The 72,089-nt window shown below is 33.7% G+C and overlaps 1 pseudogene across 1 annotated transcript; it reads left to right on the top strand.

The window, feature by feature from the left end:
- Positions 1-27,338: 27,338 nt before the first annotated feature.
- Positions 27,339-57,862, top strand: LOC148801332 (serine/threonine-protein phosphatase PP1-like; annotated as a pseudogene). Its single transcript, XR_016083832.1, has 6 exons — positions 27,339-27,390; positions 27,491-27,565; positions 32,504-33,062; positions 37,566-37,634; positions 37,741-37,827; positions 57,284-57,862. The product of XR_016083832.1 is annotated as a serine/threonine-protein phosphatase PP1-like (transcript).
- Positions 57,863-72,089: the final 14,227 nt, after the last annotated feature.

Below are 72,089 nucleotides of genomic sequence, written 5' to 3'. Positions count from 1 at the left end.
ATAGGAATTCCATTTCATTTAAAATATAAAAATTATAAATTGAAAATAAAAAATTACATTGTTGAAAAAATAGCAAATAATTTAAATAAAATTGAAAAAAATTACTCCATCTCCATGACTTTAATCATCAGCTTCATCAAGTGTAGTAGTGTCATGACCTCCTTTGTCTTGTAATTTATCCTTAACATCTAACAAATAATCTTTGAAGTAGATGTATTTTTCTTGTTTCTCATTGAAGAGCAAATGTCTATCCAAGTGCCTGATGCTACCCTTGCTACTAAACTAAATCAAACCCATTCTTCCAAATCCTGGGAAACTGAAACAATAGTCAATCCACAAGAAACAAGATGAGGACAATTTGAGATTATTCCCTTTCTAACCAACCAACTTCGATGCAAATGAATCAAACTCAACATAGAGAAAATCATCTGGTAGAGATCGAATATAGCTGAGATTAATCAAACCCATTCTTCTAAATCTTGGGAAACTGAGTCTAAACAAACCTAGGTAGTAGCAACAACAGATTAACCAAAACAATCCAACCTGTGGCAAACCAATCAAATATCAATCAAATCAATACCCACTAACTAAACATATTAGCGAAACAAACTCCCCTCACTAACAGAAACGGACCCGGCATACGTAAATAAAGTAGGAAATCAAGTCAACACCTCTAGAAAATATAACTAGACCTACTCGTAGGAAATAAAACAAATAAACATTGATCAATCCAAACAGTCCGTATAAACAATCTAAAACAAAACAAAGAAGAAACTTGACTTAATCAATTTATCCCACAAGAATAGAGCCTATTACAACTCTAATCACACTATTCTTAATTAAACAAACCCGCTATAATTTATACCACAAGACGGCCAGGGTAAACTTCACTGTTGTCTCAGCTGCCTGGGTTGGACCTAAAGAACATGTATTGTGTGTTTGTTTGAAACGTTGAACTCGAACCAATTTCTAGTAATGCCCTGGATCTTGGAGACTGGTGGGCAAAACTGAAAAGTTGCATATAACCCCTAGACTCGATTATGGTACTACAATGGGTGTCGGATTGGGCTATCTTTGATTTGCCAATCAGTGAGATCCTTTGGGGGTCAAAACCTGGGTATGTTGGGGCAGTCTGAGAATTCAATCGAGTAGGTGATCATAGTGATAGGATCAGCCCCTTTGTAAGAAAAAGTGAATGATCAAGACTACACTCTCTCTGATAGAAACCAAAACTACCGGCAGACGATTTTAAACTTGTTTGAGATTTGTTTTACAAAATATATATATATATATATATATATATATATACATTTATATTTTGTTTTAAGAAAAATATTTGCAAAAGGTTTTAATTCCCAGGACCCATCCGAGCTGAGAGTGCAACACTGCACCTTGCAACCAGGGGAGAGGTCATTCCCTGTCGGGCAGTGTGATCATTATGGGCTGAGAGGTTAAGTGTAAGAGACCATTTAGGGCTATTCACCTGATGGGTTATATCCTACTTAAGTCCAATATCTTTGGGCCTTCATAGGATGGCTGAACTCAATGATCATTTAATGTAAAAGTTGGGCCCATTAAGAGCCCATACTGATGGACTCTAGGGTTTACTGTGCTTGACAGTGAATTTGTGCAAGTCTTTTTTCACAGAGGCTAGGCCGAATTCACATGGGCTTATGTATGGTCATATTTGGGGTCCCACGCCATACAAAGTGAACCAAATGGACCAGCAACTAACTAGGGTTGTGAGCCACTTGCTTAATGGGCATAAAGTCCAAAATTAATTGGATTAATTAAGTGGTCACATGACAGCTTAAGCAATCATGTGACGGGCGAATATGGGTTTGGATATGGGTCTGGATCATCCATTAGGATAAGAGGATAAGTCTTATCCACTTAGAGGGTCCAAATCCAAATAAAGATTTGGATTAGGAACCTCCTAATTCGATTAGGAGTGGTGATCCTTAAGGCTAAGAAAAGAGGAGACTGAAATTTGCTTCAGATTACTCTACTCTCAATTCTCTCTCTCTGCTCTTGCCGCCTTAGAAACCCTAATTTGACCTCTAGTTCTTGGACTGACTTTGATCAGTTCTGACTTTTGGTTTTTGAAGAAAATATCAGAACCAATTCGTACTCACCTCCCTTGTTGGACTACTTTAATTCAAACTGCACTATCTCCTGTGAAAGCTGGTTTTGGTACTCTCTTTGGGTGTGAACTACCACTCTGGGGGCTACATTTGTGGAATTTGTATTAGTTATACTTTTCCCTTTCTGTTGGTTTCAAATCTGGTCCGATCTAGGTGCAACAACAATCTTAGAAAAATACAATTTTTCTAAAACTAGGAATACGATTCCCGGAAGTGTGAAAGAAAATTTTTTTAAATTTCACCCAGCCATCTAGCATGAGCCATCCATATGATTGATTTCCCCTTCCTTCAAAATGGCCTTAGCATCCCATTTTGACCTAGAAATATGTCAAATGAATGTAAAAACTGGATTTTTAAATGGAGAACTAAATGAAGAAATCTATATGACTCAACCCGAAGGTTATACAATTAAAGGAAAGGATGACAAAGTTTATAAACTTAAAAGGGCTATGTATGGTTTAAAGCAATCTCCTAGGATGTGGTACTTTACTTTTCATAATGATGTTTTAAAATTGGGCTTTGTTCCTAATTCATTTGATAATTGCATATATACTTTGAATAATGGAAGTTCTTATAGAATATTATCCTTATATGTTGATGATATTTTAATTGTTGGGGATGACTTAAAAATGATAGAAGAAATCAAGGATTGGTTGAAATTTAATTTTGAGATGAAAGACATGGGTGATGTAAGTTTTATCTTAGGTATCAAATTTGAAAGAGACAGAAAATCTAGAATGATATGTTTATCTCAACAATTATATCTAAAAAAAAATATCTTAAAAAATTTAAAATGGGTTCAAGTAACCCGGTAGGAACTCCTATTGAAAAAGGAACCAAATTATCCAAAGTAATGATGCCATCTACTCAAGAAGAGTATGTGGAAATGAAAAATAAACCATATGCACAAGTTGTTGGGTGTATAATATATGCTATGTTGTGTACTAAGCCAGACTTAGCATATTTTGTAAGCCTTGTGAGTAGGTAAAAAGTAACCCAAGAAAGTTGCATCGGAAAGTAGTTAAAAATGTTGAGATATATACAAGGAACACAACAGTATAAACTAACATATCAAGGCAATGAAATTGAGTTTTGTGATGCTAACTTTGCAGGAGATTGTGATGAAAGAAGTTAATAAAAGTGGTTATATTTTCCTTCTTGGTGGAGGAGCGATCTGAAGCAAGGGTGTGTGGCAAAACACACCATGGAAGATGAATTCATAACTTGTAGATCAAATGCTATTGAAGCTATATGGTTAAGAAGATTCTTGGAAGACTTAAAGTTAAGTATGCCAAGCAAGTCAATCATCATCAGAAATGATAACCAAGCTGCAATTCAAACTATCAAAAATGGTGAAGTTGGTCCCAAAGGGAAACATATAGAATTACAATACCCTTACATATTTGATGTGCATCAAAAAAATGAAATACATATTGAATATGTGCCAACTAAAGAAATGATTGATGACCCTTTAACAAAACTATGTATTATTGTTGATTTCAAGAGGCACATATGGTCTAAGAAGCAATCAATAAAAGTATCTCATCTCAGGTCAGTAGTACGTCTAAGTGGGAGATGTTGGACTGAGTGGCCTATGGCCCTTGATGATCTAGCCTTGGTGTGTTGGACAAACCGTGGCCACTAGATATAGCCACACACTAATGGACTAATTGTTTGCTTTTTGTGTACATTTTGACACACGATATCACACCTTATTTCTTATGATATTGTATTTTATTTTCATATAAATAAAATGATTTTGCAAACAAGTTTTTACACTATTTCACTTGTACAAATTTGTTGGACCAAGTCAATCCATCATCTATGAACATTAGGAGTAGAAGACTTGGCAAGAGTGGTTGAGAAAAGTAAGGCTTTAAGCCCCACTCTATGAGACACCAGTCTCATCCTGATTGGAGCCCAACTAATAGTAAGGACAAGTGGCAGGCATTGAAGTAAAAGTGATTACCTACATTCTAGGAGGTTCCCAACGTTCAGATTCTTTATGCAATTATAAATAAGAAGGTAAACTTGGGAACTAAACACAAGTCAATTGCATTTTATTCAGCTCCTACAAATCCCACTATATTGGTGCTCTCCTTCAGGTTGTTGAATGGTCCAGGGTCTTGTATCTTGAACTGGCGGGTGTTGCAATCCTAATCTTTCATCATCACCAGCTCCTTCTTGTCGGGTTTTTCAATCGACACAAGTTCCACCTCAGTATGCCTAGGGTCATATAATATGGGATGAGCAATTTTGCTCCAACCATCTGCCATATCAAGGTTCAATATCAGTTTCTTGCCAATGTTGGATTAAATGACAAGCCCTTCAATATTCTTGCCTTCTTGAGCTCATTTGGTCATGATTTCTAAAAGAGAAATTTGGTTAAAAGAAGTTGACTTTTTATCCCACTTACTTGTTTTGCAATTTGTTTTCAAACATATTGGATTTTGTGAATTCATGAAACATTATTAAATTTTTTGTAAAAAAACCCATTTTAAAATGAAAAAATTAAAAAAATATAGAAAAAGGATAGATGCCTTTGAGAAGAAACAAAAAAAAAGATAAATGGCTTAAAGAATAAACCACAAAAGGAGAAATATTTGCAAACATGCACCTATATTTAAAATTAAATATCAAATACTTTTAAATCACCCTTATACGACTTGGGATCTTCTCCTCATACAGGGCGCCTCACAACAACCTCACAGGCACATCCCACCATGCCTTGGGAACATCTTCCATAAATAATAACACAAGTACAGAAGATGTTCCCAATGCACGGTGGGATGTGGCTGTGAGGTTGGTGTCAAGTGCCATATGTGAGGAGTAGATTTGGTCTCCCCATGTACATTCCAAATCCAGTGATTATACGTGTAGAACATATAAATGTTTGAAGTTTTTTATTTTTCAATTTTGTCATGTTGCATTCCAAGTTACTTTACAGAAGTTAGTTTGCTTTTACATATCTTTGAATAACATTACTTTTAGAGTTAATAGAATGGTGTTTATATTGCATGTGGCATTACTTCATCAAATTTAAATCATCTTTTGCAAAAAAAGCATATTCATTTGATACGTTTTAGCATATTTGTTCACAGTCTGGATCAGGTAGGCACATCCCACCATGCACCATGGACCAATCCATAGAAAAGCTATTGTGGTCTACATTTTCCCAATGGTTAAGGACCTGTGAGTCCTTCGCCGCACTAGGTTTTCGAATGGATCAAGTTGAGGAGCGAGTTGTACTAATATCTCATGTGTTATGGAAGGCTGGTCTCAGGGGGTCGTAGTCCCTTTCCACTCGATCTCTAAAGGATGCCCGTTTGCGTCTCAAGGTGGTTGAAGCGAACCTCTCGAAGGCGATTGAAAAGTTAAATGCTCTACTTAATGAGTGTGGTCGTCATAGTGTCTTAATACGAGGCAGAACAAAAGGAGCTATTAAATTTTGAAGAGCGAAAGCAGAATCTAGCAGATATAAACGAAATGAGGAAAGAGTTGTATGCGGCATGAAGTGTATAACGAATCGATGTAAATTTCTCGAATTATGTAATGAAAGATCATTTTGTTATATTTTTATGTAGTCTGTCTCGAGTTTTTTGTTAATTATAATTTTATCAACAGAGGGGTTTGGGTGGGTTTGCTTGTCGAACCTTAGCTCTAGTAATCCTTGGTGGGCTACTAGTAGCGCTTGTAGACTCTATATGCTTCATGAATGTGAGTTCCTTAATTTTCACTTTGGCAGCCTTGTGCAAGGTCCCTCGTCATGGCTGTTGTTTCAACGCAATTGTTGCGCGTAACTATTTATAAACTTGAAAGGATAACTAGTTGTGAAGAAAAGATTAAAACTCGTTGCAGACAATAAACTTGAGTAGTATCTTCTTTGTCGAGGACATCACCTCTATCAACACATACGAAAGTAAAATTAAGGGTTGCCGCATGTGATAAATCATAAGTATCATGTAAGACGAGTTGCGTAAACACCATCTCATGTAGTTAAGTATAAAGTTCAGCGCAAACACTATTTTGTAAGGAAAGATGAATGTTACCGCAAATGCTTAGGTTAAGCATTTGTGTAAGTCGAGGCAAATGTCATTGCAAAAGCCCAAATTATGTTCTTAGGTGAGCAAAGAACAATTTCAAAATGTAAAGCCTGTCATAACGAAAGGGTTAAGTAACATCATTCAAGCGTCTAAGTGTCATCGAGTGTGAAAGAGTCATCACAGTAATTTAAAGAAAAGGAGTTAGCTATGTACGCGTCGGTTAGACCTCGTCGCATGCTAAGATGTCATCGTGCCACTACGAGAATTGATTATCGGCCAAACTTTGTCACCATGTTAAAGTTTACTACCATGTGAAAGGAAAATAGAGCTTCCTCGCTTTATGGGGAAATAAAACCTATTATGCACGCAAGAACTAAATATCATCGCATTCAAAAAAAAATTCATTGCAGTTGGGCTTGCTAAGTTCCAATGTAGTTGAGAAAGTTAAATCCCTCTGCATTAGCAGAAGTCGGGTTTTGTCATGTTTGGGTCTACTAAAATGTCATTGCATATGCATAATCAGTCATATAAGTTTCATTGTTTACGTGAAGTTAATCGCTATATTTCATGCGCTCTCGGGGAGGGCGCATTTGCATAAACCAATAAATATAGATGAGGTTCAACAAGTATGCGGGGTATAGATCAAGTCGTTCCTGGATTTTCCAGGGTAGTCTGTTGCGCATAAGAAAGTTCTATTGTTAAGATGCCTTATCATGTGCAATGCGGTTAGATTTCTCCTATTTCCATGGTAATCATATGTATTCACAAGGGTAATATACTCAGAATTTATCATCATACCTGTGTCTGACATGCTTTTTCCTAGGACTGCCAGGGTGACTCATCACAAGGTGTAATGTACCTATCTTTCTTTGCCATTGCTCCTGCGTTTGCTAGGGTACATGAGTGAGCACCTGGGTTTGCTTGGGCCTTCGCATAGAGCATGCGACATCGTGTAACCGATCACGAGATCCTAGAACCATCCAGGGTAAGTATATGTGTGATTGGGGTTGCCAGGGCCTTCGCATGGTGCATACGACATTGTAGAACTGGCTACAACATCTTGGAATCGGCTAGGGTAAGTATATGTGTGCCTGGGGTTGCTAGGGCCTTTGCATGGAGCATGCAGCATCGTGGAACCAGCCACGACATCCTGAAATTGCCAGGGTAGGTATGTGTGCGCTTGGGGTTGCTAGGGCCTTTGCATGGAGCATGCAGCATCGTGGAACTAGCCACAACATACTGGAACTATCTAGCATAAGTGTAAGTAGGAGATGGTCAAGCTAGGTGGGGGGTGGTCTCCTTGAAGGATAAAAGAAGACCAGGAGTAGAGGATCAACTGGGAAGGCTAGGGCAAGAGAGGGGAGTGATGAGACAACTGAATAGGGAGTCTAATGATTGAGTGAATCAATGGTCAAATGAATCATCTCCATTATGGGGAGAATCTCTATTTATAAGAAGGGATCCCGAGGTCATAGAAGGGAGGAGCCAAAAGTGCTCGATTCCTAACAGGAAAGAGAATATTAGATTCGTTGTCGGTCATTAAGGAGCACTACTAGGGTTTCGCCACATGTCTTATGAGATCTCTCAAAGTTTAACTTTCCTTTCACCCGAGGATCCTCATAATCCACGCGTGCTACTTCCTTTCGCATCCTACTTAACCGACATGGTGCCAATGACATCATTGCACAGCGGGTGGCCCCTTTACTAATCCTAAATGGTGCTTCACCATGTGTGTAACTTGAGGTTGCACGTGCAGTCGATGTTTGAGTTCGGTTCTTAGCGATTCGCAGCTCTGTAATGGTCTCGGGTTTATCCCAAGACCGCACTCATTCAAAGTTCATTGCAGAACCGTCTGTATATGAGGTTTATCTTAAAGTCATGCACGACCAAGGTTCATTGCTGAAACGCGTGCATATAAAATTCATCGCGGGTTCAACTAAAACCTGTTTTTGGGTTCATATCAGACACAAGTCCATCGCGAATGTGTGATTTACTTTGTACTCATCGTGAGTTTGCGATGCATTATAAGTTCATCGCAGACGACCGATGATCTATGAACTGATCACAAGTGTTCATATGGTATCAATTTAGTGCCTTCTGTGCTCTAAAGGATTGAGCGAGCACTATGTACCTACATTAGCCCCTTGCTATCAGTAAGTGGAATCTTATCGATAAGCATTTTTGTCCTTAGATTTGCCTTGAGGTTGATATGAATTGATGTGGGAAGAGAAGTCTGTTTAGGTCTTAGTTAGCCCCCTACTTGTTGACAAGCTGAGAGTTGGTCAATAACCCTTTCGCTCTTGATGATGTTTTGGAATAGGAACAACACTCGGTTCTCATTATCTCTAACGGTTTGTGGTTGAATACACACTATACATACAACGATAATCAACTACAATCAAAAGCCAGTTGTACTTGCATTAATACTTGATTACGATTAAAGTCCAATATACTTACAATTAAAGTCCCAACCTTAAATTTCATTATCGTATACTTACTGAAACCAGTATAAGTTGAGACGATTCTTAGTCTTAGAACTTTTTAGGGGAATGTGACCCAATATTACACAGGAAACAACTTCGACTCAAAGATTCTTTCTTTCAATTAATACGAAATGAAGTCTCATCCTAAACTCATAATGTCTCGACATGTGACAAAGTTTTATCAAAAGTTGTTGCAAGGACTTTCTAATAACTGATGACACTCAAAATCTAGAGTAATGAGAAAACATTCCCCTACGGTTGGGGTCGATATGCACTTAGAACCTGAACACAATACACCGAGGCCGGTAGCCCACAAGCGCTGCAATAAAGGATTGAACACTAAATAACCAAAGCACTGGGAAACCAGCATAGGACAAAAATTATATCTTTCCTTCTCATAAAAATGATTTACAAAAGCAAGCGACTACGGGCATTCACACAGAAGCCCAATCTTTCCTCATATTAATTATATTTTCTAGAGCTTGTTCACGCTCTTCGAAGTCCATCAAATATTTCATCTCCGCTCCATATTCGGCCACTATCTTCCGCTGGCAACCACACTCCTCCATGAGGGCTTCCAGCTTCTCAGTAGCTTTTGAAAGACTGGCCTTGACTATTTTTTTGTGGAGACGCACATCCTTCAACAAACGACCAAAAATAGACTGCAATCCTCTAAGACCAGCCTTTTAAAATGCATGGGCCAACAGAATAACCCATTCTTCAATCTATTCCATTTGGAAGCCAATATCAAAAAAGCACTCGTAGGTCTTCAACCATCGAGAAAATTCTAGCCACAAAAGTTTGTCACAGGACCATCAGCGTCACAACAGTGTTCACGGTGGGGCCCCATGACTACCGAAGGAAGGTCAGTAGAGGGTAACCAACCACTCCGGATGATGACTGCAGCAAATTTTGTCATCGAGCCTGACACATAGTAATTATCATTTCTACGTTGCCGCTAGATATGGACCGGGCCTATGGTTTCGTATCCCTAGGGGGCAATGTCGTTCTTGTTACAATACTCCGTGAGCTCTTCATGAACCAGCACAAGCTCTTCCTTGTATTTCAACCCTTCAATCGGCGATACCACCCTGGATCCCTCGGCTCCACTCTTAGGTTGAAACCTCCATGTCAACAGGAACTTCGGCCTCGATAGTATAAGCAGCTGTGGTCTTTTCATCATGATGAACTTCGGGCACTCATGTTCCATGTGATTCCTTGACTAGCACCTTGTCCGTGATTGTCTTCTGCACCACAATGCCACTCTGTCGTGATTGAGAGATGGGACCTTCAGGATGTTCAAATGCATCGCTGATTGATGGACCTTCCGGAGTAACCGGGACCCCAGGAACCATTTCAGCATGCATCTCCCTCAGTGCCTCCATGGAAACTTGTTCTTCCCGCGTGACGGTGGCTGGGGTAACGCCATCGGCACCACCGCTTCCAGTAGCCTCCTGGTTCTGATTGGGGAGCTGTGTTGACTGCAAGTCTTGCACCAACCGCTTGATAAAAGGTGAAACTGGTATTGTACGGGGATATACGTCAAAGGGCATCTACGATACAATAGACATTTGCAAACAATCAATAGACAACCTAATCGCAGTAAAAGCTAATACAAATGATAATGCTACACATACCTTATCGCCCACAACGCCCTCGTAAGGGGCCTCTGGGGCCTCCACACCAAGCTGCACACTTACTGCCTCCACATGCTTCAGAACAAAAGATTGTAAATATATTAGCGAAAGAAATAGAAAAACAACTTAATTGATTGCAACAACATTTCATAATTACACAGGTGTACGAGTTCTTACCCGGTCAACCTTCTCAGGCTCCTTTCTCCAAGGGCGAGGAGCCATTTTCTTCAAACGCCCGCCCGAGAGGCAGACGATAGTAACCTTCTCGATAGGTACAAGGTTGCTGATTGCGTTGACTCTGTGTTAGGCATGTTCTTCACCCCAAGGGGGTCATGTTCAACTTTCTCTCGGACTGGCGGTGGTGAGCGCCCATCTTGGTGTTGCTTGGCCCGCGATGAGGCCACATCTAAAACAGGAGCCTGTGGCTCTGGTATGTGATACACCCTCGCCGACCTAGGCTTCTTGGTTAGGAGGGCAGCTACTCTCCCCCTCCTCAAAAACCATGTGTTTCCCCTCTCACCTTGTGCTCACCTTCCTTGGAGAATGCGATGGAGGAGTGGCTAGACTCTGACCCTAGTTAGCCGCATGACCCTCGAGTGGAGCCAAGACATGGCGCAGGCGAGGGTTTGATGTCATTATCATTTGAAAACCCCCAAGCAATGCACAAAGATGAGCAAAGTGGAAGGAATTACAGTTCTACACCCTCAAATACCCTGTGATAAGGAATTGCGAACACCCTAGAAATGCAAGGTCATGGTTTCAAACCCAGAACACATCTTCTCTTGAGGACCACAAGAATTGGGCACCCATGTCATCATAACCAAACTGTCAAAGTACCCGGTCCAGGCGGTAAATAGTCAGCTGATCCTCGTCGGTGCGATCAAGGTACGCTATGACACTAGACTAGGTTATTAGTCGTGTTATGCCTGCATACCGCCTTTTGGAATCGAAATGCCAATACATAACGGCATTGCGTGACGCACAGCTTGAGCATACGGCCTCCATACAAACCCATCGAGGGAAGCCATCTTCTAGTCAATTTCACTTATTTTGAATTGGTTATGCCTATTAGCATGAAGGCAGTGTTTCCCCCTATAAACCTCGATCACTTTATTTTCAGACTCATCTCCCTCCATGGTGGAAACAGCAACATGCATCGGGGAAAGAGTGCAAGATGTGACGCTGAGGTCAAGCGCTCACACAAAAACATCCACAGGAAGGGGAGCACAGATGTAGCTAATATGCCTCTTGCAACTTGGGTCCATTATCTGCTAGATGGTGTTGTCCATTTGCTCGTACAAATAACCCAGGAACATATAAGCTATGGGCAGTTGGTGGCCACTGGCAACAAGGACGGTGAGGGGCACCAAAATGGTGCACAATCCAAAATCTGGTAACCTCGAGAAGAGGAAATGATAGACTACATAGAGAATGAAAGTGGAGAGGTGACACTGGCTATCGGGTCCCCGCACCATTACATCCATCCTACCGTGGTACTCGAATCAATATTCTAACCACGTTTCCGATGGCATTTTACCCCAGGCAAACGATTGGTCCACTAGTGCTTTCAACACGGTAATCTCATTGAACAGCTCATCGCAGAGCTGCCTACTTTCAACAAGAATAGACTCTAGGTGTTGGAGATGCTGAGCAGACACAGACCCACCTATGGGCAATGCCAGCAAGGCAACACCATCCTCCACGGTGACAGTGAACTCACCGAACACACCCACGAATGTGTGGGTACGACAACACCAGTGTTCCAAAAGGGGTTTTACATACTTTACCCCTTCTTTGCTGCAAAGACCTGTGTAGCAGTCCATGAACCAAAGAAGACCAGAGTCTTGTAGCATTTGACAATACATTGGATTTTCCAAGATGTGTTGTGTCCATGTGGTATAACTGTTAGGGGACTTCGAGTTGTCAGTCCTAGGTTCCTAACATTTATATGAAACTGACCGATCTGGCTGGCCACAAAGACACATCAACTCGGTGCCATCAACAACGTCGAATGCACCACCTTTACCCCTAGTCACGAGCATCGGAGGCCCGAAACCCCGTCCTCCATCGGCCTCTATGGCCTATTCGTGCACTGACAACAGCTCTATTTTATTGACCTCTCTGACAAAGTAGATGAAGGGACACTTAGTCTTCCTTTGGCAAGGAGCCATAGTTGGCAGACAATAGCTAGACTGGAAAACAAGAATGAAAGCACAAAGAGGGTTGTAGGACAGACAAAGCAGGCACAGAGAGTGAACAGAAAGATGATAGCAAGAAGATGAAGTAGAGATTTCAAGGGGCTCGCTGTCTTTTTATACATGCCTCTCACATGTCGGGAATGACAAACAGTACAAGGGAGGATGAGTAGGCATGAGTACAGGTCTTCAGCCGACGCTTAACAAGAAAGCAATACCAAGCCGTGGCAAACAATTCAAACATCAATCAAATCAACACCCACTAACAAAGCATATTAGCAAAATAAAATCCCCTTACTAACAGAAAAAAACTCGATATACCTAAATAAAATAGGAAATAAGGTCAACTCCTCAACAAAATAAAATAGACCAACTCATAGGAAAATAAAACAAATAAAGGTTCATCGATCCAAACCATCCCGTCAACACAATCTAAAATAAACAAAAGAATAAATTTTACTTAATCAAATTAACCCACAAGAATAGAGCTTATTAAAATTCTAATCATACTTTTGTTAATTAAACAAACCCACTATAACTTATACCACGGGCCGGATATTCTCTCAAATCTAAGTTAAACAAAACCAACATATTTAGAGAATTTGGGAAATCAATTCAACTCCCTCAAAAAGTGAAACCTTTCCTACTCAAATCAAAAGAAAGCATATAAAAAACGACCAATCCAGACAATCCCATTTAAAAACCAATAGAATAATTGAGACATAACTTGATATAAATCACATCAACCAACAAATACTGAGCATATTACCCCACTAAAATCAACACTTTCACTTAGACGAACTTTTTAAATCTCCCTAAATAAACTAAATCCACTCACTCAGACTTGTCAGTGCCAAACAGAACTTATAGGAACTGATTCCAACTAATCCATTTCCGGCGATGTAAATGTTCATGTGCCAAACCAACTAACCTAAACTTTTAAAGTTCAAAAAAGAAATTTCCGTATTTCATATCAAAATATTTCAAAGCACTGGCAATTTCATAATGAGAAAAATCATCAAAAATCCTAACGAAAAACACATTAAACTATTAGTGCCAAACTACAAACAGCGATCACTCTCAGCATCTTAAAACAATCAACCCAATATATTCTGTTACAACAGAGCACTAACAAAAGCGAACATGGCAAACCCAAATTGGAATCAACACAACCATTTCATGCCGGCCCAAACCACATTCCGTAACCGAAAACACAGAAGCATAGGAAGCAATTATCCACTTTCTTTAAAAAATCCAACCAGGGCTATAGATTAGCTTTCCATAACGATGCCATCAAAAAAGACCGTAGCTGAAATCAATCCAAACAATCCAAAACTATCCAAACCGTCCTAATCTATCAATTCGAAAACTAAACAAGAGTCAATCCACACGAAACAAGATGAGGACAATTTGAGATTATTCCCTTTCTAACCAACCAACCCTGATGCAAATGAATCAAACTCAACATAGAGAAAAACCATCTGCTAGATATCGAATATAGCTAAACTTAATCAAACCCATTCTTCCTAATCATGGGCCAAAACTAGATAGGAGGAAATACAAATTTTCCAAAACCAAACAAGCCGTGGCATACCATTCAAACATCAATCAAATCAATACCCACTAACAAAACATATTAGCAAAACAAAATCCCCTTACTAACAGAAAAGAACCCGGCATACCTAAATAAATTAGGAAATCAGGTCAACTTCTCAACAAATTAAAATAGACCAATTCGAAAGAAAATAAAACAAAAAAAAAATCCTAACGAAAAACACATTAAACTATTAGTGCCAAACTACAAACAGCGATCACTCTCAGCATCTTAAAACAATCCACCCAATATAGTCTGTTACAACAGAGCACTAACAAAAATCAACATGGCAACCCAAATTGGAATCAACACAACCATTTCATGTCTGCCCAAACCATCATTCTGTAACCGATAAAACAGAAGCATAGGAAGAAATTATCCACTTTATTTAAATAATCCAACCAGAGCTATAGATTAGCTTCACATAACGATGCCATCAAAGAAGACCGTAGCTGAATCAATCCAAACAATCCAAAACTATCTAAACCGTCCTAGTCTATCAACTCAAAAACTAAACAATAGTCAATCCACACGAAACAAGATGAGGACAATTTGAGATTATTACCTTTCTAACCAACCAACCCTGATGCAAATAAATCAAACTCAACATAGAGAAAACCATCTGGTAGATATCGAATATAGTTAAACTTAATCAAACCCATTGTTCCTAATCCTGGGCCAAACCTAGGTAGGAGGAAATACAGATTTTCCAAAACTAACCAAGCCGTGGCAAACCATTCAAACATCAATCAAATCAATACCCACTAACAAAGCATATTAGCAAAACAAAATCCCCTTACTAACAGAAAAGAACTCGGCATACCTAAATGAAATAGGAAATCAGGTCAACTCCTCAACAAAATAAAATACACCAACTCGTAGGAGTATAAAACAAATAAAAGTTCATCGATCCAAACTGTCCCGTCAACACAATCTAAAATAAACAAAAGATGAAACTTGATTTGATCAATTTAACCCACAAGAATAGAGCTTATTAAAATTCTAATCACACTATTGTTAATTAAACAAACCCACTATAACTTATACCACGGGTCGGATATTCTCCCAAATCTAAGTTAAACAAAACCAACATATTTAGAGAATTTGGGAAATCAATTCAACTCCATCAAAAAGTGAAACTTTTCCTACTCAAATCAAAACAAAGCAAATAAAAAAGGACCAATCCAAACAATCCCATTTAAACAACATACAGAATAATTGAGACATGACTTGATATAAATCACATCAACCAACAAATACCGAGCATATTACCCCACTAAAATCACCACTTTCACTTAGACGAACCTTTTAAATCTTTCTAAATAAGCTAAATCCACTCACTCAGACTTGTATGTGCCAAACAGAACCTTTCTCTAGGAACCGATTCCAACTAATCCATTTCTGGCGATGTAAACGTGAATGTGCAAAACCAACTAACCTAAACTTTTAATGATCAAAAAAGAAGTTTCCGTATTTCATATCGAAATATTTCAAAGCACTAGCAATTTCATAATGAGAAAATTATTATCCATAGATTTATATTTATTTAAATAACTAATTGACTTCATTAATTAATAATTTATTAACAAGTTAAGGAGGTTGGGATTAAACTTGTTCACAGGAAGTGCCATGTTTGGGTTGGACTTTGTCTTTATTCAATAGAATATATTGAAGCCTAACTTTAAGCCCAACCCAACCATTAGACCTATCTCTTGAGTCGAGCCCGGAGAGGAAAGTGTTATTGTTTATTAATCTCTTATTTCCTCACCAATTTATTTATATATTTAATTTAGTAAGTTAAAATTTTTTATTTATTTAATTTGCTAAACGATTTAATTTTATCAAAAAATTATTTCACTATATCTCTCCCTCCCCGAGTCTAATATTTTGGGTTATCAATGGGCCGGGCTTGGTTTTAGATAGATTGGATATTTATTTATTATTTTACTAAATGAATTGAGTCATTATATATAGATTTTATTATTTAGTTGAATAAATTAATTAATAATTTATTTTTCTCTTTCTCTGGATCCTTATTTTTTGGGTTATCAACGAGTTAGGTCTAGTGTGGTATATAGCATGTATCTGTCCCGTCCCAATAATTAATGAAATTTTATTTATTTATTTATTTTACTAAACTAAATTATTCGTTTATATATTTAAATACATTAGATAAACTATTATGTAAATTTTTATTTATTTGATTCAACCCGACACCCAATAATAAATGAGTATTTAGTTATTTTATTAAATTAAATTGTTGATTTGTTTATTTTACAAAATTAAGTAAAATATTATCAATAGATTTCTATTTTTTAATTTACTAAAGTATTCAAGTAATTAATAATTTATTTAACTATTTAGTTATTTCAATCTCTCTCCCTAAGCCTAATATTTAGGGCTATTAGTAGGTTAGGTCTCAACTTGGATTAAAATTATTAACGGGATCAATAGAACATATTTATGCGCAAGTTTGAGTCCAGGTTGAACTTCGGGCCTACATCTTGAGTATGAGCCTGAAGTTCATATAGAGCCCGAATCATGGTGAGGAAATTCATTGTTCCTCTCATTTTCACACCTAATTACTTATATAGTTATGCTATTAAGTTAAAAAATATTTACTGAACTTACTAAATTATTTTAGTTTATAAACAAATTATTTCTCTCTCTCTCTCCCTCCTGAGTTACATATTTAGGGTTCTCAATGGATTGGGTTTAGATCTAGATACTTTGGATATTTATTTATTTTTCCAAAAGTTAGTAAATTATTATCCATAGTTTTTATTTATTTACGTAACTAAATTATTCATCTAATTAATGATTTAATTTATGAACAACGGATTAGTTCTGGTGTCGAATAGGTTGTACATGTCTTGTCCCAATAATAACAGAAAATTTATTTATTTATTTTACTAAATTAAATTATTTATTTATTTGTTTTAATATATTAAATAAATTATTCTCCATAAAGTTTTATTTATTTAATTCAACCTGTAACCAATATTTACGGTTGTCATTGATGCAAGTTTGGTTGGGGATAGCTTGGACTAGTCTTGCACCAATCACAAGTGAATATTTATTTTTATTTTTTGTTAAAGTTAATTATTGATTTATCTATTTTATAAAATTAAGTAAATTATTATTCATAAATTTCTATTTACTTAATTTATTGAATTCTTTAATTAACTAATTAATTAATTATTTTTCTATCAAATTCTTTCTCTCTCTCTCTCTCTCTCTCTCCCTCTCTCCCACAGACTATTCTTAGGGTAATCAATATGTTTAGTGAGGTGTGGGATAGGATGTACCTGTCCCGTCCCAATAATAAATGTAATTTTATTGATTTATTTTACTAAATCAAATTAATCATTAATTATTTTACAAAATTAACTAAATTGGTATCCATTGGTTCCTATTTATTTAATTTATTAAATTATTCAAGTAGTTTATAATCCATAGATTCCCCCCCCCCCCAACCCGGGCAAAATATTTAGGTTTATAAATTGGATAGGTTAGGGTTAAACCTTTTCATTGGTTGGGCCACATCTGGTTTGGGCTTTGCCTTTATATCAACAGAACTTATTAAGGCCCAAGTCTAAGCCTAGGCCAACCATCAAGCCCAGATTTTGAGCCTGTGCCCGACCATCATATAAAGCTCGGATTGTGATAAGGAAATTTTTGTTCTTTGTCTCTTTCTCATTTTCTAGAAATCTCTCTTCCATATTTTCTAGAAATCTCTCTTTCTCATTTTCTAGAAATTTTTGTTCCATATTTTTGTTCCTTGTTGATTTAATTTACTAGATTATTTAATTATTTCCCTCTCTTTATTACCGCTCCGTGTCCAACATTTAAAGGTTGTCAATGGGTGGGGTTTGTTCTACGTAGCTTGGATATTTTATTTATTTTATTAAATTAAATTATTCATTTATATTTTTACAAATATATGTAAATTATTATCCATAGATTTCTATTTATTTAATTTACTAATTTATTTCATTAATTAATAATTTATGAAGAGTTTAGGGTCTGAGTTGGGATTAAACCTATTCACAGGTAGTGCCATGTTCGGGAAGGGCTTTGTCTTTATATCAATAGAATATATTGAAGCCCAACCCAACCATCAGGTCTATCTCTTGAGTCAACATATTATTTCCCTCTATCTCCCCCTCCCTCTCCCTGAGTCCAATATTTTGGGTTGGTTTTAGATAGTTTGGATATTTACTTATTTATTTATTTATTATTTTACTATATGAATTAAATCTTTATCTACAGATTTTATTATTTAGCTTAATAAATTATATTATTAACAAATTATTTCTCTCTCTCTCTCTCTCTCTCTCTCTCTCTCTCTCTGGATCCTTATTTTTTGGGCTATCAACGAGTTAGGTCTAGAGTGGGATATGTACCTATCCTGCCCCAATAATAAATGACATTTTATTTATTTATTTTACTAAACCAAATTATTCATTTATATATTTTAATACATTAGATAAACTATTATGTATAAATTTTTATTTATTTGATTCAACCCAACACCCAATAATAAATAAATATTTAGTTATTTTATTAAATTAAATCATTGATTTGCTTATTTTACAAAATTAAGTAAAATATTATCCATAGGTTTTTATTTTTTAATTTACTAAATTATTCAAGTAGTTAATAATTTATTTAAAAATTAAGTTATTTCAATCTCTCTCCCCGAGCCTAATATTTAGGGCTATTAGTAGGTTAGGTCTCATTTGGAATTAAAATTATTAATGGGTTGGGCCAGGTTTGGATTGGGATTTGCGTTTATATCAATAGAGTATATTTAAGCCCAAGTCTGAGTTTGGGTCGGCCTTCAGGCCTAGATCTTGGGTATGAGCCCGATGTTCATAACGGTGAGAAAATTCTTTGTTTCTCCCTCATTTTCTTACCCAATTATTTATATAGTTATGTTATTAAGTTAAAAAAGTTATTTATTGAATTTTACTAAATTGTTTACTCTATAAACAAGTTATTTCTCTCTCTCTCCCTCCCCGAGTTAAATATTTAGGGTTGTCGATGGATTAGGTTTAGATCTAGATAGCTTGGATATTTATTTATTTTACCAAAAGTTAGTATATTATTATCCATAGATTTTATTTTTTTACTTAACTAAATTATTCAATTAATTAATGATTTAATTTATGAACAAAGTATTTCTCTTTCTCTCTCCCTTTTAAGTCGGTCAATGGATTAGTTATGTTGTCGGATAGGCTATACATGTCTTGTCCCAATAATAACTGAAATTTTATTTATTTACTTTACTAAATTAAATTAGTCATTTATTTGTTTTAAAAGATGAAATAAATTATTCTCCATAAATTTTTATTTATTTAATTCAACCCATGACCAATATTTAACAAATAAGTTATTTCTCTCTCTCTCTCTCTCCGAGCCTAATATTAGGGCTATCAATAGGTTAGGTATCAGTTGGGATTAAATCGGTTCACAGTCCGTGCCAGGTTCAAGTCAGTCTTTGCCTTCATATCAGCAAAACATATTCAAGCCCAAGTCTGAGCCTAGGCTAGCCATCAAGCCTAGACCTTAAACTTGAGGCCGACCCTCATATAAAGCCCAAAAAATGACTAGGAAATTTTAATTCTTTGTTTCTCATTTTTTTGCATAATTATTTATATATTTATATTATTAAGTGAAATAATTTTATTTATTTATTTTTATTAAAAAAATTGCTAAAAATCCCTCTTATGTAATTGTTGATAAATATCTAATTATTTGTAATGATGCCAATTAATAAACATCTATTATTTTATTAAGTTAAAAAAAATATTTATCTAATTTAGGCCAAGTTCAGGCTGGGCTTTGTCTTTATATCAAAAGAACAGGGGTGGAGGCAGGGTACCCAGGGGAGCCATGGCTCCCCTGTGGCCAAAAAATCCCCACTATTCCAGGTAAATTTTCTAGGGGTGCAACTTTTCCGGGTTAGGGTTGGGATTTTGTCAAAATTTCAATAGGCCCAACCTGAAGCCTGAGCCCGAAACAGTGTAAATAGTTAACTCGGGACAATCCGACTTGCACCCCTAAAATTTCCCCTCCCCCACTCTCCACCCCAATGGGGTGTCCCTCATTTAACCATCCATATTTATTCCCCCCAGACCCCCAAATTTCACCTTACGTTTTGGCCCCTTCATCAAAATTTTCTAGCTCCACCCCTGCAAAAGAACATATTCAAGCCCAAGTACGAGCCCAACCCAACCATTGGCCTTAAATATTGAGTCGAGCCTGGCCAAGGAGATTATTATTCTTGTTGGTGATGATGGAATCAGATTACTAGGTAATGCTTTTGATTCTCAATTTTATTTTGATAGGGAAGTACTCTCTTTCTTTGTAATCTGAGTTGGTTCAGATTGATGTGCTTTGCCTAAATTTAAAAAATCTGTTATAATACCTTTTTTAGCTTTTTTTTCCTAATTAGACAAAGAACTGTTGTTGGTTGTATTTTGCAACAATTAATAGATGTTTGAGATAGTTTTAGGGATTTGTTAGATGCTTGAATATCGTGGTTTTTTTTTTCCTTTTGAATTTTGGTTCATTTGTGCAATCTCTCTCTCTTCCTCTCCCTGGGCAGATTTTTAACTTTCTAGCTCCCTTTTGAGTACAAATCAGTATGTCCAATTTTCTCACCGGTGCTTCTTAATTTTCATTGGTCATTTAATTGTTTAGAAGGAAAAGGTTTGCGGATTGCTAATAGTCATGAATTTTTAGCAATAATGACCCTGTCCAAAACTTTATTCACATCTTTCTGACAAATCAATGTTGGACACATTACTCTAACTCCTCAAAAAATTACCAATTGAAACAAAAATCTTTTCCATTGGGTTTTTTGGATGAGATTGAATGCAATTAGTTATTAATTGGAGATATGCTCAACTTGGTTGTTGGCTTGTAAAAGACCAAGAAAATGCAATCTGTCATGAATTTGTGCCCACATGCTGGTGTTGACGAAGTACTAGAATTTTAATCCATACCAACACTAGCAAAGAAACATTTGAAAGTTAACCACATGCTTTGAAATGGATTTATTCTTGTTTAATGTTGTGTGAATATCTTCTTGTCAATATGGGTTGCTTTTCTTGTCAATATGGGCACTCAATCTGTTGTTGCAAGTGTAAATATCTTCTAATGCTGTTAGTATTTGATTACTTTAAATGGATTTATTTCGTTTAAGACTCATCTTTATAATAAAACATTAGGGGTAGGGGTATGTATTGCTTTTCTTGTCAATATGGGTGCCCAATCTGCTGCAAGTGTGAATTTTGAAAGCAGTTCACATACTTTACCCATATGATCTGCAAGCATATTTCCAGATTGCAAGAATGTGGTGTATCTTTATTATAAAAATTTGATTCAACAACTTATGGTTGTCTGTACTCACTAGATGATTTTACTAATGAATAGATTTGTAATAACCAATTATATGGACGTCATAGATACCATGGATATTTCTTTATTTTTTATTTTACTAAATTAACTAAATTACTATCTACAAATTTTATTCATTTAGTTTAATAAATTATTCAATTAATTAATAATTTAGTTTACTAACAAATTATTTTGGGCTATCAACAAGTTAGGTCTAGAGTGGGATGGCATGTACCTGTCCTGTCCCAATAATAAATGAAAACTTATTTATTTATTTATTTTACTAAACTAAATTATTCATTTATATATTTAAATACATTAGATAAACTATTATGTATTAATTTTTATTTATTTGATTCAACCCGACACACAATAATAAATGAGTATTTAGTTATTTTATTAAAGTAAATTGTTGATTTGTTTATTTTACAAAATTAAGTAAAATATTATCCATAGATTTCTATTTTTTAATTTACTAAAGTATTCAAGTAATTAATAATTTATTTAACTATTTAGTTATTTCAATCTCTCTCCCTAAGCCTAATATTTAGGGCTATTAGTAGGTTAGGTCTCAACTTGGTTTAAAATTATTAACGGGATCAATAGAACATATTTATACGCATGTTTGAGTCCAGGTTGAACTTCGGGCCTTCATCTTGAGCATGAGCCTGAAGTTCATATAGAGCCCGAATCATGGTGAGGAAATTCATTGTTCCTCTCATTTTCTCACCTAATTACTAATATAGTTGTGCTATTAAGTTAAAAAATATTTACTGAACTTACTAAATTATTTTAGTTTATAAACAAACTATTTCTCTCTCTCTCTCTCTCTCCCTCCCTCCTGAGTTACATATTTAGGGTTGTCAATGGATTGGGTTTAGATCTAGATAGTTTGGATATTTATTTATTTTTCCAAAAGTTAGTAAATTATTATCCATAGGTTTTATTTATTTACGTAACTTAATTGTTCATCTAATTAATGATTTAATTTATGAACAACGTATTAGTTCTGGTGTCGAATAGGCTGTACATGTCTTGTCCCAATAATAACTGAAAATTTATTTATTTATTTTACTAAATTAATTTATTCATTTATTTGTTTTAATATATTAAATATATTATTCTCCACAAAGTTTTATTTATTTAATTCAACCTGTGACCAATATTTACGGTTGTCAATGATGCAAGTTTGGTTGGGGATAGCTTGGACTAGTCTTGCACCAATCACAAGTGAATATTTATTTATATTTTTTTGTTAAAGTTAATTATTGATTTATCTATTTTATAAAATTAAGTAAATTATTATCCATAGATTTCTATTTACTTAATTTATTGAATTTTTTAATTAACTAATTAATTAATTAATTATTTTCCTAACAAATTATTTCTCTCTCTCTCTCTCTCTCTATCGGAGACTATTTTTAGGGTAACTAATATGTTTAGTGAGGTGTGGGATAGGATGTACCTGTCCCGTCCCAATAATAAATGTAATTTTATTATTTTAAAGTAGTATATATTATTTTATGGAAAAGGTTTGCAAAAGGTTTTAATCTCAGAATCCATCTGAGTTGAGAGTGTGACACTATACCTTGATTTTCCTATTCCATCAACCTCAAATGTGGATTCGTCATGATTGAGGACCGGAGAAAAAAAATCTACCAGTGTTTTAAAATAGGGAAAAAGGTAATGTTTTAAAAACCGACCCGAAGGCTAAAACGTTTTTGCCTTTGGGTCATAGGTCACTGGTTTCGAGCGTCTAGGTCCAACGGGTCAGACAGTGCCACGTCAACACTGATTTCTAACTAGAGGTGTAAATCGGGTCATGTTGGGCTAGCATGGCACTACCCGCATGTAGACCGCACAAAGAGCAGATTGTGTCATGTTGGCCTGTGGGCCGAGCCGGACCGTTCTTCCCTCCCGTGGGATAATTTGTGGGGTTAGCCAGACACGACCCACAACTCGAGCCCGTGCAAGTTTGGGACAAGTGAGCTACAAGTCGTACCGATTGGGAATATGGGTCGGGCTTTGTGCCTGGGCCGAATCGGGCCAGAAAGGCCCATACTGATTTTTTTTTGTTGTCATTTTGACATTTTATTTTGAAAAAACAAAAAATCTAACAAAGAAATGAAAAAAAATTACCAAAATACAAAATGGATAACAAATTGTAAAAAAATAGGAATTCTATTTCATTTAAAATATAAAAATTATAAATTGAAAATAAAAAATTACATTGTTGAAAAAATAGCAAATAATTTAAATAAAATTGAAAAAAATTATGCCATCTCCATGACTTTAATCATCAGCTTCATCAAGTGTAGTAGTGTCATGACCTCCTTTGTCTTGTAATTTATCCTTAACATCTAACAAATAATCTTTGAAGTAGATGTATTTTTCTTGTTTCTCATTGAAGAGCAAATGTCTATCCAAGTGCCTAATGCTACCCTTGCTACTAAAGTTAAAGCCAATCCTACATTTTTGGCAAATGGCTTTTTTTCTCTTCCCCTCAACTTTATCTATTTTAAATATTTGCTAAATCAGGCTAGTGAACTTAATGTTAGGGAATTGGTTTCAGGAGGAGGAGCCAACCATTTTTTTTAATTCTAACAAATAAAAATTTATGTAATTGCAATTTTTGCATGATCGGATTACCAGTTTAGAATCTCAACTTGATTTTAACGGTTGAAGCCTCAAAGCCTCCTAAATTGCTAAGTGTATGACAGTATGCGATTGTATGAGATGAGACTGAGAGTATGAGAATTGAGAAAAGAATTGCTAAATTGGTGTGGTGAGAATAGTGGAGGATAGGGTTATTTATAGGAATTGAAAATAATTCAATTGCCTAAAATACCCTAAATACTAGCAGTTTTTTAGTTGTTGAGAGGGGTATTTTGGTTATTGTAAAGTATCTATCACTTTACCCAAATGCCCCAAATGTCTCAAACTAGTTGATATATAATTATAGGATATAGTTATTGAAGGGGCATTATTGTCCCAAACTAGCTATTTATAGGTTTATAGTTGTTGATCGAGGTGGTATGTCTATAAAAGCCCCTTGAAAAAAAGTTGAAACTAGATGTTTGGGGAAGGGGGGGGGGGTCCCCCAAGGGCCCCAACGGCTAGTTTCTCGAATGGGCTACTCTCGATCCATTGCGGGCTTGTAGGTTGTGCTACTTGTTGGGCTGTGTCGTGCAGGCCTATGGACTTGAAACCCCCAACCCAGCATGATCCACATGATTGTGTTGTGCCCAGCACGACCCGTGTGCAGGTCTGGTCCAAAATCTTGTTACGGCCCAGAACAGCTCGATTTACACTTCTAATCCTCTCCCTTGGAAAGTGGGGTGTTCAAATTTGGATAAAAAACCGAAAAACGAACTGAACCAAGCTGAATAAGCTAATTCAGGTATTGGTTTGGTTCGGTTTTTGATGTGTTAAAAATTTAATAAAATCGAACAGAAAACCAAACTACTATACTATATAAAATTGTATATTATATAATTAATTATTTATATTAATTGTATTATGTTTCACTAATTTAAGGAAAAAATTCTCGATTACTACCTTGTACTTTAGTCCTAGTGTCATTTTACTCCCCAAACATTAAAACACGATAATTCGGTACCCGAACTTTCAAAACGTGCCAATCCAGTACCTACCATTAACCATGTGTTAAGTGGCATTTAAAAAGACACAAATGCCTTTCGTGTGTCATCTAATTCTCTTTATCAACCATCCAAATGTTGATAAAATAATGAACAGTGTCAAATCCTTGCCTCTTCTATTCAAGAAAGTTGGAGTCACTATAGTGCCCACTAAGACATGACCCCAACTTTCATGAATAGAAGAGACAATGATTTGAGACTATTCATTTTTGGTCAACGTTTGGATGGTTGCTAAAGACAATTAGATGACACTCAAATGGTGTTTATGTCTTTTTAAATGCCACTTAACGACTGTTTAATGGGCTGGTTAACGACAGGTATTGGATTGGCACATTTTGAAAGTTCAGGTATTGAGTTGTCATGTTTTAAAGTTTGGGGACCAAAGTGACACTAGGCCCAAAGTATATGGTACTAATTAGAAAATTTTCCTTAATTTAATTATTGTTTTTACTCTTTTTCTTAAATCTCCCTTTAGGCATTGAGTCCAATCGGAATTTTTGTTAGTATCAATACTAAATAAGAACACTAATTTAAATTAATTACTACTTTACTAATTAGTATTTAGTAATTACTAGTAACTAGTAAGTGGGAAACACAAAAGACAACCACATTGGAGTGCCCGAGTTGGGTTAGGAGTCAAACTATCAAAGAGTAATTATTAATTACTAACTCTTGTTTGATTTTTCCCTTTTTCTACTAACTCAGTCCTTTTATTTTTTAAATACGGTATGGATTGGTTCAGTTTAAACCCTGTTTCGTTCGGTTCAATTGAGGGATATGACCAAACTAAGTAGTGGGTTAGGTCATCGGTTTGAACCGAACCAAACCGAATGTACACCCCTACTTGTCATAGAAATTACAGTTATGTAAGGGACACTTTCGTCATATTCTGAATTCTCAAATCATACCTTGTATTATAATAGAGTCCCTCTTTTATGTTCGGACATTCTCAGAATTCCCTCTCACCACTCTGTTCCACAGTCCAACGTGCCGGTGTGTGGTGAGTGGCCAACGGGATGCTCGGGTTGGGGCTCGAAAAAGATGAGGACAAGAGATGGAGAGGGGAGAATTCGAATGACCTTAAAACTTTTGAAAGAAGCCCTGTTTTTGAATTTTGTCCTTTTGCGGGTGGTTAAATCGGGTTTGTTCAGCTAACGGCTGAACACCCGTTAATATTAGTGTTTTTGTTGAAATGCCAATGTGGTCGCTTCTGAATGGTGGGATCACGTATCCAATAAACCCACGAGTGCATAAAACGTAGACTCTCACAATCCGGACTTCGGTCCCAACTTTACACTATCTCGGACTCGGGCTTCTGTCTAGGCCCATTAGAATTTTGACAAAACGCAAGCCCGAGCCCGGCCAATGAACAGGCTTCGGACGTTCTGAAAATTCCCTCTCCCCACTCCGTTCTCTTTTTCTGTCTGGCTGCTTATTCCCTTTTTGATAAGTATTTCTGTCTGGCTAATTTGGATGGAGGTGAAGGACACGGTAATTCCCGAAGGCCACCACCGCTCGATGACTAATTCTGTTAGAATTTTAAATATACCGTTGTAAGAATCGTGGTATTTATTCTGCAATCTTTGATACGCTTTACCCTGTCATTTAAATTGATTTTGTAACGGTCTAAATCCTTATCAATCGACCTGAGAGCAAGAGATCATCGATTAATTTCTATATAAGAGTTGGTCCATTCAGACAAGAGTTCGATATCGTGCTTCTTAGAAAAGAGAACAGAGAACAAAACCACTCGATTTCCTCAGACTTACCTGCGAATGGCGATCCATGGCTCCAGAGCCAGTTCACTCAGGTGGAGCTTCGCAGCTTGAATTCCTATGTGAGTAATCCTCAAAACCCTAAAACCCAAGTAGCTTTCTTGTTTGTGGGTTACTTCGATGTTTTGTCTATTTTCTTGATTTGGCGGCTGGTTTCTGCAGTTCCTCTCAATGAGGAGGGAGATCGGGCGAGTGACAATCAGAAACTTGCTTTCCAGGACGTCGGAGCTGAAAACCGTTGGAGAGTCTTTGACTGAGGAAGAGAGGGCTGCGTGTTTGATCGAATCGTATCGGGATACGGACGAGGAGGTATAGGATTTTGAAGTCTTCCTTCGGGTGAAAAGAGAAAACAGAGAACAAAACCACTCGATTTCCTCAGACTTACCTGCGAATGGCGATCCATGGCTCCAGAGCCAGTTCACTCAGGTGGATTTTCGCAGCTTGAATTCCTATGTGAGTAATCCTCAAAACCCTAAAACCCAAGTAGCTTTCTTGTTTGTGGGTTGCTTCGATGTTTTGTCTATTTTCTTGATTTGACGGCTGGTTTCTGCAGTTCCTCTCAATGAGGAGGGAGATCGGGCGAGTGACAATCAGAAACTTGCTTTCCAGGACGTCGGAGCTGAAAACCGTTGGAGAGTCTTTGACTGAGGAAGAGAGGGCTGCGTGTTTGATCGAATCATATCGGGACATGGACGAGGAGGTATAGGATTTTGAAGTCTTCCTTCGGGTGAGTACTATTATAGGATCTGCAGCTTGAATGCGTAAACGTTGAATTTGAATTCATTTTTTTATGCAGTTTATGGTTTTGGGTTGAGATTGTAAAAGATCATAGCGAATGATCTTTCTATGATATGTGTAAAGATGTACTATCTGTAACTCTATTTTATGTTGGCCAGTAGATGCTTTGATTCCGAGACAGAGGGAGTAATGGGCATATAATCGTATTAGTATGTAATGCAGCAACTGTCACCAATTATCGCCCATAAATGATAGAATGTAATATAAAGTGGTGGTCTTTAGGATGTTTAGGATGTAGGACTGAATTGAAAGAGAATATTTCTGTTATGGGGGAGGGGGAGGGTTATATAGTGCGGTCAGAAGAGGTAAAAAGGCCCTGTTTCTTTCACTATTCAAAGTAACATGATAAGCAATTTTTTTTTTGTTTGTTTTGATCAGTAACAGAAAAATTGAAATATTAATTTAGAATAGAAAGATACAACTAGAGGTTGTAAAAAAAACAACAAACCCAAAAAGCCAGCCCAAATTTTCACATGAGCCCAAAACATGGGTTGTCTCTGAATTCCTTGTTTAGCTAGGCCATCTGCCATGCTGTATGCAGATCTTCTAATCCATCTTATTTGGATGAGCATATCTCTAGAAAGCTGTTTGAAGTGCCTGAATTCATTCCTTAGCTGCCAAATTACCCCTTCCTCAGTTTTGATCAGCAACATGCTACTTAAATTTTCTAGAGAGTTTATTTCTATCAATACTCTTTTTTTTTTTTTTTTAAGTCTGTTGGTTTGACAATTTGACAGTGGACATGTCTAATCAGTTATTAATATTTAAAACAATTAAAATCACATAACCCTTATTATTTAAAGTATCGGTGACCCTAAAAACCACTTTGAACCTTGGTGTGCTTGGCATCTGCAATAAAATGATTTCATTGCATTCTTTATTGTTTTGGATTCTAAGTCAAGATGGGGATGTGATCGCTTCAAGATATCAAGCAATGAACTTTTTTCCCTAATGACCATAAATGATTCCATTTCAGATGAGGGCATTGTACATTCAAGTGCTAATAAAAATAACTTGAACTAAAGCATCTTCTACACAAAATATGAGAAGTGGACTAAGTGGCTTGGAGATGTTCTCGAAAACCATCTAGAGCACCAATAAGGAGTTATTTGATGCGAGCTGATGGTCATCTAGGTACTACGAGAATGCCAAAAGCTATGGGTTGAGGTTGTGAAAACTGAGAAATGACCTGATGACTCGTGGTTTGGCAGAGGGACCTAGGATGGGCTGGAATTATGATATGATAAATGTAGCTGACCCAGTATAATTGGTATATGTCTCTGTTGAACTGAATCAAGTTGAGTCCAGTTTTCAGAGAATTTGGCTTGTTGGATGATTGTTCTGGATTTGAAACATAGGGTACATGGCATTGCCCTTTTCAAAAGGCATGCACCTATTTTAAAAATGCCTTCCTTTGTTTATATTTTGTTTGGTAGATTCTTTTGTGTTATATGCCTTTGTAATGGTTTGTCAACTTCTCAAGTACCTTTTATTGCTGTTTATATTAGTAGTAATGGTCTATTGGCTTTTAAAATAAATAAATAAATATAAAGACCATTCAATACCTGAATGGTCTATTAGATTTTATGGCTGTGATTTATGACTCAAATGAAAATAATTTTAAGTTTTTTTGGTGTTGCTTCTGGTTGTCCACATTTGTATCTCTATGCCAGCCTGATGATGCCTTTTGCACTTTACCATTTCTTGTAGCACTTTAGAGGAGCTAAAAATCCATTATTTTCTGCAAGTAATTTGATGCAGTTTTGCACCAATTTCTCAAAACATTGCAATGCATCGTGTCAAGATAAATCTGAAACTTATTGGAAATGGTTTTAGAAGGAGGTTCCTTTTTTTGTTCTCCATAACAAAGCAAAATTACTTTCTCCAATGTCAAATCCTGAAAATGGAAATGATAATTATATTTGCACCTGAAATTTGCAAATAGAACTCATTAGTATAAATGCCTTCTGTCTTACTATGTCATCTATAACATGCATAATCTTACCAAAGAGATTAGACTCATTTGCTTATATATTATATGTTGAGGCATGATTAAATTTGATCATGTCTAAGCAGTCATATAAAAAAAAATTTGGTATCAGTAGAGATGATTGGGCATTGCATTTTGTGATAACAATTTTTAACAGAACTGAGCTAGTTGACTGAGGAATTGATATAGCTTTGTTGCCAGACACCCTGATCATATCCATCTTGAGGTCACAGAGCATCAATGTGCTCTATCCAACACCTACAATACCTATATATAGTTCCCTGATTCAAGTGAAAATCTCTAGCAACCTCTGGTCGAAAGGGAAGCAAACAATTTACATCTTGATTGCATCTGGAAAGAAAGGCTTTAAAATCGTGTTACTTCCAGGCATTATTTGGTAAAGAATGCATTTCTCAGCTCCATGACTAGCACTTCCCTTCTAGAAGGCCAAAACCAGGATTTGGAAAGAAAAAAGTTTTGTTTGCTTCAAATGGTCTCAGATGATCTCTGCAGTGAGCATCAACTATCTTAATGGCAGTGGCCACTATAGCCCATTTCAATACTTTCTATGTAAGAGATAATCCATGCTGACTCCTAGACGCCATAGGAACTCTCCTTAGCCCTTATATCTTACCCAGCAGAGTTGGGAAGCTCATCAAGATTTTCAGAAAACATCCCACCCTTCTAACTTCTAACCTTCTACCTATCGGAATATACTACCTCTTTTATTTAATCAAATTTTTGTTATCCTTTCTCAAAAATTAAAATAAAGTAACACCATTTGCTCTTTTTTAAGCTATCTGGAAAGAGTGCTACAGCCAGATCTTTGACTCAAAAGCTTCCATCATAGAGGTTGTTATGCATAGGACTGAGTGATACCTGATCTGCTGGCAAAGAAGGACTCAGCAATTCCTGGGGTTACAGCTAAGCAATCCAGTGTTACTGGGATTCCATCTCTCTCTCTCTCTCTCTGATGCAAGCTGTCTTGTGTACATTCTGTTCTTTGTTTTGTTAATCTGAGTATATATCTCAATACTCCATTATAAATGAAGTAGGAGTTTCCCTGCTTTACAACAATATAAATATACCACTTGAAAAAATGCTTATTCTGAAGAAAGTCATTGGTAAAGAAACTCAAGTTGAAATGAGGGAAGTGTTGGGAGTGTTATATTTAGGAGGGGAGTTTTCTGAACAGTTGGAAGATGGGGAAATAAGAGACCAGAAATCGGGGGAAGTTTTAGAAACAGAACACTATGTGAGGGACAATTGAAAAGAATGGGGTGGGAGTTAATTATCAAAAAAAAAAAAAATGAATGGGGTAGGAGTTTAGTTGACACCGGTAACCATATTTGGAGACACATTTTTGATACCTGATGAGGGCGATTCTGATGGCTGGAGTATGATTTTTGGATAGAGGTCTGAGAGAATCCTTGTTTTTTCTTGTTTGTAATGATTCTTATATTTGGGTCATAGTTTTCAAAGTGTGTCATACCCATTATGTTTGCCATACCGCCATTAGTCTATGTAAGTTCTTATTTGATTGGTCATGATGGGGAGTTTAGGATGCTTGTTGGTTATCTTGTCCTTTGTGGGTAATTCCTTACAACCTATTTTTGTGTCTTCATTTTGATTTAATGAATTTTTCTTTACCATAAAAAATGCTTATTCTGTCCAAGATTCCAAGGAACTTATCCCATAGTTTTGGAGATGTATTAGATCAGATGCCTGTGAGCAGAAAATCTGAATGTCATGTAATTACGTCTTTTTCACACTTTTCTCTACTACTCTCCCTCATTGAAAGATTGAGTCACTAGGGTCAGAGATATGATGGAGGGAAAGGTTTTAGCTTCAATTGAAATGAGATTTTCTCCATTTTGTAGCATGGAAAGATCCATGATGAACTTTAGAAGAAAGTAAAGGAGAATAAAGGGAGATGGAAGGGCAAAAGAGAGAAGAAAAGATTAGGAGTAAAGGGCCAATGGAAAGAATTACAAGATTGGTGATGGTCGTTCAAATGGCCTGGGAGAGCAGGGAACATAGAGCCAAGAAGACTAACTGGATGTGAATTCACGCTCGCATCCAACTTTCTTTCCCTGATGTTGTTTGCCTTAGCCAAACTATGTGGTGAACATGTTTAGAACAATCAAGTGTTGAACAAGTCGAGATCAATGAAACATGGGGGACCCTCATGGACCAACTCCTGTAATGTTCAGGATCAGTGTCTCATCCACAGACTCCACCAGGTTGGTTTTTACCCAATAAAGAACTAATAGAGGACAAATATTCATATCTAAGCATTTATCTTTTTGTTGACTTCATCCTATGTGTCACATCATAGGTGTTAAGATTAATCAGATTTTATAACATTGTCTAACACATGGTAACAGCATATGTTTGCCTTTCCAAAGCCTGTTATCTTAGATACAAAAATGACAACTCCCATTATCTACATGCTTTTATGACTGTTTTGATTGATATTTGAGAAAAATGATTGTGGATTTCGATTGAATAATGAGTATCTCAGAGCAAAGGCAGCCATATTTTGAATTTTATTAAGTACCGGAAGGAGCAAGTTGTTTGTTTTGTTGGGCATCTACCCATGTGTCTACACAGCTAATGCAAATGCATAAAGATATCTATCATATTTACCAAGTTCTCTAATTCAATTACCACATTTTTTGTTAAACTGCAAATATCGTGTGTGGAGTAAAAGTGTAGCTCCATTCATTTGCTTTAATAATGAAATCTCCATTGCTGAACTACTTGACTCTTTGGCAGGAGATATCCATGGTCAGTATTCTGATCTTCTTCGGCTTTTTGAATATGGTGGACTCCCATCTGCAGCAAATTATCTCTTCCTTGGGGATTATGTGGACCGTGGTAAGCAGAGCATAGAGACCATTTGCCTTCTCCTTGCATACAAAATTAAATACCCGGAGAACTTTTTCCTTCTTCGGGGCAACCATGAGTGTGCTTCCATCAACCGAATATATGGGTTTTATGACGAGTGCAAGAGAAGGTTTAATGTTCGCCTTTGGAAGACATTTACAGATTGCTTCAACTGCCTGCCAGTGGCTGCTCTTATTGATGACAAGATCCTTTGCATGCATGGAGGATTGTCCCCTGACTTGAAGAACTTGGATCAGATACGGAATATTGCTCGCCCTGTTGATGTGCCGATCAGGGACTTCTCTGTGATTTGCTATGGGCTGATCTTGATAAAGATATACAAGGATGGGGAGAAAATGACAGAGGTGTATCTTATACACTTGGAGCTGACAAGGTCACTGAATTCCTTCAAAAACATGATCTAGATCTCATTTGCCATGCTCATCAGGTAGATATGATTCAAATGCCATAGCCTGGCTCTTTTGGCTTGCTTAATCAACTTTTGTTACTTCATTAACATATGCATCTATTGGCTTATGTCTAGGCCTATAGATTTCTGTTATGCATCTAACATCAAATCATGGTTTAGATTAGTGCATGTTTCATGAAATCATAGGGTCCCATCAGAATGGCATAATTCATAATCCTCACTAAAAGTTATGGCAGACAAGTAGGGGTGCTACAACTTCCATATCTAGTAGTGGACTTTCCAGTGTGACAGAAGGTAATTTGGGTGACTAATGATGAAAAATAGATATGAATAAACAAAGATACAGCTTGCTGTCCACCAAAGTTTGAGTAGGAACTAGATTTCATCATGGAAGCACTTAAAGAAGTAAAGAAAAAGAACTGTTGCTCATAGTTTCCAAGGTGCCAAGGCAAGGCTAGGTGACCATGGCGGGGCGCCCGGGCACCTAGCTCTCACCTAGGCGATGGAATTTAAAAATAATAAGTTGATGGATTTCTACCCATTCTGAACTAGTTTCTTTGGATTTATATATTCTGCACTTTTGTGCTTGTGTGTGTTGCTTCAAGTAGGCAAAACAATTTATTAGAGTTACAACTTATAACTTAGGAGTTGGAACTTAAAAGAACTGAAGGTGGTGGAGCCCCTATTTGAGATCAATAAAACATAGGGAACAAATACTAAAATAAAAGAAAATGAATGTGAAAAGTAGGTGGCAGAGCCCCTGTTCTAGACTCAGAAAAACTGGTGAAAAAATATTAAAATAATAGAAGAAATATGAAGAAGAAAAGAAGGGGTGAAGCCCTGTTCTAGACCCAGAAAAGCTGGTGAAAAAATACTACTATAAAAGAAGAGTATGAAGAAGAAAAGAAGGGGTGGAGTCAAGGAAGTTATTGTTCTAACTTTCAATCCGCCAACATAGTATCCGTATTCTCAATCAGCCGATTCCAATGAGTGAGAGAAGAGAGATGGAGAACAGGTTTGTAGAAGTTGCAAAATGGAGGAAAGAGATAAAGATTGAAGCAAAAGTTTTCATTCTTGAAGAGGTAAGGATCAGAGGCCAGCAGAGCTTGAAGATTAGGGAGGCAGAGAGAACTACAATATTGCTGGAAGGTCTTGAAGTGATCAAATGGATGCAGAAGTTTGTTTAGAAGCAAGTTCTAAAGGTAAACAAATGAACTTTACGAAGTTCAACCTTGATGGAAGAAAGAGGTATGAGTTGGAATGCAAAAAGAATGCAAAAGGTGTTACATAACTCTGTAGGAATTCTTTGGAGGAAGAAAGAAGTAGGTGGTCTGCTTCCCAGAAAGTAGAAGGGGTAATGGTTGGAAGGCAGTGGCACAGGTACTGAGTGACTTTATTCAGCAGCTGAAAACAAAACAAGTAGAGGCTGTAGCAAAGGAAAAGAAAGGGGGTATACAAAAGAGAATGGAAGAACCCAGTGACAGAAACTGGTTGATTGCAGAAAAAGGAAAAAGAAGTTCTAAACTAGTAGCATCAGTAGAAAAGGAGAACTGGGGGAAGAAATTTGTGGTGGAAACCTCAAGTTCACCAAAGGAGGTATTGCGTAGGCGATACTCAGAGAATTAAACTTGCAAAAGCCGATGGTGATTACTCCTTATGCCTCTTGTAAAGCTTTGTTAGATCTGGGTGAAGATGGAGTAGAGATTTCAGCTTTAACTATTCACTCAGAGGCTGGTGCTGCCACAGTCTCGAAATGGGGTCCTCTCTTCAATACCAAAAGTTTTGTGATTGAGGACAATGTAATAGTCAGATTGCTTGGGTTACTTTTCAACCTCTGGAAGGAGGAAGTATTACAGTCAATAGTTGTAGTCTGTGATGCAATATTAGATGGTGTGTTTGATTGTAATCTCCATTCAGTTGTAGTGATGTTAGGTGGTATTAAACCCAGTGATATTCCAAAGAAGATAGAGGTTGTTTCAGATGGTTTAGTTTACCCCGTTTGGCTTGCTACCTCCATTGAAGCCCAGCTATGGAAGGAGGGAAGAAGAGAGGAAGATGAAGAGACAAAACAGGCTTGGTTGTGTGGTTTGCAAGGCAGTGTAGTCTCTACAAGAGAAGTTAAGGCAATTGAGGTTCCCAAGAAAAAAAGTGAAAAAAAGAGGATGATTTAAACACTTGGGGAAAGTCTGCATGGCAAGGTGGGCTGAGGGATGGCAGGTCCTATGTTCAGTCAGTGACAGGGGAATTAAATGGAGACGGGCTTGTTCAAGTTCAAATTTCAAAACAAAATGAACAAAGGTCGGCAAGGTTTCAGGGTTCAAGCCAGTCCTGTGAGCTGGTTCAGTTTGGTCCAATGAACCGAGGCTAGTCAACCAGTCACATGTTGTTTTAAGTAAACACGTGACTAGCAAAGGGATAGAGGGTTGGGCCAAGGCCCATCAAGATCTAATGGGTCTAGGCAAGTGAATGGGCCGACTTTTTTAAATCGGGTGGACCCAGACCTTAAAAAGCCACGTGCCCTTTTAAGTAGGCACGTGACCAAAGGAGATGGGGAGATGATGTACCAAAACGATGGTCTATCATTGTCTCCCTCAAGCAATTCACAACCAACGCTGCAGGAAGTAGGGTTAGCCGCAGTGGTGCGGCAAATCTGAACTGGACATGTTGCTGATCAAAACTGAGGAAGGGGTAATTTGGCAGCTAAGGAATGAATTCAGGCACTTCAAACAGCTTTCTAGAGATATGCTCATCCAAATAAGATGGATTAGAAGATCTGCAAACAGCATGGCAGATGGCCTAGCTAAACAAGGAATTCAGAGACAACCCATGTTTTGGGCTCATGTGAAAATTTGGACTGGCTTTTTGGGTTTGTTGTTTTTTTTACAACCTCTAGTTGTATCTTTCTATTCTAAATTAATATTTCAATTTTTCTGTTGCTGATAAAAAAAAAAAATTGCTTATCATGTTACTTTGAACAGTGAAAGAAACATGGCCTTTTACCTCTTCTGACCGCACTATATAGCCCTCCCCCCTCCCCCATAACAGAAATATTTTCCTTCAATTCAGTCCTACATCCTAAACATCCTAAAGACCACCACTTTATATTACATTCTATCATTTATGGGTGATAATTGGTGAGTTGCTGCATTACATACTAATACGGCCACTTTCTATTCTAAATTAATATTTCAATTATTCTGTTGCTGATCAAAAAAACAAAAAAAAAAAAAAATTGCTTATCATGTTACTTTGAACAGTGAAAGAAACAGGGCCTTTTACCTCTTCTGACCGCACTATATAGCCCTCCCTCCTCCCCCATAACAGAAATATTTTCCTTCAATTCAGTCCTACATCCTAAACATCCTAAAGACCACCACTTTATATTACATTCTATCATTTATGGGTGATAATTGGTGACAGTTGCTGCATTACATACTAATACGATTATATGCTCATTACTCGCTCTGTCTCGAAATCAAAGCATCTACTGGCCAACATAAAATAGAGTTACACATAGTACACCTTTACACATATCATAGAAAGATCATTCGCTAGATCCTTCCACTAATGATCTCTTCGAGATTGTAAAAGATGGCCTTCTTCTATGGTGATTTCCCTGTTAAGCCCTTTGCTTTAATTTGAGTTTGGAGATGGTTTTCTTTCTTGGTTTTGGGGCTTTGTAATCTGAAGGCATATTCTTTGATGTAGTAAACTTATCAATGTGGCAATCCCTGGGACACTGATGAACGAGCAATCAATACAAAGAGGTTGCTGAACCCTTGGGAAAGGAATGAAAATCTTACACTATGCCTCGATTCTGCTAAAGGCTATTGGATGTACAATAGTTAATATTGGCACGCAGGACTTCATTGAAGGGTAAGTATACATGCTGTTTCAATCGTTAGTTCTTTTCTATTTTCAAGAATATTTTGGTCCTGTCACTAGTTTTTTGATAGTTTTCTGAATATTCTGTTCCATGCCAAAGTACAAAGAAGTAAAACTTATTAACCTAATATTCTATTAGGTTCTTTTCATATGAACCCTGAAGATTATCTAAAAAGTGCATGATAGAAAGCCTTTAAACTTCAAACAAGATTGGAGTTTGCTATCTATGTTTATTTCATTATTCTGCCCTTGCTTGTACAATAGTCGATACCATATGCTCGGTAAGTACAATGCTAAGTTACATGTTTTGTGCTGTTGCACTGCACATTCTTTTTTCTTTATTTGGTCCTTTTGACGACTTTGGTTGGATTTTTGTTATTTTCTTCCTCTATAATTACGTTGGCATATTGCAATCTATGAACAAATGTATATTTTGAGATGGATTTTTGTTGCATCATGTTAATTTTGATTAAATTTCTTTAGACTTTAGAGTGTCAAGTCTTGATTCTGGACTGTAATTGTTTGAAAGCCATTTTTCTATTTTGACTTTTGAGCACATGGTGATGATACAAACTGAAAATTATATAAGTAATATTTTCTATAATTGAAACAATTACTTTGATGTTTTAACCTTAGATACAACTATGGGCGGACCTCAATTTGAGGAAAACACCTCAATTGGTGGAGTTAGTTGATGATAGTAAGGTGAAATAACCTTTTTATAGAAGTTTTCTGCTTATTTGTGATTTTTTATGAAATGTTATTTGCTACTTTTTAGTTCATATGTTGTATTTTGTTCATAAATCGTTAGGATGTGAAGGAGCTGATGAATCAACCACCTGAGAAGATCTTATTGAGATGGATGAACTTTCAACTGACTTTCTCAGCAGATGTGAAGGTAAGTTAAAATTGGGTTAATAGATTCCTCTTTTCTTTATTTCGTTTGTGTGTTCATAATCACTATAACCTACCTTTGACTTTCTCAGCAGCTTGAAAACTTAATATGGTAGTGTACTATCTCAAAGTGGATATGAGATATCTGAAACAAGTGGTTCATCGAAACTTGAAATCCCATTTAGTTATATTTGGCAGTTAGAACTAAAAGATGCTTTATAACTCAATTTTATTTCATCCCACTTGGTGCTTGAATCCCAAAAACCAAAAACCAGAAACCAGGCTGAATGTTTCATTGAGTTAATTGAAATCACTTAGTAGTAAGCACTTTCCAGTTTCCATACTTTGAACGCTAGAACATGCCTCCTTTTCTGATCAGTAATTGGAAGGCCCTCTTCCTCCTCCTTGCACAAATATAACAAAAGCAAGTGTGCAATTAATGAGCATATGCAATTGCAACTTGTTTAAATCTCAACATTAGGACAAGCTCTTTGTAGTAACAGCATCAAATGCATCAAAGTTTAGTTTATGCTAATAAGTCATTTGCTCTAATTAACTTTAAAAAGTCTGAAATCATTGCTATCCAAAACTGGTCTTTGGAAGATTTAAATAGCTGGTAAATTCTTGGGATCTCCAAAAAAGGCAAAGTGATATATTGTGTTCTATACCAGAAGTATTCATTTGGCAAGGTTTTTAATAACAAGAAGATGCAAAGGGATGAAGTACTTAGGAATATCCTCCAGTATCAGTGGTAGAGGTTTCATTGAAGCAGGTAAGGGATGATAGCACATGCAATCAAGGGATTAGATGTCTTGATGTAGAGGGCAATGTTGTTCTTCAAAGGAACAACAATGTTTTCTAGTTGAGGAAGTGTTAACTGGAAGGATTGGTGCCAATTTGGGAACGGATCCAAGAGGTTTAACTGATTAAGTAAATCTTATTTGGTGCATGTTACTAAGGTTTTTTCGTGGTTAAAAGAGGGACTTGTTGAGACTGGACCCAACAATAAATTTAAGAGAGTTTTTTCAAGGAAGGTTAGTTCTAGAGCTACGAATCATAAGGTTCTTATTGATATTAACTCCAGTGATCAAATTAACATTCATGACAGTTCTGAAGTTGGGGAGTTGAAGAAGATTGGAGTCCTTGAGGTGAAAGGGAAGGGGGATGTGGGTAAAGCTTTGATAAGTAATGAAGTTTTGAACTTAGATAATGGGAAAAGGAAGAGTCGAGTGGACTTAAGGAAACTAGTGGAGAGGGATATTGAAGTTGGTAAATCTGTAGGCCTATTCTTTTTGGGTGGTGAGGCTTTTGCTAGAAGGGCTTTTGAAAGAGTTTGAGAAAAAGAAAAGGTGAAGTGAAAGAGCAACATTCAAGAGGAAGGTGTAGAGGCATGGGATGAGGGAGAGGGTCAGGATTTCAGACGTGGAGGACTAAGTGCGATTGATGGGAGGAGTTGTGGAAGTTTGATCTGCTGGTTTTTACAGGAGGCGGATGCTATTGTTTGAAGTGTTCAAGAGGGTTGGTTGGAGATTTTCTCATCTTGATCAAGGTTAGTGTTGGTTTGTTTAGTTCTTGGAATATGATTTTAGTTTGGTTTTGTGTGTTGACCCTGGATTTGTGCTGTAATTTTTTTTTATCTTTTGTTGTTTTCTGTTGTGGGAGTATTGTTTTTGCTTTCAGATGATGTTTTATCACCTTTTAATTGTAATCCCTTGTTTTCTTTTTTAATGAAATTTACTCTTGAAAAAAAAATCTTTTGTTCTCTAAGCTCCTCATATGGTGTTAAATGAGTTCAAAGACTACTGCTTCAAAGTGTTCTTTTTGCATATAATCTGTGGGGGTAGTTTTGTAGTGCCCTTGTCCCACCTTACTTGTGTTTCTTCCATTTTTTTGAAATACTCTCTTTTTTTTTTTTTTTTTTTTTTTGTACAGTTAATGTATAGGAGTTCCTGGTATTTGGAGTTTTTAATAACTATTGCCCACCTTATCCCATTCTTCTGTTCCTTCTCCTCCTAATTGTGTTTGCTCTTTCGACCCAAGTCCACACTCAACCTCCACCTTTACTTCCTCAAAATGCAAACCATCTTCAAAACAACCTTTATCCTGACACATACATACATGCATTGATAGGCTGAATAAATTGAAAATCCCCTCCAATTTATTGCTGTTTATTAGGTGATTTCCAAGAGGGAATACAATGAGTGAGGGAAATCTTTGTAAGTGTGAGACTTTATTCTTGTGAATTATCCAAACTTGTCACAATTCATGAGGTTAAGGAAGCTAAATATGACTTTCACCATGACCAACCCTAACTACCTTCATGTGTACAATGCACTTGATTGAATAATTGATAATCATTTGAGCTAGTTTACATCTGAACTGCTAATGCACGAGGTTCAACAATTGAAAAAGAGAAAAAGAAAGGGACAAAGTCCAAATGACTCTGCTGGCATGAACTGAATAGTAAAACTAGCGGTTTATGACATGAGTCAGTCCTAACTCCGCTATTCCAAGCTGAATAGTAAAACTAGCAACTTGGAATATGAGTATTGTTATCTGCCTCAAGCTTGTGACCAGTGTGAGATGGAGCATAAAATGCACTCACACCAAAAAAAAAAAAAAAGAAAAGAAAAAGAAGAAAGAAGCAAATACCCCGTGTGAGATGGAGCATAAAATGCACTCACACCAAAAAAAAAAAAAAGAAAAGAAAAAGAAGAAAGAAGCAAATACCCCGTGTGAGATGGAGCATAAAATGCACTCACACCAAAAAAAAAAAAAAGAAAAGAAAAAGAAGAAAGAAGCAAATACCCCGTGTGAGATGGAGCATAAAATGCACTCACACAAAAAAAAAGAAAGAAAAAGAAGAAAGAAGCAAATACCCCGTGTGAGATGGAGCATAAAATGCACTCACACCAAAAAAAAAGGGGAAAGAAAAAAAATATTGGTGACGGCTGAGGTTCAAAGGGACAAAATGTGGTTGAACACTCAATGAGGTGCAATGACAGATTTGAGACCAAGCTCAAAGGGTTAAATTTTGCGGTCAATGAGCTGATTTACATATTGAATGGAAGTGAATGTTGGGGCATGAGAATTTCATATTCTCCCTTTCCTTGACTCTTATGTATGTGATAAGAATGACAATTCAGAGGAATGAATCAGAATACCTACACAGGTTTCCCAACCACTCAATGTATTCTCATCCTAGAATTCATCCGGTAAATGGTAATAATAAGGGGGGATGATCAGTTTATGGCTGAGGTCTTTGCTTGAGGACAAGTAAAAGCTTAACCCACTTGTGAAGGGGTACCTTTCCCCTATGTCCAGTCCTTGCCAATGTTTCCCTGAAGGGTGCAATGCCTACTTTCATCTCATCATACAAAGGCATCATCGCTCTATGGAAACTCTACAGTGGCTAACTATTCTTGGGTGATGGTGCCCCTCATGTGCATTGAAAACAGAGAGGACACATCCTCTGCTGATATCCAAAACTCCCCAAAAGGCCCAAAAAATGTGTATAACAGCAATGACCCAATAATGGGTCCACACCTTTTTGATGATTATGTGCACCTTTAATCTTATAGTGCTTGGCTTTCTGCCAGAATGGCAACCTATATTGTTGGTGATGATGGAATCAGGTAACCAGTTAACGATTTTGGTTTCAATTTTATTTTGATAGGCAAGTACTCTCTTTCTTTGTTTTTCGGTTGTTCTAGAGATTAGTGATTTTAGTCTGAGTTGGTTCAGAATGATGTGCTTTGCCTAAGTTCTCTAACTTGGTTATAATACAATTTTTAGTCTTTTTTCCTAGTTACACTAAGAACAATTGTTTTTGCAATAAATTATAGAGGTTTAAGATAGTTTTAGGGACTTGTTAAATGCTTGGATTTTGTGGTTTTTATTCTATTTTCCTTTAGAGTTGTGGTTCAATCGTGCAATCTCTCTCCTCTCTCTCCCCGAGTGAAGTGCTTGTTATTTTTCCTTTTTGAGTATCAGAACTTAATCCACTTGTGAAAAGGGTACCTTTCCCCTATGCCCAGTCCCTGCCAATGTTTCACTGAAGGTTGCAATGCCTACCTTCATCTCATCATACAAGGGCACCATCACTTTATGGAAGACACTCTGCATTGGCTAATTATGCTTGGCTAATGGTGGTGCCCCACATCCTCTACTGATACCCCAAACTCCCCAAAATACCCCAAATGTGTATATAACAACAGTGAGCCAGTATTGGGTCCATACCTTTTTGATGATTATGTACAACTTTAATCTTACAATGCTGGGCTTTCTGCGGGAATGACAACCTATATTGTTGGTGATGATGGAATCAGGTAACTAGGTAATGCTTCAATTGTTTTAGAGATTAGTGATTTTAGTCTGTGCTGGTTCACATTAATGTGCTTTTCCCATGTCTTTTTTTGTCCTAGTTAGACAAAGAATAGTTGTTGCTTGTATTTTGCAATAATTAATAGAGTTTGAGATAGTTTAAGGACTTGTTAGATGCTTGGATTTTTTTCTCATCGGTTCTTCTTATTTTCATTGTTCATTTAAATGTTTAGAAGGAAAAGGTTTGCCAATAGTCGTGAATTTTTAGCTATAAAGACACTTTTCTATTGAATTTTTTGATGAGGTTGAATGCAATTACTTATTAATTGGAGATATGCTCAGCTTGGTTGTTAGCCTGTAAAGACCAAGAAAATGCAATCTGTCATGAATTTGTGCCCACATGTTGGTGTTGTCGAAGTACTAGAATTTTAATCCATACTAACACTAGCAAAGAGTTATTTAAAATTTGAAAGTAAACCAAATGCTTTTACTTATTTGCATCTTAAGAAATTTATTTTACTAAATTAAATGATTCATTTATTTATTTTAATAAGTTAAATGGGACAAGTAGGTCTTGTGTTGTGTGATAACTTGTCACATAATTAATAGAGGTTTGAGATTTGTTAGATGCTTGGATTTAATCTTGGATTTCTCTCTCTCTCTCCCTGGGCATCTTTTTAGCATTCTAGTTCCCTTTTGAGTTCAAATCAGTATGTTGAATTTTCTCATCGGTGCTTCTTGATGTTGATTGGTGGTAACCAAACATTTAATTGTTTAGAAGGAAAAGGTTTGTGGCGACTTGGTCGAATTGGGGGAAGATGTAGGTATTATTGCGGGTCAATCTATTGGAGAACCAGGGACTCAACTAACATTAAGAACTTTTCATACCGGCAGAGTATTCATAGGAGGTACTGTAGAACCGGTACGAGCCCCTTCTAATGGAAAAATAAAATTCAATGAGGATTTGGTTCATTCCACACGTACACGTCATGGACATCCTACTTTTCTATGTTATATAGACCTGTATATCCCTTAAAAAAAGAAAAATATCTGCAACTACTTCCAGTGACAATTGTTCGGTCGATCTGATGGATACAGAAAGCTCATATTCTTCCAGTTCTGATTTTCTAAATCAGATGAAAGAATAACGACCTAAATCCTAACTCTTTTTCTTACATGAGCCTTCTCTATTTCAATTTCATTTCTATTCACCCCACGAAAAAAAATAAAATGCAATTACTTATTAATTGGAGATTTTTCCGAAGCCCAAGTTTTAGGGCTATGAACGGGTTAGGTCAGGTGAGGGATAGCTGTAACTCCCGTCCCAATAACAACTAAAATTTTATTTATTTATTTTATTAAACCAATTTATTCATTTATTTATTTTAATAAATTAAACAATTATATATTTATTTGATTCAACTCGCACCCAATAATAAATGAGTATTTATTTTTATTTAATTAACTTGTTGATTTATTTATTTTACAAACTTAAGTAAGTTATTATCTATAGATTTCTATTTATTTAATTTACTAAATTAAATTATTCAAGTAATTAATAATTTATGTAACTAATAAGTTATTTCTCTTTCTCTCCTCCCCCCCTTAGTTGGGGTTAACCCTGTTCACGGGCCGAGCCAAGTTCGGGTCGGGCTTTACCTTTACATCAATAGAGCATATTCAAGCGCAAGTCCAGGCCTCGACTAAACATTAGGCCACGATATTGGGCCTGAACCCGACCCTCGTATAAAGCCCAAAGCGCGATCAAGAAATTTTTATTTGTTGCTTCTCTCTTATTTCCTTGCTTAATTATTTATATATTTGTTTTATTAAGTTAAAAGATTATATTTATCTAATTTACTAAATTATTTATTTTTATTTACAAATTATTTCCCTCTCTCCCTTATAGTCCCGAGTCCAATATTTATGGTTGTCAATGGGTTGAGTTTGGTTCTAGGAATCTTGGATATTTGTTTATCTTGTTAAATTAAATTATTCATTTATATATTTTTCAAAATTAAGTAATTTTTAATCCATAAATTTCTATTTATTTTATTTACTGGTTTATTCAATTAATTATTAATTTATTGCAAGTTAAGATTAAACCGCCAAGTTTGGGTTGGGCTGTCTTTATATCTTGACCCAACCATCAGGCTTATCTCTTGAGTCAAGCTTGACAAGGAAATTATCATTCTTTTTTACTCTTTCATTTTCTCACCAATTTATTTATATATTTAATTTACAATGCTATTTACTTTTATTAACAAATTATTTCCCTCTATCTCACTCCCCAAGTCCAATATTTTGGATTGTCAACGAGTTGGGATTGATTTTATTATTTAGTTTAATAAATTATTCAATTAATTAATAATTTATTTTACTAACAAATTATTTTTCTCTCTATGGATCCTTATTTTTGGGCTATCAATAGGTCTAGTGTGGGATAGCATGTACCTATCCCATCCCAATAATAAATGAAAATTTATTTATTTATTTTCCAAAGTAAATTATTCATTTATATATTTTAATACATTATATAAAATATTATGTATAAATTTTTATTTATTTGATTCAACCTCCCAACTGAGACCTAACCTACTGATAACCCTAAATATTGGCTCAGGGAGAGTGATTGAAATAACTCAATTGTTAAATAAATTATTAATTACTTGAATAATTTAATAAAATAACTAAATATTAATTTATTTGATTCAACCTGACACCCAATAATAAATAAATATTTAGTTATTTTATTAAATTATTCAAGTAATTAATAATTTATTTAACAATTGAGTTATTTCAATCACTCTCCCTGAGCCAATATTTAGGGCTATCAGTAGGTTAGGTCTCAGTTGGGATTAAAACTATTAACGGGTTGGGCTAGGTTTGGATTGGGATTTGCCTTTACATCAATAGAACATATATTAAGCCCAAGTTTGAGTTCGAGCCAACTTGGGGTGTTTTATAATGGGAGGGACGAAGTAAGAAAGCACTGAGTACTTATTTACTAAACCAAATTAATGACTTATTTATTTTAAAAAATTAAATAATTTATTATCCATAAAATTTATTTATTTAATTCAACCCACACCCAATAATAAATTAATGTTTAATTCTTTTATTAAAATATGTTGTTGATTTATTTATTATTTTTTATTTACTAAATTATTCAAATAATTAATAATTTATTTAACTAATAAGTTATTTCTCTCTCTCTCTCTCTCTTTCTCTCCTAATATTTAGGACTATCTATAGAATAGGTCTTGGTTGGGATTAAACCTTTTTACGGGTTGGACCATGTTCAGATCAACAGAACTAATTCAAGCCCAATCCAAAGCCTAGGCCAACCATCAGGCCTAGATCTTGATATTGTGTCCGAACATCATATAAAGCCTGGATTGCAATTAGGAAATTTTTATTCCTCATTTCTCTGTCATTTTCTTGCCAAATTATTTATATATTTATTCCTTATGTTTTGTTAACAAAATTTACTAATTTATTCAATTAATCAATTATTTATTAATAGGTTAAGGTTAGGGTTAGGATTAATCCTATTTGCAGGCTCTCCAGGTTCAGCCCAACTCAACCACCAAGCGTAGATTTTGTAAATGAGCCCAGCCAAGAAATTAATAATCTTTATATATTTAATTTATGCGCAAGTGTGAGTCTAGGTTGAACTTCGGGCCTACATCTTGAGCATGAGCCTGAAGTTCATATAGAGCCCTAATCATGGTGAGGAAAGTCTTTGTTTCTCTCATTTGCTCACCTAATTACTTATAGTTATGCTTTTAAGTTAAAAAATATTTGCTAAACTTACTAAATTATTTTAGTTTATAAACAAATTATTTCTCTCTCTCTCTCTCTCCCTCCTGAGTTACATATTTAGGGTTGTCAATGGATTGGGTTTAGATCTAGATAGTTTGGATATTTATTTATTTTTCCAAAAATTAGTAAATTATTATTCATAGGTTTTATTTATTTACGTAACTAAATTATTCATCTAATTAATGATTTAATTTATGAACAACGGATTAGTTCTGGTGTCGAATAGGCTGTACATGTCTTGTCCCAATAATAACTAAAAATTTATTTATTTATTTTACTAAATTAAATTATTCATTTATTTGTTTTAATATATTAAATAAATTATTCTCCACAAAGTTTTATTTATTTAATTCGATCTGTGACCAATATTTACGGTTGTCAATGATACAAGTTCTAGTGTCTTGCACCAATCACAAGTGAATATTTATTTATTTTTTGTTAAAGTTAATTATTGATTTATCTATTTTATAAAATTAAGTAAATTATTATCCATAGATTTCTATTTACTTAATTTATTGAATTCTTTAATTAACTAATTAATTAATTATTTTCCTAACAAATTATTTTTCTCTCTCTCACTCCTGGAGACTATTTTTAGGGTAATTAATATGTTTAGTGAGGTGTGGGATATGATGTACCTATCCCGTCCCAATAATAAATGTAATTTTATTTATTTATTTTACCAAACCAAATTAATCATTAATTATTTTACAAAATTAACTAAATTAGTATCCATAGGTTCCTATTTATTTAATTTATTAAATTATTCAAATAGTTAATAATCCATAGATTCCCCCCCCCCCCCAACCCAAGCAAAATTTTTAGGTTTATAAATTGGATAGGTATCGACTGGGGTTAAATCTTTTCATTGGTTGGGCCCCGTCTGGTTTGGGCTTTGCCTTTATATCAACAGAACTTATTAAGGCCCAAGTCTAAGCCTAGGCCAACAATCAATCCTAGATTTTGAGCCCATGCCCAACCATCATATAAAGCTCGAATTGCGATAAGGAAATTTTTGTTCTTTTTCTCTTTCTCATTTTCTAGAAGTCTCTCTTCCATATTTGTTGCTAACATGTAATTATTTATAATGATGCCATTAATAAAGAGCTAACTACTCCCTTTTTCTTGCCTAATTATTTATATACTTATTTTAAAAAGTTAAAAGATTTTATTGATTTAATTTACTAGATTATTTAATTATATCCCTCTCTATCTTATTGCTCGGTGTCCAATTTAAGGGTTGTCAACAGGTGGGGATTGGTCTAGGTAGCTTGGATATTTATTTATTTTATTAAATTAAATTATTCAATAATATATTTTACAAAATTAAGAAAATTATTATTCATAGATTTCTATTTATTTAATTAACTAATTGACTTCATTAATTAATAATTTATTAACAAGTTAAGGAGGTTGGGATTAAACTTGTTCACAGGTAGTGCCAATTTGGGTTCGACTTTGTCTTTATTCAATAGAATATATTGAAGCCCAACTTTAAGCCCGACCCAACTAGACCTATCTCTTGAGTCAAGCACGGCGAGGAAAGTGTTATTGTTTATTGCTCTCTTATTTCCTCACCAATTTATTTATATATTTAATTTAGTAAGTTAAAAAAATTTATTTATTTAATTTGCTAAACGATTTAATTTTATCAAAAAATTATTTCACTATATCTCTCCCTCCCCGAGTCTAATATTTTGGGTTATCAATGGGTCAGGCTTGGTTTTAGATAGATTGGATATTTATTTATTATTTTATTAAATGAATTGAGTCATTATATATAGATTTTATTTAGTTTAATAAATTAATTAATAATTTATTTTTCTCTTTCTCTGGATCCTTATTTTTTGGTTTATCAACGAGTTAGGTCTAGTGTGGTATAGCATTTACCTGTCCCGTCCCAATAATTAATGAATTTTTTTTATTCTTCTGTTTTACTAAACTAAATTATTCGTTTATATATTTAAATACATTAGATAAACTATTATGTATAAATTTTTATTTATTTGATACAACCCGACACCCAATAATAAATGAGTATTTAGTTATTTTATTAAATTAAATTGTTGATTTGTTTATTTTACAGAATTAAGTAAAATATTATTCGTAGATTTCTATTTTTAATTTACTAAATTATTCAAGTAATTAATAAGTTATTTAACTATTTAGTTATTTGAACATCTCTCCCTAAGCCTAATATTTAGGGCTATTAGTAGGTTAGGTCTCAGCTTGGATTAAAATTATTAACGGGATCAATAGAACATATTTATGCACAAATCTGAGTCCAGGTTGAACTTCGGGCCTACATCTTGAGCATGAGCCTAAAGTTCATATAGAGACCTAATCATGGTGAGGAAATTCTTTGTTTCTCTCATTTTCTCACCTAATTACTTATATAGTTATGCTTTTAAGTTAAAAAATATTTACTGAACTTACTAAATTATTTTAGTTTATAAACAAATTATTTCTCTCTCTCTCTCTCTCCCTCTTGAATTACATATTTAGGGTTGTCAATGGATTGGGTTTAGATCTAGATAGTTTGGATATTTATTTATTTTTCCGAAAGATGGTAAATTATTATTCATAGATTTTATTTATTTACGTAACTAAATTATTCATCTAATTAATGATTTAATTTATGAACAACGGATTAGTTCTGGTGTCGAATAGGCTATACATGTCTTGTCCCAATAATAACTGAAAATTTATTATTTATTTTACTAAATTAAATTATTCATTTATTTCTTTAAATATATTAAAAAAATTATTGTCCATAAAGTTTTATTTATTTAATTAAACCTGTGACCAAAATTTACGGTTGTCAATGATGCAAGTTTGGTTGGGGATGGCTTGGACTAGTCTTGCACCAATCACAAGTGAATATTTATCTATATTTTTTTGTTAAAGTTAATTATTGATTTATCTATTTTATGAAATTAAGTAAATTATTATCCATAGATTTCTATTTACTTAATTTATTGAATTCTTTAATTAGCTAATTAATTAATTAATTAATTATTTTCCTAACAAATTAATATGTTTAAATAAATGTAATTTTATTTATTTATTTTACTAAACCAAATTAATCATTAATTATTTTACAAAATTAACTAAATTGGTATCCATAGGTTCCTATTTATTTAATTTATTAAATTATTCAAGTAGTTAATAATCCATAGATTCCCCCCCCCCAACCCGAGCAAAATGTTTAGGTTTACAAATTGGATAGGTATCGGTTGGGGTTAAACCTTTTCATTGGTTGGGCCACGTTTGGTTTGGGCTGTGCCCGACCATCATATAAAGCTCGGATTGCGATAAGGAAATTTTTGTTCTTTGTCTCTTTCTCATTTTCTAGAAATCTCTCTTTCGTATTTGTTGCTAACATGTAACTATTTACAATGATGCCATTAATAAAGAGCTAACTACTCTCTCTTTTTCTTGCGTAATTATTTGAAAAAGTTAAAATATTTATTGATTTAATTTACTAGATTATTTAATTATATCTCTCTCTATCTTACTGCTCGGTGTCCAATATTTAAGGGTTGTCAACAGGTGAGGATTGGTCTACGTAGCTTGGATATTTATTTATTTTATTAAATTATATATTTTACAAAATTAAGAAAATTATTATCCATAGATTTCTTTTTATTTAATTAACTAATTGACTTCATTAATTAATAATTTATTAACAAGTTAAGGAGGTTGGGATTAAACTTATTCACAGGCAGTGCCAAGTTTGGGTTGGACTTTGTCTTTATTCAATAGAATATATTGAAGCCAACTTTAAGCCCGACCCAACCATTAGACCTATCTCTTGAGTCGAGCCCGACGAGGAAAGTGTTATTGTTTATTGCTCTCTTATTTCCTCACCAATTTATTTATTTATTTAATTTAGTAAGTTAAAAAAATTATTTATTTAATTTTCTAAACGATTTAATTTTATCAAAAAATTATTTCACTATATCCTTCCCTCCCCGAGTCTAATATTTTGGGTTATCAATGGGTCGGGCTTGGTTTTAGATAGGTTGGATATTTATTTATTATTTTACTAAATGAATTGAGTCATTATATATAGATTTTATTATTTAGTTTAATAAATTAATTAATAGTTTATTTTTCTCTTTCTCTGGATCCTTATTTTTTGGGTTATCAACGAGTTAGGTCTAGTGTGGTATAGCATGCTCCTATCCCGTCCCAATAATTATTGAATTTTTTTTTACTTTTGTTTTACTAAACTAAATTATTCGTTTATATATTTAAATACATTAGATAAACAATTATGAATAAATTTTTATTTATCAACCCGACACCCAAAAATAAATGAGTATTTAGTTATTTTATTAAATTAAATTGTTGATTTGTTTATTTTACAAAATTAAGTAAAATATTATCCATAGATTTCTATTTTTTAATTTACTAAATTATTCAAGTAATTAATAATTTATTTAACTATTTAGTTATTTGAACCTCTCTCCCTAAGCCTAATTATTTAGGGCTATTAGTAGGTTAGGTCTCAGCTTGGATTGAAATTATTAACAAGATCAATAGAACATATTTATGCGCAAGTCTGAGTCCAGGTTGAACTTCAGGCCTACATTTTGAGCATGAGCCTGAATTTCATATAGAGCCTAGTCATGGTGAGGAAATTCTTTGTTTTCTCTCATTTTCTCACCTAATTACTTATATAGTTATGCTTTTAAGTTAAAAAAATATTTACTAAACTTACTAAATTATTTTAGTTTATAAACAAATTATTTCTCTCTCTCTCTCTCTCTCTCTCTCCCTCCTGAGTTACATATTTAGGGTTGTCAATGGATTGGGTTTAGATCTAGATAGTTTGGATATTTATTTATTTTTCCAAAAGTTAGTAAATTATTATTCATATGTTTTATTTATTTACGTAACTAAATTATTCATCTAATTAATGATTTAATTTATGAACAACGGATTAATTCTGGTGTGGAATAGGTTGTACATGTCTTGTCCCAATAATAACTGAAAAATTATTTATTTATTTTACTAAATTAAATTATTCATTTATTTGTTTTAATATATTAAATAAATTATTCTATTAAACCTATTCATGGGTAGTGCCATGTTCGGGAAGGGCTTTGTCTTTATATCAATAGAATATATTCAAGCCCAACCCAACCATCAGGTCTATCTCTTGAGTCAAGCCTAGCGAGGAAATTGTTATTCTTTAGTACTCTCTCATTTCCTCACCAATTAATTTATATATTTAATTTAGTAAGTTAAAAATTTTATTTATTTAATTTTATCAACATATTATTTCCCTCTATCTCCCCCTCCCTCTCCCTGAGTCCAGTATTTTGGGTTGGTTTTAGATAGTTTGGATATTTACTTATTTATTATTTTACTATATGAATTAAATCTTTATCTACAGATTTTATTATTTAGCTTAATAAATTATATAATTAATGAATAAATTATATTATAAACCTATTATTTCTCTCTCTCTCTTTGGATCCTTATTTTCTGGGTTGTCAACGAGTTAAGTCTAGAGTGGGATATGAATAATAAATGACATTTTATTTATTTATTTTACTAAACCAAATTATTCATTTATATATTTTAATACATTAGATAAACTATTATGTATAAATTTTTATTTATTTGATTCAACCCAACACCCAATAATAAATAAATATTTAGTTATTACTCTCTTGAGTCGAGCCCGGCGAGGGAAGTGTTATTGTTTATTACTCTTATTTTCCTCACCAATTTATTTCTATATTTTATTTAGTAATTTAAAATTTTTATTTATTTAATTTTCTAAACGATTTATATTTATCAAAAAATTATTTCACTATATCTCTCCCTCCCCAAGTCTAATATTTTGGGTTATCAATGGGCCGGGCTTGGTTTTAGATAGATTGGATATTTATTTCTAATTTTACTTAATGAATTGAGTCATTATATATAGATTTTATTATTTAGTTTAATAAATTAATTACTAATTTATTTTTCTCTTTCTCTGGATCCTTATTTTATGGGTTATCAACGAATTAGGTCTAATGTGGTAGCATGTACCTGTCCCGTCCCAATAATTAACAAAAAGTAATTTATTTATTTATTTTACTAAACTAAATTATTCATTTATATATTTAAATACATTAGATAAACTATTATGTATAAATTTTTATTTATTTGATTCAACCCGACACCCAATAATAAATGAGTATTTAGTTATTTTATTAAATTAAATTGTTTATTTATTTATTTTACAAAAATAAGTAAAATATTATCCATAGATTTCTATTTTTTAATTTAATAAATTATTCAAGTAATTAATAATAGAGCCTATTACAACTCTAATCACACTATTCTTAATTAAACAAACCCACTATAACTTATACCACAGACGGATAATCTCCCAATTCTAAGTTAAACGAAACAAACATATTTAGAGAAGTTGGGAAATCAACTCATCTCCATAAAAAAGTGAAACATTTCCTACTCAAATCAAAACAAAGCAAATAAACAACGACCAATCCAAACAAACCCATTTAAACAACGTAGAAAATCATAGAGACCAAACTGGAAGTCTCCATTTACATTTAGACGAACCATTTAAATCTCTCAAAATATGCTAAATCTACTCACTTAGACTTATAAGTGCCAAACAGAACCAATAGGAACCGATTCAAACTAATCCACTCTGGCGATGCAAACGTGCATGTGCCAAACCAACTAACCTAAAATTTTAAGGATCAAAAAAGATGTTTTTGTATTTCATAGAGAAATATTTCAAAGCACTAACAATTTGATAATCAGAAAAATCTTCAAAAACCCAAACGAATAACACGTTAAGCTATTAGTGCCAAACTACAAACAACGATCACTCACATCTTTAAACAATCCACCCAATATACTCTGTTAGAACAGAGCACTAACAAAATCCAACATGGCCATTCAAAATTGGAACCAATACAACCATTTCAAGTCGGCCGAAACTATCATTCCGTAACCGATAAAACAGAAGCATATGAAGGAATTATTCACTTTATTTAAAAAGTCCAACCAAAGCTAATCGATAGATTCCCAGAATGATGCCATCAAAGAAAACCGTAGCTAAAATCAATCCAAACAATCTAAGGCTATCCAAACCATCCTAATCTATCAATGGAAAAACTAAACTAGAGTCAACCCACACGTAACAAGATGCAGACAATTTTAGATTATTCCCTTACTAACCAACCAACCCTGATGCAAATGAATCAAACTCAGCATAGAGAAAACCATCTGGTAGATAATCGAATATAGCTAAACTTAATCAAACTCATTCTCCCTAACATTGGGCCAAACCTAGGTAGGAGCAAATACAGATTTTCCAAAACTAACCAAGCCGTGGCAAACCATTCAAACATCAATCAAATCAATACCCACTAACAAAGCATATTAGCAAAACAAAATCCCCTTACTAACAGAAAACAACCTGGCATACCCTAAATAAAAAGGAAATCAGGTAAACTACTCAACAAAATAAAATAAACCAACTTGTAGGAAAATAAAACAAATAAACGTTGATCGATCCAAACCGTTCCGTCAACACAATCTAAAATAAATAAAAGAAGAAACTTGACTTAATCAATTTAACCCACAAGAATAGAGTTTATTAAAATTATAATCACACTATTGTTAATTAAACAAACCTATTATAACTTATACCACAGACCGGATAATCTCCCAAATCTAAGTTAAACAAAACCAACGTATTTAGAGAATTTGGGAAATCAACTCAACTCCAAAAAGTGAAAACCTTTCATACTCAAATCAAAACAAAGCAAATAAAAAACGACCAATCAAAACAATACCATTTAAGCAACATACAAAATAATTGAGACATAACTTGATATAAATCACATCAACCAACAAATACCGAGCATATTACCCCACTAAAATCACCACTTTCACTTAGACGAACATTTTAAATCTCTCTAAATAAGCTAAATCCACTCACCCGGACTTGTAAGAGCCAAACAAAACCTATAGGAACCGATTCCAACTAATCCATTTCTGACGATGTAAACGTGCATGTGCCAAACCAACTAACCTAAACTTTTAATGATCAAAAAAAAAATTTTGAATTTCATACCGAAATATTTCAAAGCACAAGCAATTTCATAATGAGAAAAGTCATCAAAAATCCTAACGAAAAACACATTAAACAATTAGTGCCAAAATACAAACAGTGATCACTCTTAACACCTTAAAACAATCCAGCCAATATAGTCCGTTACAACAGAGCACTAACAAAAGCCAACATGGCCAACCAAAATTGGAATCAACACAACCATTTCATGTCGGCCCAAACCATCATTCCATAACCCATAAAAAAGAAGCATAGGAAAAAAATTATCCACTTTATTTAAAAAATTCAACCAGAGCTATAGATAAGCTTCCCATAACGATGCCATCAAAGAAGACCATAGCTGAAATCAATCCAAACAATCCAAAACTATCCAAACCATCATAATCTATCAATTTAAAAACTAAACGAGTCAATCCACATGAAACAAGATGAGGACAATTTGAGATTATTCCCTTTCTAACCAACCAACCCTGATGCAAATGAATCAAACTCAACATAGAGAAAATCATCTGGTAGAGAACGAATAGAGCTGATATTAATAAAACCCATTCTTCCAAATCCTGAGAAACAGAGTCTAACCAAACCTAGGTAGAAGCAACAACAGATTATCCAAAACTAACCAAACAAATAAACATTGATCAATCCAAACAGTCCGTCTAAACAATCTAAAACAAAACAAAGAAGAAACTTGACTTAATCAATTTATCCCACAAGAATATAGTCTATTACAACTCTAATCACACTATTCTTAATTAAACAAACCTGCTATAATTTATACCACAGGACGGCCAGGGTAAACTTCACTGCTGTCTCAGCTGCCTGAGTTGGACCTAAAGAACATGTATTGTGTGTTTGTTTGAAACGTTGAACTCGAACCAATTTCTAGTTATACTCTGGATCTTGGAGACTGGTGGGCAAAACTGAAAAGTTGCATATAACCCCTAGACTCGATTATGGTACTACAATGGGTGTTGGATTGGGCTATCTTTGATTTGCCAATCAGTGAGATCCTTTGGAGGTCAAAACCTGGGTATGTTGGGGCAGTCTGAGAATTCAATCAAATAGGTGATCATAGTGATAGGATCAGCCCCTTTGTAAGAAAAAGTGAATGATCAAGACTACACTCTCTCTGATGGAAACCAAAACTACTGGCAGTCGATTTTAAACTTGTTTGAGATTTGTTTTACAAAATATATTTATATGATAATATATATATATATATACATTTATATTTTGTTTTAAGAAAAATATTTGCAAAAGGTTTTAATTCCCAAGACCCATCCGATCTGAGAGTGCAACACTGCATCTTGCAACCAGGGGAGAGGTCATTCCCTGTCGGACAGTGTGATCATTATGGGCTGAGAGGTTAAGTGTAAGAGACCATTTATGGCTATTCACCTGATGGGTTATATCCTACTTAAGTCCAATATCTTTGGGCCTTCATAGGATGGCTGAACTCAATGATCATTTAATGTAAATATTGGGCCCATTAAGAGCCCATACTGATGGACTCTGGGGTTTACTGTGCTTGACAGTGAATTTGTGCAAGTCTTTTTTCACAGAGGCTAGGCCGAATTCGCATGGGCTTATATATGGTCATATTTGGGATCCCATGCCATACAAAGTGAACCAAATGGACCAGCAACTAACTAGGGTTGTGAGCCACTTGCTTAATGGGCATAAAGTCCAAAATTAATTGGATTAATTAAGTGGTCACATGACAGCTTAAGCAATCATGTGACGGGCGAATATGGGTTTGGATATGGGTCTGGATCATCCATTAGGATAAGAGGATAAGTCTTATCCACTTAGAGGGTCAAAATCCAAATAAAGATTTGGATTAGGAACCTCCTAATTCGATTAGGAGTGGTGATCCTTAAGGCTAAGAAAAGAGGAGACTGAAATTTGCTTCAGATTACTCTACTCTTGCTGCCTTAGAAACCCTAATTTGACCTCAATTTCTTGGACTAACTTTGACCAGTTCTGACTTTTGGTTTTTGAAGAAAATATCAGAACCAATTCGTACTCACCTCCCTTGTTGGATCCAAGGTGTTGGATCACAGTTTTGTTGAAAATTGTGTTGTTGAACTACTTTAATTCAAACTGCACTATCTCCAGTGAAAGCTGGTTTTGGTACTCTCTTTGGGTGTGAACTACCACTCTGGGGGCTACATTTGTGGAATTTGTATCAGTTATACTTTTCCCTTTCTGTTGGTTTCAAATCTGGTCCGATCTAGGTGCAACAACAATCCTAGAAAAATACAATTTTTCTAAAACTAGGAATACGATTCCCGGAAGTGTGAAATAAAATTTTTTAAATTTCACCCAGCCATCTAGCATGGTTCAGCCATCCATATGATTGATTTCCCCTTCCTTCAAAATGGCCTTAGCATCCCATTTTGACCTAGAAATATGTCAGATGAATGTAAAAACTGGATTTTTAAATGGAGAACTAAATGAAGAAATCTATATGACTCAACCCGAAGGTTATACAATTAAAGGAAAGGATGACAAAGTTTATAAACTTAAAAGGGCTATGTATGGTTTAAAGCAATCTCTTAGGATGTGGTACTTTACTTTTCATAATGATGTTTTAAAAATGGGCTTTGTTCCTAATTCATTTGATAATTGCATATATACTTTGAATAATGAAAGTTCTCATAGAATATTATCCTTATATGTTGATGATATTTTAATTGTTGGGGATGACTTAAAAATGATAGAAGAAATCAATGATTGGTTGAAATTTAATTTTGAGATGAAAGACATGGGTGATGTAAGTTTTATCTTAGGTATCAAATTTGAAAGAGACAGAAAATCTAGAATGATATGTTTATCTCAACAATTATATCTAAAAAAATATCTTAAAAAATTTAAAATGGGTTCAAGTAACCCGGTAGGAACTCCTATTAAAAAAGGAACCAAATTATCCAAAGTAATGATGCCATCTACTCAAGAAGAATATGTGGAAATGAAAAATAAACCATATGCACAAGTTGTTGGGTGTATAATATATGCTATGTTGTGTACTAAGCCAGACTTAGCATATTTTGTAAGCCTTGTGAGTAGGTAAAAAGTAATCCAAGAAAGTTGCATCAGAAAGTAGTTAAAAATGTTGAGATATATATAAGGAACACAACAGTATATAAATTAACATATCAAGGCAATGAAATTGAGTTTTGTGATGCTAACTTTGCAGGAGATTGTGATGAAAGAAGTTAATAAAAGTGGTTATATTTTCCATCTTGGTGGAGGAGCGATCTGAAGCAAAGGTGTGTGGCAAAACACACCATGGAAGATGAATTCATAACTTGTAGATCAAATGCTACTGAAGCTATATGGTTAAGAAGATTCTTGGAAGACTTAAAGTTAAGTATGCCAAGCAAGTCAATCATCATCAGAAATGATAACCAAGCTGCAATTCAAACTATCAAAAATGGTGAAGTTGGTCCCAAAGAAATGATTGATGACCCTTTAACAAAACTATGTATTATTGTTGATTTCAAGAGGCACATATGGTCTAAGAAGCAATCAATAAAAGTATCTCATCTCAGGTCAGTACATCTAAGTGGGAGATGTTGGACTGAGTGGCCTATGGCCCTCGATGATCTAGCCTTGGTGTGTTGGACAAACCGTGGCCACTAGATATAACACACACTAATGGACTAATTGTTTGCTTTTTGTGTACATTTTGACATACAATATTACACCTTATTTCTTATGATATTGTATTTTATTTTCATATAAATAAAATGATTTTGCAAACAAGTTTTTACACTATTTCACTTGTACAAATTTTTTGGACCAAGTCAATCCATCATCTATGAACATTAGGAGTAGAAGACTTGACAAGAGTGGTTGAGAAAAGTAAAAGTGATTACCTACATTCTAGGAGGTTCCCAACGTTCAGATTCTTTATGCAATTATAAATAAGAAGGTAAACTTGGGAACTAAACACAAGTCAATTGCATTTTATTCAGCTCCTACAAATCCCACTATATTGGTGCTCTCCTTCAGGCTGTTGAATGGTCCAGGGTCTTGTATCTTGAACTGGCGGGTGTTGCAATCCTAATCTTTCATCATCACCAGCTCCTTCTTGTCGGGTTTTTCAATCGACACAAGCTCCACCTCAGTATGCCTAGGGTCATATAATATGGGATGAGCAATTTTGCTCCAACCATCTGCCATATCAAGGTTCAATATCAGTTTCTTGCCAATGTTGGATTAAATGACAAGCCCTTCAATATTCTTGCCTTCTTGAGCTCATTTGGTCATGATTTTTAAAAGAGAAAATTGGTTAAAAGAAGTTGACTTTTTATCCCACTTACTTGTTTTCAAACATATTGGATTCATGAAACATTATTAAATTTTTTGTAAAAAAACCCATTTTAAAATGAAAAGTTAAAAAAAAAATAGAAAAAGGATAGATGCTTTTGAGAAGAAACAAAAAAAAAAAGATAATTGGCTTAAAGAATAAACCACAAAGGAGAAATATTTGCACACATGCACCTATATTTAAAATTAAATATCAAATACTTTTAAATCACCCTTATACGACTTGGGATCTTCTCCTCATACAGGGCGCCTCACAACAACCTCACAGGCACATCCCACCATGCCTTGGGAACATCTCCCATAAATAATAACACAAGTAAGAAGATGTTCCCAATGCACGGTGGGATGTGGCTGTCAGGTGCCATATGTGAGGAGTAGATTTGGTCTCCCCTTGTACATTCCAAATCCAGTGATTATACGTGTAGAACATATAAATGTTTGAAGTTTTTTATTTTTCAATTTTGTCATGTTGCATTCCAAGTTACTTTACATAAGTTAGTTTGCTTTTACATATCTTTGAATAACATTACTTTTAGAGTTAATAGAATGGTGTTTATATTGCATGTGGCATTACTTCATCAAATTTAATTCATTTTTTGCAAAAAAAGCATATTCATTTGATACGTTTTAGCATATTTGTTCACAGTCTAGATCAGGTAGGCACAAAGTTGTAAGCACATTCAATGAGCACTTAGATTTTTTTTTACACATGTCCCTTAATATACTCCTAGCCTACCCTTGAAAAAGATTAAAACCCACTTTTGACACTTGTCAGAATATTTATCAAGTGCTTATAGAACATGCTTACTATATTGTGCCTAATAGATCTAGTTCGATCGAAGCATCTATATTGCCCCTTGTTTTGCCACCCAATCTACTGAGATTCTCTTTTGTGCCCAACCAATCTACAACCACCCAACCCACGGCACCTCAACCCATAATCCTGCCTATCTTTCTATGATGAATCTTTATAATACAATGGAGTGCTTATTATTTTTACAATATAATATGAAAATTTCCTTGGTCTCCATGGCCAAGTGGATAGGGCACTTTTTGTATGATTGTTTCTTCTACACATAAATTAGTAAAATTATTCAGGTTTTTTAACATAAGTTAGTGTTTAGAAGATTGAAGTCTTATTATATTTTATTAGAGTAAGAACTTTCTTTTATGTTTGGACTTAATTATTGATTTTTTAATCCATTCCCACTTCTTTTACATATTTCTTTATATTCAGCTGCATTTTTTCAACAAATACTCAAATACTTTGTCCCACATTCATTTTTCAACATGATTTTCTTGGGAAAAGCATTTTAAGAACACGATAGTTTTTCATTGAGAAACTTCATGGCATTTTTGTTGGATAACGTTCAATTTTTTTCAGAAGATACACAATCAATTTTTTTCAGCATTTTATCCCAATATTTTAGCATATTGCATGCCTACTTTTAGTAGCAAAAGATTTTGTACTTCATTACATAAGAAATTTATCCTATAACTAAGTTATTCTCTCGTGAACATTATTGTTTTTAGATACTTCCCTTACAAGTCTTTGATTATTCTAAGAACACACACATATGCATGTGCTACTAGCATCTGCAGCTCACCTTTTGATTACTTACTATGATATGGTTATTCTCTCATACATAATGAAATTCTTTATATATGTACATGCTACTAACACTTGCAGTTTATACTTCTCTAGGGGCACCAAGTTGCCAAAAGACCTAATAACTCTAAGGGGCTTTGTCTCAACGATAATCCTCTAGGAAGTGTATTAAAAAGGCACCAAGCTGCCAAAAGACCCAGTAACTCTAGGGGCTTCAGCTAGATGGTAATCCTCTAGGCACTAGCATTGTTTTAAGAGTGCCAGTTATCATTTCAACCCATGACAAGAACATTTCCACAGCTCAATTCTATCTTTGAGAACTACTCAACATTGGCCTCTACTACTGCTAGCAAGTATGCATAATCTTTATATTTCGTACACATTCATACATGCATCATGGCCGAACATATATACATAATTTCATACATACATTATACATCGCATGCCCACAGCACTACAATCATAAAACCACCATACACATATTCATACTTCTATACACATCACTTACAGCTTACCATTTAACATTCTTCATATACGATAAAACAACTCATACACTAAAAACTTATAGCTCATGACACCATTACATGTCCATACATTAAGACACTAATGTTTGCATTCATACACTATATATCTATAACCATACCACCACAAGCACAAAACCACATACTTGCATACAATTCACATATACCCCCATACATAAGCTAAACAACACAACCTTCCACAAATAACCTTACGCAAAACCTGCACTCTCATCAATATTTACAACTTTATACTATTCAATAACTACTCTACCAATATTAGGGGCTAATAAAATTGAAATTTTCCAAAAATTTGAGGTATAAAAAGATAAATTTTTTTGAAAATTTGGGAGCTAATGAAGTTGAAATTCTTTAAAATTTTGGGGGCTAATGAAGTTGAAATTTTCCAAAATTTTGGGGCTAATGAAGTTGAAATTTTCTAAAAATTTGGGGGCTAATAAAATTAAAAGTTTTTCAAAAATTCTGGTGGTGAACAAAGTTAAAATTTTTTAGAAAATTTTAGGGGTTGAAGGCTTCTAATTGGGAAAACTAAAAGTTCCAATTAGTTTTCCAACTGGTTTAGAAGGCTTCTAATTAGGAAAAAAATTGTAACTGTATTAAGAATTTGAGAGAAATAGAAAGTTTTCTAATTCTACCCAAAGCATCCAACAACTAAACTACCTAATCAAGCTAAATAACTAACTAGTCAATTTGTTGGAAATCAATATTGCTTCTTAAGTAATCTCTATTCTCACATTTGTTTACCAGTGTTTTCAACCTACTTCTTAAGTAATATCTATTATCTATTCTGGGTCCTGGAATTTGTTTAAAAACTGTTGACCAAATCACAGGTTGCACATTAAATATGTATGCACACTTCCAAAGGCCATAGCTTTGTTCTCTGACGATTGATTGGGGTGATTCTTTTTTTTTTATTTTAGGTAACTTTTTGAGATCTATGTGTCCCAAGGGTCATCGGTGTCTTTCCCCACTATGCTAACTTTTTAAAATGTTAATGTGGAATGTCAAACCCGTACAATCTAGACAATAAAATCGGTGACCTACAACCCAGAGGTAAAAATGGTTTGTCCTCTGGGTTGGTTTTTAAAACATTGGTGTTTAGCTAGCGGCCTTTGACTTGATCCTTGTATGGCATGGGACCCACTAAGCTCTTAAGTTAAACCACATAGGTTTGGGCCATATGCAAAAGCACATGGGATGAATTCACTAAGGGTTTCTTAGTGAACCACCCCTAACTCAGTTGGGCTTAATTCAGCCCAAAACCTAATTAATAAGTGGGGTTTGGGTTTTAGTCATCACATGCTCCCAACCTCTTAGCCAATAATATCAGAACACTACTAATAAGGAAAGACCTCCTCTCTAACAACAATATTCATTGTTACACCCTCTACTCAAATAGATCCTATGATTAAAACCTTGTGCAAACTCTTTATAAAATAAACTATGAATATAAATACATTTTGCAATACTAGTCTCAAAACAAGTTAAAATCCATTATCGATGATTTTAGGTTTCCATTAGGGAGAGTGTAAGATAGGATATTCTCTTTATTTGATGAAGTGATTGATCCTATCACAATGGTCACCCACTCAAATACTACAAATTGCTCCAACATAACTAAGTATTTGACCCTAAGCGGATCTCATTGGTTTGAATATCAAAAGAAACTCGGTCCAATACTTACTTTGGCACTATTATCAAGTTTAGGGGTCCTTTTCAGTGATTTTTTTTTTCAATTTTACCTACATGTCTCCAAGGTCTAAGGTATAATTAAAATGGTCCCTTTTAGTGTTTCACTAAACACCTACTCATTGTACCTTAGGTCCAACTCGAGCAGTTGAGACAAACTACTCCACCATTCCGGTAGAACAAGAGTGTCAGCCTTGACATGATAAACTCCCCAAGTTCATCAAATGCTTGAGAAAATAAAAATACCACTTATAATTTGCAATGGATTTAATCAATGTTCCCTTAGATCAGTGAAAAATGATAGTGTTGACCCCAATGTTCATTTAAAAAAATTTAATCAAAAGAAAATAAAAATAAAAATATCATTTTTGTCTTTAATAAGAAATAGCAACCACTCTATTGGCTATATTTGGTCAATTTTGTTTTTTATACAAAAAAGTGTTAAGGGTATTTTTGGAATAAAAAATCATGGGCCTAATGGCAAAACAAACACTCCTTATGAAAGGTTGATTAAGTAAATAAGTTGTAAAATATATGGGACTTTTAGTAAAAATGAAAACTATAAGGTAGGTTTAAGTAAATATGTAAAACTATAAGGTGTGTTCTAATAAATAATCCTAATAGAAGCACATAAGAGTATACAATTGTTTTATATTTTCAACTTTTTAAATAATTAATAATTATTCATATTTTATATATTACTTTTAATAAATTTTTTTATAATATAAAAATAACAATAATTAAATTTTAGTTAGGTTTTTTCATCAAACTAATGAAACCAACCAACCCAACCAATTAGACCCAAGTTGGTTGGTTTTCTAGTATTCTAGGTCGGTTTTGGTTAAAAAATTTCCCAATTCGACCAAATTGGATCAATTTCACTTTGGCCATTTGTAAACCGACCAAAATCAAATGACCTAACCATGGATATATTAGTATTTTATATTTTAAATATAATTTTTAATATGGAAAAGTGGGAAATTTCACATATTTCATAGTCTAAAATGTTTTATATCATAAATCTAATTTTTAATTTATTTTTTAATAACTGTACAGCGATTTTAAAAATTTAATTTAATTTTTAAGTTTAAATCTTTTAAACTGACTAACCAAACCAAAAAATTGACCCAAACCAATACAACTTGAATGGGTTGGATTTCACAAAAGGTCAATCGGTTTCAGTTGACCAACTCCCTAACCTGACCAGGTCAATTTGATTGGCCAAATAGCCTACGACCAAATCGAACCAACTCATGAACATTCATAATTTCGGCATTAATAGTCTCATCTCTGATAAATAACAATAGTTTAATCTCTAATAATTATTGAAAATTTATATAAAAAAAAACACAATTATTGAAAATATATTGATAATGAAAAAAAATACAATAATTATAAAAATACTATCTTACAAAAAGTGCCCTATCCACTTGGCCATGGAGACCAAGGAAATTTTCATATTATATTGGAAAAATATTAAGCACTCCATTGTATTATAAAGATATTCATCATAGACAGATAGGCGGGTTTATGGGTTGGGGTGGTGGGTTGGGTGGTTGTAGATTGGTTGGGCACAAAAGAGAATCTCAGTAGATCGGGTGGCAAAACAAGGGGCAATATAGATGCTTCGATCGAACTAGATCTAGTAGGCACAATATAGTAAGCACGTTCTATAAGCACTTGATAACTATTTTGACAAGTGTCAAAAGTGGGTTTTAATCTTTTTCAAGGGTAGGCTAGGGGTATATTAAGGGACATGTGTAAAAAAAAATCTAAGTGCTCATTGAACGTGCTTACAACTTTGTGCCTACCTGTGAACAAATATGCTAAAACGTATCAAATGAATATGCCTTTTTTGCAAAGGATGAATTAAATTTGATGAAGTAATGCCACATGCAATATAAACACCATTCTATTAACTCTAAAAGTAATGTTATTCAAAGATATGTAAAAGCAAACTAACTTTTGTAAAAGTAACTTGGAATGTAACATGACAAAATTGAAAAATAAAAAACTTCAAAGATTTATATGTTCTACACGTATAATCACTGGATTTGGAATGTACAAGGGGAGACCAAATCTACTTGTCACATATGGCACCTGACACCAACCTCACAGGCACATCCCACCGTGCATTGGGAACATCTCCTGTACTTGTGTTATTATTTATGGGAGATGTTCCCAATGCATGGTGGGATGTGCCTGTGAGGTTGTTGTGAGGCGCCCTGTATGAGGAGAAACAAAGAGGGATTTTTAGCAATTTTTTTAATAAAAATAAATAAATAAAATTATTTCACTTAATAATATAAATATATAAATAATTATGCATTAAAATGAGAAACAAAGAATTAAAATTTCCTAGTCGTTTTTTGGGCTTTATATGAGGGTCGGCCTCAAGCTTAAGGTCTAGGCTTGATGGCTAGCCTAGGCTCAGACTTGGGCTTGAATATGTTTTGCTGATATGAAGGCAAAGACCGACTTGAACCTGGCACGGACCGTGAACCGATTTAATCCCAATTGATACCTAACCTATTGATAGCCCTAATATTAGGCTCAGAGAGAGAGAGAGAGAGAGAGAGAAATAACTTATTTGTTAAATATTGGTCATGGGTTGAATTAAATAAATAAAAATTTATGGAGAATAATTTATTTCATCTATTAAAACAAATAAATGACTAATTTAATTTAGTAAAGTAAATAAATAAAATTTCAGTTATTATTGGGACAAGACATGTATAGCCTATCCGACAACATAACTAATCCATTGATCGACTTAAAAGGGAGAGAGAAAGAGAAATACTTTGTTCATAAATTAAATCATTAATTAATTGAATAATTTAGTTAAGTAAAAAAATAAAATCTATGGATAATAATATACTAACTTTTGGTAAAATAAATAAATATCCAAGCTATCTAGATCTAAACCTAATCCGTCGACAACCCTAAATATTTAACTCGGGGAGGGAGAGAGAGAGGAATAACTTGTTTATAGAGTAAACAATTTAGTAAAATTCAATAAATAACTTTTTTAACTTAATAACATAACTATATAAATAATTGGGTAAGAAAATGAGAGAGAAACAAAGAATTTTCTCACCGTTATGAACATCGGGCTCATGCCCAAGATCTAGGCCTGAAGGCCGACCCAAACTCAGACTTGGGCTTAAATATACTCTATTGATATAAACGCAAATCCCAATCCAAACCTGGCCCAACCCATTAATAATTTTAATTCCAAATGAGACCTAACCTACTAATAGCCCTAAATATTAGGCTCGGGGAGAGAGATTGAAATAACTTAATTTTTAAATAAATTATTAACTACTTGAATAATTTAGTAAATTAAAAAATAAAAACCTATGGATAATATTTTACTTAATTTTGTAAAATAAGCAAATCAATGATTTAATTTAATAAAATAACTAAATATTTATTTATTATTGGGTGTTGGGTTGAATCAAATAAATAAAAATTTATACATAATAGTTTATCTAATGTATTAAAATATATAAATGAATAATTTGGTTTAGTAAAATAAATAAATAAAATGTCATTTATTATTGGGGCAGGATAGGTACATATCCCACTCTAGACCTAACTCGTTGATAGCCCAAAAAATAAGGTTCCAGAGAGAGAGAGAGAGAGAAATAATTTGTTAATAATATAATTTATTAAGCTAAATAATAAAATCTGTAGATAAAGATTTAATTCATATAGTAAAATAATAAATAAATAAGTAAATATCCAAACTATCTAAAACCAACCCAAAATATTGGACTCAGGGAGAGGGAGGGAAATAATATGTTGATAAAATTAAATAAATAAAATCTTTAACTTACTAAATTAAATATATAAATTAATTGGTGAGGAAATGAGAGAGTACTAAAGAATAACAATTTCCTCGCTGGGCTTGACTCAAGAGATAGACCTGATGGTTGGGTTGGGCTTCAATATATTCTATTGATATAAAGACAAAGCCCTTCCCGAACATGGCACTACCTGTGAATAGGTTTAATCCCAACTCAGACCCTAAACTCTTCATAAATTATTAATTAATGAAATAAATTAGTAAATTAAATAAATAGAAATCTATGGATAAAAATTTACATATATTTGTAAAAATATAAATGAATAATTTAATTTAATAAAATAAATAAAATATCCAAGCTACGTAGAACAAACCCCACCCATTGGACAACCTTTAAATGTTGGACACGGAGCGGTAATAAAGAGAGGGAAATAATTAAATAATCTAGTAAATTAAATCAACAAAGTCTTTTAACTTTTTAAAATAAGTATATAAATAATTAGGCAAGAGAGAATAGTTAGCTCTTCATTAATGACATCATTGTAAATAGTTACATGTTAGCAACAAATATGGAAGAGAGATTTCTAGGAAATGAGAGAGAAACAAAGAATAAAAATTTCCTTATCGCAATCCGAGCTTTATATGATCAGGCACGCTCAAAATCTTAGCTTGATGGTTGGCCTAGGCTTAGACTTGGGCTTTAATAAGTTATGTTGATATAAAGGCAAAGACCAACCTAAACATGGCCCGAACAACCGATACCTATCCTATTGATAACCCTAAATATTAGGCTCAGGTTGGGAGAGAGAGAGAGAGAGAGAAATAACTTATTAGTTAAATGAATTATAATTACTTGAATAGTTTAATAAATTAAATAAATAGGAATCAATGGATAACAATTTACTTAAGTTTGAACAAAAGTTAATGATTAATTTGTTTTAGTAAAATAAATTAATAAAATTTCATTTATTATTGGGACAGGACATGTACAGCCTATCACATACCTGACCCAACATATTGCCCTAAAAATAGGCTCCGGGATGAGAGAAATAATTTGTTAGGAAAATAATTTATTAATTAAGAATTTAGTAAATTAAGTAAATAGAAATCTATAGATAATAATTTACTTAGTTTTGTAAAATAGATAAATCAATAATTAACTTTAGCAAAAATAAATAAATATTCACTTGTGATTGGTGCAAGACTGGTCCAAGCTATCCAAATCCAAACCCGCACCATTGACAACCCTAAATATTGGTCACGAATTGAATTAAATAAAAAATTATGGAGAATAATTTATTTAATCTATTAAAACAAATAATGAATAATTTAATTTAACAAAATAAATAAATAAATTTTCAGTTATTATTGGGACAAGACATGTATAGCCTATCCGACACCAGAACCAATCCATTGATAGTCTTAAAAAGGGAGAAAGAAAGAGAAATACTTTGTTCATAAATTAAATCATTAATTAGTTGAATAATTTAGTTAAGTAAATAAATAAAATCTATGGATAATAATTTACTAACTTTTGGTAAAATAAATAAATATCCAAGATATGTAGATCTAAACCCAATCCATTGACAACCTAAATATTTAACTCGTGGAGAGAGAGAGAGAGAGAGAGAGAGAGAGAGAAATTTGTTTATAAAGTAAATAATTTAGTAAATTCAATAAATTATTTTTTTAACTTAATAGAATAACAATATAAATAATTAGGTGACAATGAGAGAGAAATAAAGAATTTCATCATCGTCCTTTAGGCTCTATGTGAATGTTGGGCTTATGCTCAAGATCTAGGCCCAAAGGTCGATTTGGACTCAGACTTGGGCATAAATATGTTATATTGATATAAACGCAAATCCCAACCCAACCCTAGCCTGACCAGTTAATAATTTTAATCCCAAATGAGACCTAACCTACTAATAGGTCTAAATATTAGGCTTAGGGAGAGAGATTGAAATAACTAAATAGTTAAATAAATTATTAATTACTTGAATAATTTAGTAAATTAAAAAATAGAAATCAATGGATAATATTTTACTTAATTTTGTAAGATAAACAAATCAACAATTTAATTTAATAAAATAACTAAACACTCATTTATTATTGGGTGTCGGCTTGAATCAAATACATAAAAATTTATACATAATAGTTTATCTAATGTATTTAAATATATAAACGAATAATTTAGTTTAGTAAAATAAATAAATAAATAAAATTTCATTAATTATTGGGACGGGACAGGTACATGCTATACCACACTAGACCTAACTCGTTGATAACCCAAAAAATAAGGATCCAAAGAAAGAGAAAAATAAATTATTAATTAATTTATTAAACTAAATAATAAAATCTATATATAATGACTCAATTCATTTAGTAAAATAATAAATAAATATCCAATCTATCTAAAACCAAGCTCGGCCCATTGATAACCCAAAATATTAGACTCGGGGAGGGAGAGATATAGTGAAATAATTTTTTGATAAAATTAAATCATTTAGCAAATTAAATAAATAAAAAATTTTAACTTACTAAATTAAATATATAAATAAATTGGTGAGGAAATAAGAGAGTAATAAACAATAACACTTTCCTCACCAGGCTCGACTCAAGAGATAGGTCTAATGGTTGGGTTGGGCTTAAAGTTGGGCTTCAATATATTCTATTGAATAAAGACAAAGTCCAACCCAAACTTGGCACTGCCTGTGAACAAGTTTAATCCCAACCTCCTTAACTTGATAATAAATTATTAATTAATGAAGTCAATTAGTTATTTAAATAAATATATGGATAATAATTTTCTTAATTTTTTAAAATATATAATTGAATAATTTAATTTAATAAAATAAATAAATATCCAAGCTACTTACACCAATCCCCACCTGTTGACAACCCTTAAATATTGGACACCGAGCAATAAGATAGAGAGGGATATAATTAAATAATCTAATAATTTTTAATCCCAACCTCCTTAACTTGATAATAAATTATTAATTAATGAAGTCAATTAGTTATTTAAATAAATACAAATCTATGGATAATAATTTTCTTAATTTTTTAAAATATATAATTGAATAATTGAATAATTTAATTTAATAAAATAAATAAATATCCAAGCTACTTACACCAATCCCCACCTGTTGACAACCCTTAAATATTGGACACCGAGCACTAAGATAGAGAGGGATATAATTAAATAATCTAATAATTTAAATTTATAAAATCTTTTAACTTTTTTAAATAGGTATATAAATAATTAGGCAAAAAAAAGAGAGAGTAGTTAGCTCTTTATTAATGGCATCATTGTCATGTTAGCAACAAATATGGAAGAGAGATTTCTAGAAAATGAGAAAGAGACAAAGAACAAAAATTTCCTTATCACAATCCGAGCTTTATATGATGGTCGGGCACAGGCTCAAAATCTGGGCTTGATGGTTGGCCTAGGCTTAAACTTGGGCCTTAATAAGTTCTGTTGATATAAAGGCAAAGCCCAAACCAGATGTGGCCCAACCAATGAAAAGGTTTAACCCTAATCGATACCTATCCAATTTATAAACCTAAATATTTTGCTCGGGTTGGGTGGAGAATCTATGGATTATTAACTACTTGAATAATTTAAAAAATTAAATAAATAGGAACCAATGGATACCAATTTAGTTATTTTTGTAAAATAATTAATGATTAATTTGATTTAGTAAAATAAATAAATAAAATTACATTTATTATTAGGATGGGACAGGTACATCCTATCCCACACCTCACTAAACATATTGATTACCCTAAAAATAGTCTCCGGGAGAGAGGGAGAGAGAGAGAGAGAGAGAGAGAAAGAATTTGATAGAAAAATAATTAATTAATTAGTTAATTAAAGAATTCAATAAATTAAGTAAATAGAAATTTATGAATAATAATTTACTTAATTTTATAAAATAGATAAATCAATAATTAACTTTAACAAAAAATAAAAATAAATATTCACTTGTGATTGGTGCAAGACTAGTCCAAGCTATCCCCAACCAAACTTGCATCAATGACAACCGTAAATATTGGTTACAGGTAGAATTAAATAAACAAAACTTTATGGAGAATAATTTATTTAATATATTAAAACAAATAAATAAATAATTTAATTTAGTAAAATAAATAAATAAATTTTCTGTTATTATTGGGACAAGACATGTACAACCTATTCGACACCAGAACTAATCCGTTGTTCATAAATTAAATCCTTAATTAGATGAATAATTTAGTTACGTAAATAAATAAAAACTATGGATAATAATTTACTAACTTTTGGAAAAATAAATAAATATCCAAAGTATCTAGATCTAAACCCAATCCATTGAGAACCCTAAATATGTAACTCAAGAGGGAGAGAGAGAGAGAAATAAATTGTTTATAAACTAAAATAATTTAGTAAGTTCAGTAAATATTTTTTAACTTAATAGCATAACTATATAAGTAATTAGGTGAGAAAATGAGAGGAACAATGAATTTCCTCACCATGATTCGGGCTCTATATGAACTTCAGGCTCATACTCAAGATGTAGGCCCGAAGTTCAACCTGGACTCAAACTTGCGCATAAATATGTTCTATTGATCCCGTTAATAATTTTAATCCAAGTTGAGACCTAACCTACTAATAGCCCTAAATATTAGGCTTAGGGAGAGAGATTGAAATAACTAAATAGTTAAATAAATTATTAACTACTTGAATACTTTAGTAAATTAAAAAATAGAAATCTATGGATAATATTTTACTTAATTTTGTAAAATAAACAAATCAACAATTTAATTTAATAAAATAACTAAATACTCATTTATTATTGGGTGTTGGGTTGAATCAAATAAATAAAAATTTATACATAATAGTTTATCTAAAGTATTTAAATATATAAACGAATAATTTAGTTTAGTAAAATAAATAAATAAATAAAATTTCATTAATTATTGGGACGGGACAGGTACATGCTATATACCACACTAGACCTAACTCGTTGATAACCCAAAAAATAAGGATCCAGAGAAAGAGAAAAATAAATTATTAATTAATTTATTAAACTAAATAATAAAATCTATATATAATGACTCAATTCATTTAGTAAAATAATAAATAAATATCCAATCTATCTAAAACCAAGCCCGGCCCATTAATAACCCAAAATATTAGACTCGGGGAGGGAGAGATATAGTGAAATAATTTTTTGATAAAATTAAATCGTTTAGCAAATTAAATAAATAAAAAATTTTAACTTACTAAATTAAATATATAAATAAATTGGTGAGGAAATAAGAGATTAATAAACAATAACACTTTCCTCGCCGGGCTCGACTCAAGAGATAGGTCTAATGGTTGGGTTGGGCTTAAAGTTTGGCTTCAATATATTCTATTGAATAAAGACAAAGTCCAACCCAAACTTGGCACTGCCTGTGAACAAGTTTAATCCCAACCTCCTTAACTTGATAATAAATTATTAATTAATGAAGTCAATTAGTTATTTAAATAAATAGAAATCTATGGATAATAATTTTCTTAATTTTTTAATATATATAATTGAATAATTTAATTTAATAAAATAAATAAATATCCAAGCTACTTCACCAATCCCCACCTGTTGACAACCCTTAAATATTGGACACCGAGCAATAAGATAGAGAGGGATATAATTAAATAATCTAATAATTTAAATTTATAAAATCTTTTAACTTTTTTAAATAAGTATATAAATAATTAGGCAAGAAAAAGAGAGAGTAGTTAGCTCTTTATTAATGGCATCATTGTCATGTTAGCAACAAATATGGAAGAGAGATTTCTAGAAAATGAGAAAGAGACAAAGAACAAAAATTTCCTTATCACAATCCGAGCTTTATATGATGGTCGGGCACAGGCTCAAAATCTGGGCTTGATGGTTGGCCTAGGCTTAGACTTGGGCCTTAATAAGTTCTGTTGATATAAGGCAAAGCCCAAACCAGATGTGGCCCAACCAATGAAAAGGTTTAACCCTAATCGATACCT

Source organism: Nelumbo nucifera, chromosome 3, assembly GCF_055504915.1.
Source record: "Nelumbo nucifera cultivar China Antique chromosome 3, China Antique-T2T, whole genome shotgun sequence".
Taxonomy (NCBI): Eukaryota; Viridiplantae; Streptophyta; class Magnoliopsida; order Proteales; family Nelumbonaceae; genus Nelumbo; species Nelumbo nucifera.
Note: the sequence above shows the minus strand (reverse complement) of the source record. Positions and strands in the feature narration are given on the sequence as shown.